Here is a 72,089-nt window from a genome sequence, read left to right on the forward strand (position 1 = left end):
TTTTGCCTACAAGAGCTGTCCCAGTGACCACTAACCTTGGTATGTCCTGACACTCATGATGAGTGTCTGCAGAACACAGTAGGCAAGCTGGCTGCTATGTCAAGTCTTTATTGTGTACTGCCAAGCATGGGGACAGTCAGTATAATCAAACAAAGGACCCTGAAGACTGTATACCTCATCAATAGGAAGGAGATAAACCTCTCTCTCTCTCTCTCTCTCTCTCTCTCTCTCTCTCTCTCTCTCTCTCTCTCTCTCTCTCGCTCTCCATCTATCCAAAATTTTATCCCCAAATACTCATGCCATTGACATTTCTTTTGTACAGAACTGTGCAAAATGTAAGCTAGAGTATAAATACATGCATAAAAAGAGTAATACAATTAGAACCACTGAAACAAACAAGTGACCGAGTTGGACCCTGAGCACTTTTTTTCACAATGTTAGATTACCTATGTACAGCAATGCTTCAGTTTAGCTCTGCGTAATCAGAAGTCAGGCAGTGATAGTGGTAAAACTAACCCCTTAATTCGGGGTCTTCTATACCTCATGATTGTATCGAAAACATTTTATGCAAAACGAGGGTCAGAATGGTTATGCTTTATTCCTATATCTGGTGAGGGTGCAGGGTGGGACAAATACTCAACTGCTTGATTTTATTTCTACAGCACAGAATCAGAATACAGCGTCATCACTATTTACAGATAAATGTGTATAAAAAAAGTTTTTTTTGTCAGAGACTCTACACATATTCATAGAGTTGCCAGAATTCTGATCATATGGAAGAGAATTTCCTGCAAATTCTCAACAAGAATGAAATCATTTTACAGTCCTTGAAAAATCAGGGATAAATAAATGTAATATTGCATATTGTAACAATGATCTATACTTGAAACTTTTCTGTTCGTTTGTGTTATACTATTTATGACTATAGCAAATTATGGATACTATGGTTTAATCAGAATACATAGTGAACAAAAGGGGAAAATGTACAAAATGTTTGTTTTTAAATCTGGATTGTAAGATATGGTGAATAGTAGGATGTCCCCAAGTAGCATCTGGAAATATGTAATAAACTCTGTAGTGAAAGTTTTACTGGGACTTTCTAAAATGTATATCGTTTTTTGATTAACCAGCTGTGGAACAGACAAACCCTGAACAGAATTAAAGCCGAAAACCATTTTACATTCATTTCAAACGATTGCTATTTAAACAAGCAAAGAAAATAAAAGAAGTGCTTACAAAAAATGTAAAAAGAGTCTATGCGAGCTATGTGTGATTCCTTGAGATCGGACTGGATAGTTAACTAGATATTTCATATAATGGCCATAAGAACAGAATAATGTGGCTACTGAGGATGAATCAATGAATACATAAATGAATCAATCAATGAATTAAAAAATGACAAAGGCAAAGTAGAGTACTATTTCCTGTGTGGAGAAGATATTAGCTTCAACACAGACCACCTGAAGCAGCACACGTCTCCGTTGTGTAGTAAAGGCACATCAGAGCAGGACTAGGACTTCAGCCAGTTCATAGGCTTTGGTTATAACGTGTCACCCACTGCTCTATGCTCTCCCTAGACAGATGAGCACCTTGTGTCTTTGCACCAAGACAAATGAATAACTGAAAAGATGAATAAATAGCTGGCGTGTGGTTCAAATCGTACCATAAAGCACATGCGGCAAGCATTAAGGAAGCTTCTGCAGATTGATTTTAATGGAACACCGTGAGAGCAATTGTCTTTATATCACATGAATTGAGAAAAAGTGATTGAGAAAGCAATGTTAAAGTAATCCAGAAAGTTTGGTTCTACACATTACGTAACAATCTGTGGTGAAATGAACTCCACACGTGTTCTGTTATATACTGGGTTAGGGTTAGATTGTATACAGATTACAATCCATCTTATGTGCTGAACAACGATCGAGCCTTTTGCCTTATTGGAATATTATTCAACGTTGTGTTGCTTTGTTTTGGTTACTTGGGACACAGGATTTAAGCGTAATCTATTTATTAATGCCGTTGTCTCCTTGCCTCTGTTTGTATCAGCAGGTTCCGGAGCGATTTCTGGAAGTGGCACAGATCACGTTACGGGAGTTTTTCAATGCTATTGTGGCAGGCAAAGATGTTGATCCTTCCTGGAAGAAGGCCATATACAAGGTCATCTGCAAGCTGGACAGTGATGTCCCAGAGATATTTAAATCTCCAAACTGTCTGCAGGAGCTTCTGCATGAGTAATTACTGGTATTGCCTTGTCCTCAACAACATCAACACCACCACCAGTCCCCTTCCCAAATTCTGTATGAAAAAGTAAAGTAGCATTTAATTTTTTTTATTATTATTATTATTATTATTATTATTATTATTATTATAATTATAATTATTACAGCTACTTTGATGGCTGTTTGTGCTTCTTTGTCAAAAAAAACAAACAAACAAAAAGTCTAATAGTTTTGACTCCATTAATCTTAGTCAGCTCTTTGCTAAATTTACCACACGATGGTAATGGATTAGATGGCACCCAAGAAATCCCTCTGTTTTTTTTGGGCCGATTTTGTTTTCAAGGATTGTTTTTATGCCAGGATGTTTGCAAATGTGTGATTAAGAACATTTTTAGCTGTATAAATGTGATTATTATTTATGAATAATATAATTAATACTATTAATGTTATTAATGCTTGCAAAAACTCTTGTGGTATTCTCGTTTCTCATGGCATTGCTGAATAAATTATTCTTTGAATAAAAACAAAAATGTGTCTAATATGTGTACGTGTTGGTGCTAAACATAAAGGCCTATTTACAGAACTAAGCAACACAACATGGATAGTAGCAGATCCTTTATATCCTCTAAGTTATGAGGTGGAGCCTCAATTGATTGGACTTGTTTGTCCTACAGATTCTCGATTGAGGAACTCGGAGGCCAAGCCTACAACTTTGTCATTTTTCTTAGTTCCTGAACAGTATTGTGCAGTGTGTAAGTGCAGAGAGATTTCTCTTGCTGAAAGAGGACACTGCTACGATTAGGGAACACTGCTACCATGAAGGGAGGTAACTGCAGGGGGTGTGCAGCAATGAATAAGTAGGTGCTATGTATCATTAAAGTAACTGGAGGCCAGGAGCTGAGATTTCCCAGAAGAACATCACCCAGAACGTCACACAGTCCTAAACGTTCAACAGAATACTACTTAGCATGATAAACAAAATATTCAGTTCACCAACAGGATTTATAAAAAAAAAAACTATAAAAAAAGAAGTGATGGTGAGTAATTGATCCTGATTAACTGATTTAGACATTAGATTCATACTTTCTTCCGACTCTCGAAGACATGGTCCACTAAGAGTAAACAAAGTATGTCCTGATGATGCACTATGGAACATCAGGTACATCAAGTCGCCATCAAAAAGAGCTGTAAATTGCAAATGGTAACAGGACATCCCTGTAAAGTGACAAAAAAAAAAAAAAGAAAACAGGCCAATAGACCTACAGCAACATTATGAATGTCAGCATGAATATCTGGCATGTGCTGGTCGCTCCCTGTAATAAAGTCTTTTGTGTTTTTCTCATATCTAGGTTATGGGCTAAATTGGCTAGACAGAAAGCCCTTTGTTATGAGAATAAAAAACCAGGCCCGCTGAAATCCTTCCTAGCCGTGTGGCAAAATGTTTTTTGTTTGTGTCCTGTTGAGACCAACTATGGTCATTTTAGAGCACCATTAAAATGATTCATGATTATTTATTTGGTTAAATCAAATTCTAAAGAAACAGCATTCCCAGAGTGAAGCATGCTGATGGGAGCATCATGCTGCCAGGGTTGCTTCTATTAATGAGTCAGCTGGGAGTTGGGGCTGTAGACAGAAGCAATCGCAGAGATCTTCATTATATTCTATCACAGATCCTGAAAGCCTCTATTAGACTGATGAGGGATTTTTGAAAAATGTAAAAAAAGAAATGGTTTCAACATTTTGAAATGGTCCAATTAGAAATCCGTTCAAAACCCGACTGAGATGAAACAAAACCAAAAAAAAGATGTACATTTACCTACCTACTTACTTAATTAGCCAAATACTTTCCTTTATGAACTATAAGTGTGTAAACTTTTTGTATCCGATGTACATAAGTACCCTTTCCTATAAATTTCCCCTGGAGTAGGTACTTATGATAAATTAAAGCAGCTGTCCATTAAGTTGGATAATGAAATGATAATCCAGGGCCTAATGGGTTGAAACACTAGCAATAGCACTATGTCTGCTACATTCATTCCAGTGCAATACCCAATAACACACCACACATACACACACACACACACACACACACACACACACACACACACAGATGACCGGCGGCTTAAGCTTTGTCCATGCCCTGCATTAATGATGTAGGGAAAATTGTATTGTATTATAGTCACTTTTGTATATTCCTCAGGTAGCAGTATGAGACGATGACAAAATCTCCATCTAATAAACTCAATTCATGTATTTTTTTTATTTTTTTTTTTACTTGAAAATGCAAAAAATATATAAATCCTACTTTTCACCCAGATGTGACCAGGTTGTCTTTTCAGACTGGTTCCTTTCAAGGTTTCTTCCTCATATAGTCTTCCTGCAGTTTTGCAGTCCTTCACGCACCCCTCACTACAGTCATGAATTTAAAATGTATTTTCTAAATGGATTTATTTTAGTCAAATTGTTTTGTGACAATGCAATTCAACTATGATTTAAACTATTTTTAATAAGATGTATTCCTGTAAAAAGAACTTTAAAAAAATAGCTCTCGCTACAATTTATGAACAAAAATGATTCAAATTTTTCCAGCCATTTAATAGTATGAGGCGGTTGCTTAAACTATTATTGTATCCCTCTTATCACTAAGATGAGAACAAGTCCTATCAAGGTTTCTTCCACATTTAGTGTCATAGAGCTTTTCCCTCCCTACAGTCACGAATTTCAAATGTATTTTCTTACATATTACATATATCCTGCGACTCAAAAAAACCCGAAAATTTTTTAAGAGGTTGAAGGAAGCAATGCGTAAACGGCACTCTGATACAAAGAGACTCTTTAGCTGCCTAAGCACTCCAGTGACTCCAGCGAACAGGAGGCAGGGTCACCAGCGTCCTGCGCTACAATGACGAGCCGTACCGTCAATCGCTCCCCTTCTGTTTGGTTTCATCATCGTGCCATTAAAAAAGCACATCTTAACAGCACAACAATAAAACAGCTGTGTTTGAACTGGCCCTATTCATTGTTGGGGGGAAAAAATCGCTGCTACCACCAGGTCTCTCTTTCTTTCTCTCAAAGAAGATATTATGAGCATAACGTCCATGCCATGTTTCTTTCAGAGGACGACTGATTGTGGATTTTACTGATACCGAGAGCTAGGCTGGATCGTACTTGCCGATAACCGATTAATCAACCGATAGTTTTTAAAATGGATACTGTATTTAAAAAAGACATAACACTCCCTGTAAAATAGTACTTAACTTTATTACAAATAAAAAATTAAAATAAATGTTATTTCAATGCTCTGGACTTGATAAAGACATTTAAAAATGGGCATTTTAAGCATGACTGTTTGGATTTATGTGAAATGGTAATGCTTTAAAGTAATAATAAAATTAATAAATGCTTTAGAAGTATTGTTAATTGATCGTTTGTTAATTTTAACATTTACTAATGCATTTATAAATGAATATTTATTAAAACTCTAGTTGATGCACTATTAAGTAGCACGAATGAGGTACAGCGTGAAATCTCACGTCAAAACAAACAGAATGTGGTGTCGGTGTTTCGCTCTCCTACAGTGTAATGACAGCGGAGCTTCTCAGCCCCTCCAGCATAGACGCAGCCCGGAAAAACTATCGGTCCCAATTAATTGGCAAAACCAATTAATTGATCGACCTCCAGTTTGTATATTTCAAATATAATTTTTTTTTTTTATGTAAACCTCAATCTTCTCGCTGTTATTTTTGATGTTTTCATGAGATCATGATTGAACTTACAACTGCTTTTGATACTTTAAGGCAAGGAGATGTTCTGGCTGAGAACTTATTACTCAAAATCTTAGAAACACACTCAAGACAACTCCAAGATTGAAGATTCTCTAACAGATGTTTAGATGTTGTTCCTGCACAGACATGATACCCTAAGGCCTAAAGCGTACCAGGAGAGAAACCCAAGCTTGAGAGAACAAAACAAGAATTCTCTCTTTAAGAATTCTTGCACATCACCCGTTATCATTTGTTTCCCTCTTGTAGAACCACTGGGCCACCTGAGTCCCCCTCGTCACTCTGTCCCCCAAACACTCCCCACAAACCCCCCACCGCACCCTACCCCACCCCACCCCAGGGTCTGAGCAGACGGACTCCTTACAGTTGGGCTGAAGCAGCATCTTTGCATTACGCGAACAGTCTGCTTAATAATCAAACACCATCTGTCGCTACATCTGAACCTGTTTTAACATCTGTGCATTCTGGTCTTAACAAAGCTATAAAAAAAAAAAAAAAAAACGAAAAAACTTTCACAGTTCACTGAGCTGGATGTGTTTATTTACTACCTTTAATGCGTCTTTCTGCAACTTTTATGACTCTCTCCTGGCCAGGGGAGGGTGTAAGGGGTACCAATTGTCCTGCCATGAGCAGCCAAGTGCAGATGACCATGGCACGCTGTGGCATAGAGCAAAAGAAAGAGAGAGAGAGATAAACAATTTAAATAGTAGCCAGAAAACACTTCAAAAACAGTGGTTTAAAACCAGGAGCATTGATGTTGATTATGCTCGGAATTGCAGATTTCAATTGCAACCAACAATTTCAATGGAAAAAACATCCTGAGAGCAATTTGTAGGAAATATTGTGACGTGAAAGATCAAATATGATGATTTCATTCTGCTTCAACCTACGGAGCTATTAAATGCCAGACATCGAAACCCCATGCTACATTTTAACATTTAAAGTTTTCATTTGTACATATAAACCCGTGTCCAGTAAGAATTCAAGGTATCCTCAGTACTGTCCTGGGTAATAGATGAAGGATACCTGAAACAGAAGGAAGTAAATTTCTACCTATCGATCTTTTCATGTGGTGCCTTACACTATAGACTTACATTAAAATATGGTGCTTTTAAATTTGCTATATGATCACTATAAATGTATAATCCCCCTTAAAATTCTGATCACTAAATAATTAATTCACCACATAAGAAGCATTTTTTTTTAACTAACCTGTAAACTGAGCGGCAAAGACAATAAATTGCTGGATGTTTCATGTCATGAAGTTCCACAAGATTATGTCATGCTAATGGGAGTCTGTATAAATATCTGAGTATATATTTACATTACATTTCCAATGATGCACTTTCATGGGTTAAAGGGAACATCTAAGATCACTTGGTGACATCTAGTGGCAACTGTGTTGCGCATTCTCCAAGCTGATAAAGAGCTTTCGAAAGGATGTATTAATGCATGTATGTTGTTTTGAATACTGAAGTTGTTAGCTTTTATAAATTCTGCCACATGCACATACTCAGACAGACACTGCAGGGTTGATCTACCTGAAATTACAACTTCATCTCATTTAGTGATCCTTTTCTTCTTTTCAGACCTGCTGGATTCATTTATATCTTCTCCAGTGATCCTGTATCTTTCTTCTTACTGGACATGCCAGATTCTTTTTATCTCTTTCAGTGATCTTGTCACTTTCTTCTTCATTAATATCTCTTTTAGTGATACATTCCCATTCTTCTTCCCAGATCTGCCAGATTCATTTATTTCTGGTTCAGTGATCCTGCCCCTTTCTTCCTTCCAGACTTGTTGGATTCAGTTATATATTTTCCAGTGGTTTTGTATCTTTCTTCTTTTTGGACATGCCAGATTCTTTATATCTTTTCCAGTGATCTTGTCCCTTTCTTTATTCCACTCTTTTAAAAACTGTGTCACATGCACATACTCAGACAATGCAAGGTTGCATCCACCTGAGATTATAACTTCATCTCTTTCAGTGTTCTTGTCCTTTTATTCTTTCCAGACCATCCTGATTCATCCTGAAACCCCACCTCTGGGTGAAGTTGTCTTCAACTTGAGAGCATCTGGCACAGCAGTGGATAGCCCCACATATAAACTGCCTAAAGACGTCCAATAGGTTCCTATGGAGGGTTGAACTATGAAGATGGATTTGGACTGTAATTAATATACACTGTGCTGCAATGGCTTAGGACTACAATTTTGCATTAATGTCTATCAGTGTACAGTTGATAACAATGATGGAACTATAATGAATGGACATTTAGTGTCACCCAGATGAGCATGGATTCTTGACTCTGGGTTCTCTTGTTTCTATCTCGTGAAGTCTCAGGGAGCTTTTCCTGGCTTGTTCATTAGGGATTAAAGTTAGTGGGACTAACTTTTGTACATTATTAAATGCTTTACAATTTAAATTGAATTGTACCTTTTCAAGAGTTAAGTCATTCTTGAACATCTACACTTAAATCCTGGTCCATCTGAATACTGGATTATGTCACCGTATGGGATGTAGTTTATAAGGTCAACTAAACTGTTGCATCAACTGTTTTTGTTCTTTGCTTTTAATTATATATTTATTACACCATCTCATGCAGTGAGAATGAATGGCTTGACTAAAGCAAGAAACCCGATTAACACAATTCAACAAGTCAATATTACCGTGGCTTAATGTGATAACAAAGCATTTTTAACACACCAAACAGACCAGAACAATCTGCAGATCATCCGTCTCCATACCCCCCGTCCTCTACATCTGCCTCTTTCAAACCAACTACCTGCATGTCTTCTCTCACCACATCCATTAACCTCCTCTCTAGCCTTCCTCTTTTCCTCCTAAATGGTGGCTCCATACTCAGCATTCTTCTTCCAATATACCCCATGTCCCTCATCTGCACATGACCAAACAATCTCAATCTCGCCTCCTCACGTTGTCTCTAAAACATCCTAGATGTTCCTCTAATAAACTCATTTCTAATCCTGTACATCCTCATGACTCCCAATGAAAATCTCAACATCTTCAGCTCTGCTACCTCCAGCTCCACCTCCTGTCTTCTACTCAATGCCACTGTCTCTAATCCATACAACATCGCAGGTCTCACCACAGTCCTATAAACTTTCCCTTTCACTCCTGCAGATACTCTACTATTACAAATCACTCCTATCACTCTTCTCCACCCACTCCACCCTGCCTGCACTCTTTTCTTCACTTCTCTAACACATTCTCCATTACTTTGCACTGTTGACCCCAGGTTGACCCCCCTCTTATTCACACACATGTACTCTGTCTTACTCCTACTGACTTTCATTCCCCTTCTTTCCAGAGCGTACCTCCACCTCTCCAGGCTCTTCTCAACCTGCTCCCTACTCTCACCACAAATAACAATATCATCTTACCTTCCAAAATCTTCTTATACAATCTTGTTAAAAACTCCACTGCCATCTCTCCTAAACATCTCCATGCTTCTATTGGTATGTCATCTGGTTTAACTGACTAATTCTATCCACTTTCTGCTTCATCTCCACCTCATCCATCGTCCCAACTTCTAAACACAATCTCCTCGCTAGTCAACACACTTCCATCTGCATCCTTTATTACTCGAACTTGCAGCACATCCTTCCCAGCACTGTCCCTCTGCCTGGCCAATCGGTACTAATTCATTTCTCATTCCTTAGTGTCCAACTAAATTCCGGGGGAGCACCGTATACATAATTTACAGTATATATTATCACTACAGTATTATACACGCTTCTTTTCTGTTAAAAACGTTTAACGTGTAATTAAACGTGTTATGTTCTTATTCGGGACTCATGTACTTGTCTGCACATGGTATGCTTTATTATTATTGCGTTTACTGAATTTGGTCTTTTAAAAACGCATCAAGCGATAAGGGATTTTTCCACGTTAAGCGTTTTAGTATGTCCCAAATATATTTCTTTAAATTTTTATTTCGAACAAAGCACAATATAAAAAAAAATATGCACAACACCAAAAAACAAAAACATGTTCATATATTCCTTACAAGTTAACAAATTCATAAATAATTAAACACTAACCCTATAATCACCCATCTTAATGCAATCATCGTTATAACCCCCTTCACAAGACCTTGATGTTGATAGAGTTTATTAGAATATTAATTATTAGATTAATTCGTTTATTAAAATAGTAATTATTAGAGTAAATAAATGCACCCACTAGATGGAGTTAGTGGCCGTGTCCAATGACGTAATTGTTTTCTTTAGTCAGGATGATACCATGCGGGCTTTAGGACTGCGCCAGTAATATTGTCAAATTGTGCTTCGGGTTGCCAGGTGTTTTTAATAATAGGCTGTTTTGAAATGTTTATATTTAAGCGTAGATGTACGTTTATGGATTATGATTATTATTTTTTAATTGTTTATGTTTGAGTGTTTCTATGTTATGTTGGTGTATTGGACTTGTAAGTTATTTCGAATGGGTGTTTAACTGTATGAATGTTTTAGGGATACCTGGCAACCCAGGCAAGAGCGTAAACCTGTTTTTCTGTGACCACGTGGTGTGTTTGGGTTTGGATCGGGACTGTGGTTGTGGGTGTTTTGCTGAAATCCCCGGAACCGAGCGGAGAAGATGAAGTGTGAGGGGATTGAGGGCTGTGAGAGGTTTCTCAGCCCAGGAAAAGGCCGTGGTGTCAGAGCAACCAAGCATTTCGAGGTGGGAGACCTGGTCTTCGCGTGTCCGGCGTATTGCTACGTGCTGACCGTGAATGAAAGAGGGGCCCACTGCGAGTTCTGTTTCACCAGGTATCCTGCTCGGGTTCTGCCACAGCGCTGCGTCTGGTCTCTCACATTCCCATGGCTTTTTTTTTTTTTTTTTTTAAGCGGGTCCGTTAATAAGTGACTTTTTTCTTCTCCACAGAAGGGAAGGTCTGTCCAAGTGTGGCAAGTGTAAGCAGGCCTATTACTGCAACGTGGAATGTCAGGTAGGCCTCGAACACGTCTCCTTATCCGCTTCCACACAGTTCCCAGATCCAGAGACCGCAAATATTTAGCATGTGCAGTTTGCAGCCAGTGTCGTTTATATTTTACTTCAAAGGCGATGCTTAAGACTGGTTTTGTTTCGCAGTTTTTTATTCGCATTGGCAGTTCCACCTTAAAAACTGCAGATACCGCGAGACGCCGCTAGGGGGTACTATTCACCTGTTCAACCGTTTGATGCGTTTTATAATGGGGATGAAATGTGACTAACGTAGAAATAAATGATCAGTTAATTAATAAAAATGGTTTATTATAAAATGTATTTTTGCATTTCTATATATTTTTTTATTTCCAAATGCATTTTATTTATTTTATGCACTTCCAACTGTGTTTATCTTCATTTCCAACTTTTTCTTTATTTATGCATTTATTTATTTAAATAAATGTAAACAATAAAATAAGTGGTGGTAGTTTTAGGGAGTAAAGCAACAAAGATGCATAATAATCAGGTGTGTTGTATATTTTGTAGTCATAATAATAATAATTATTATTATTATTATTATTATTATTATTATTATTATCAGTGGTAGTAGTAGTAGTATTAGGGGGCCAAGCACCAAAGATGCACAAGTACATAATTGTACTCAATATGTATAGTTGTATTGTAATCTGTAACTTTTATTATTATTATTGATATTTCTTCTTAATAATACAATAATCCCCTGATTGTCGCGTTTTAAAACCGCGAAAAACGGACGTCACCTCAAAAAAAGCAATTTTATCTTTACAGTACTGTACTGTATTAACATTTTGCTTTATTTTTTTATTGATAATTATATTATTATTAATACATTTTATTATTTTAACATAAAACTCCATAAAAACAATTCCGCGAGAGACCGGGAAAATCAGCCAAACTAAATAATTATATGGCAAATGCAATTCCGTGATAAACCAGAGGGGGGCGAGTTTCGAACCGCGATAAAGCGGGGGATTACTGTAATAATAATAATAATAATAATATTACACTTTCACACGAAAGTCATTCTTTATAACCTGTTCTGAAATGAATCACAATAAAAGAAGACATAAATATATCTTGACATGAACTAAGAATCGGGACTAAAAGTGGTGTATAAAATAAAAATAGAACGGCTAATAGCTTTTAAACCATCGCCTGATAAATCACTTGTTTTTCTGGTTGATTTGTTGCCTATCAGTGTTTGTGTAGGGACACCACAGTCGGCTCATATGTTTAGCAACATGCCTTGGGGACGGGGGTGTTTTTCGGAGTTGGGCTAAAAAAAGCAGGACTTGAAATAGTCTTGACTGATTCAGCATAACAGCTTTTTGAACATCGCATACCACATTAAGTCTCAATTTGCTGTTAGAATAACCTCCACTCTTCTGTGAAGATGTTCCACTAGATTTTCTTAAGTGTGCTTGTGTAGATTTGTGGTTATTGTACTCATGTACTGATGTAGTCATGTTCTGATGTAGGTGAGATGAGGAGGTCTTGGGGTGAAGTCATCATTCACATTCATCCTGAAGGTGTTTAATATGGTTAAGGTTAGAACTTCATAGCAGGAGATCTTACACTTTAACCCATGAGAAAACATATCTGGAACTGGCTTTGTGCAAAGGGACAGTTGCGTGCCTCCGACTTTATGGTAACAGTTTGATGAAGAACCACATATAGTTGGGGAAAAACAGGTGTCCTAATATCTTTGAGCATATATTATATAGAGACATTTAAATAAAAAAAAAAGGTCCTTCTAATGAAGACTTGAGATATTTTTATATCATTATATTAACAAACGTGCTGAAATTGGTTATTTGACTTTTGAATTGGATGCGTCCCTGTTTCTTTTTTTAAAACAGATTGGAGCCCTCTACTGGTATAGTTTCATAACTGCAACCAGTTAAGGTGGAACGGTGAAGAAAGCTGCGGTTACTGTACATCATTTCTTTGGATAACCTGCTGCGAGTACAGCAGCTAAATATATCAAATTTGTTTAGGTAAATGTCGCCACCGCAATTCAATGTTCATCAAAGGTCACCATACTTGAACTTTGGAACGCATTGACATCCGAAACTTGCGTACTTGTCTCCACAGTCCAGGTAAATGGAATTCAATGGAGCGAGAAGTGTAGCGTGATCTGTGAATGGACGAAATGGGGGAAACCGGCTTCAGCTTTTGCCTGATTGCCATTTCATCCTGAACCTTTGACCTAACAGGGGTGATCTTAAATGGTGTACTAAGGTAAATCCAAACTTGGTGTCAACACATTAAAAAACAAGTTTGGATTTAAGTGTGAGTCCCGGTAACTCACAGGAACCCGGTCTTACAAGGACACGTGATTTCTTTAGATCTGTTTGTATTTTAAATATACTGCTAACAACCGTGTCGGAAGACACATCCTGTGGTCATTGAAAAGTTAAGTTCATTTGTTTCAGAAGGGTCAAATTTGGTGATCAGCGATTCGCCTCTAGAGGCCGCTCTGGTAATCTATAACTCAACCCTGAAAAACGATCGTATGGATTATTGCAGATACTTTTAGCAATCAATCTGTACAGATTAATCTGAAAAAAAAAAAACAATGAATGAAAACAATGACTTCTAGTCCTAATCACTAGGGGAAAAAGGGTCTGGTTTCTATATACGTAATTGTTTTTAAAAAGAATAGCAATTTTTACGTCAAAATAACGTAACAACATCTATATAAAACCAGAGTGGGTCACCTTAGAAATTTAGAATTATTATTTTTTTTTATATGTTGTAATCTACATCAAGTCAGCCATTTCATGAGTCAGATTTGGGCTTGTATAGGGAGGAAGACTGATTTAAGTAGCTGCTTTGCTCTTCACCTTTAGAAAGGCGACTGGTCCATGCACAAGCTGGAGTGTTCCGCTATGTGCTCCTACGGGGAAAACTGGTGTCCCTCGGAAACGGTGCGACTGGTCGCTAGGATCATCGTAAAACAGGTATGTGCAGGTGGGGGGTTCGTGGTTTGAACATTTAATCTAAAGACATATATACAAATATATCAATCTTTCCAGTCCACTCTACACCAAGCCCACTGATGTAATTCTAAATATTTCAGGTAGACACGAGTTTGTGTGAACATATTAGACATAGATTTGTTGGTGTAAGGATTGCCGTATCGTCATCCGACAGTGTTGTTTGAAATTTCTCTCTTTTCTCTTTGTTAGAAAGTCCAGACGGAGCCGACTCAGTCCGAAAGACTGTTATCTTTGAAAGAGTTTGAATCACGTAAGTCCAAGTTTCGAATAAAAGCTCTCGTTCTGGCTAAAGTTCAGCTTGAATTCTCAAAAGGATTATGAAGCACTGGGCAAATATTAGTCTATTAGAATCAACATTTATACACATTAGGATCTGATGATTGTCACGGTCTGGGAGCATAACGAGCAGAGAGCGGCGTCTGTAGAGTCAGTGCGTATTTAAGTGGCGGTCAAAGAGATGTTGCTCCACTGTTTTTCTAGAAACGTCAATGGTTTAAGTACCAGGATTAAGTAAAGTAACCATGCATGTCGTTATTGTGCTGTGCCGTGATGTGATAGAGTACAGGTTTTCAAGCAGGTCTACCTATAATGGCAAATCCGAAAAGGTAAAGACAGAACATGGAAGATGGCTTAGATGCTGAGGTGTAACAGAAAACAAAAATTTACAGTTTGGTGCAAACCTCCGCTATTAAGTTACGGTTTAATTTCGGTACGTCAGCGGAGAAAATGCAAAAATTCAAGAAAAGAAAATTGCAGCTTTTTTTTTTTATAATTTTTTTTAAAAAATATTATTAGCACAGTTTATTATTAACCTTTGTGAACATCAATAGTTTACATTTTAATTTTTTTTTTTTTTTACTCAAAATGAATATATAAATAAATTAAATAATTTATGCAAATATTTTATTTAAAAAAGTTTATAAAAAGAAAAGAGGTAATCAAATTAATGCAAAACACTTATGGGTTAAACGGAGAAATCAATTAAATTGGCACAAATTAAATTAATTAACTAAAATTGAATAAATAGAAAAAATTATATTTAATAGTTTACATTTGTTTAAAAAAAAAATTTACTAATTCTTAATATTGTTTTTATACACCTTTTAACACAACCCCTTTTTCTTTGAACTCAAGATATGGACAAGATCGACAACGAGAAAAACGAGATGAACCAAACTGATACCGCTGCACTCCATCACTTTTATTCGAAGTATCTGGATATTCCAAGTAACGACGTCCTCACAGAACTGTTTGCGCAGGTACGTTACTTTATATGTTGAGCTCTCAGAAAAAGCATTCAAACACACCTCACCCTCAATCAATAGCAGAAAGCCGCGTTCTCACCCGAGCCTGTTACTGACCGCAAAGCCGTTTTGTGTTCCAGGTGAACTGTAACGGTTTTACCATCGAGGATGAGGAGTTGTCTCACTTGGGCTCGGCGGTCTTTCCAGAGTGAGCGAGACGTTACGCCGTGTCCCTCTCAGACTTCTGATATTAATATTTAACTTTTTTTTTTTCTCAACTTTGTACCAACTTTTTTTTTTTTTTTTTGTATCCCAGTGTTGCTTTGATGAACCACAGCTGTAGTCCGAACGTGATCGTGACTTATAAGGGCACAGGAGCAGAGGTCCGTGCTGTTCAGAAAATCAGCCCTGGAGAAGAGGTGAGAATCTTACTAGAGTTCGAGGCTAGACGCATCGGAAAATGTACCGTAGAAGCGTCGGCTATATTTCAGCAACCCGTTAGTGCTAGATGTCATAATACAATACAGTAACCCACTCTTTCCTGACAGATTTTCAACAGTTACATTGACCTCCTTTATCCCACTGAGGACCGAATGGAGAGGCTGAAGGACTCGTACTTCTTTACCTGCGATTGCACGGAATGTACCACTAAATCAAAGGTGACGTTTTCGTGCCCCCTATACATGACATTGTTCGGTGGTTAACCCGTCTGGCTAGCAAGCTAGTTTTTACTTTTTAGCTATTTGTAAGATGTTTGTGTACATCAATCGTCGATGGAAAAGTATGACGAGAATAACTCTGACCAGTCCATTAAAATCAGAATACTTCATTGATCTCATAGGGAAATTGTTTGGTTGCAGTTGCTAACAGTAAAAGATGAGAGTAAAAATTTTACGTATTAAGTTTTAATATATAAAGTAAAAAAAAAAAAAAAAGCTACACTTTAGTTTAAGTAGAAACACATCAGGTTTGGTGCCTACAAGTATGAAGCTTGCAAGGTGACCAATAATGTATTTCATATGGGGGCAGTATTGCTACCTTAAAGCAGAGTAGAGTCCCGGGTCTTTCCAGTACACCTGCGCCATCTCCCTCCCCCACGTCCATTCTAGCTAGCAGCACTAACACGATCTGGAGTGTGTGTAAATCTCCTCCTTTACTGCTGCGCAGCCGTTTACACCCCAGCAGAGTCTCTTAGTCGGCGCCAAATGTTTCTCACAGACCCCCGCTGACTAGTGGGAATGTAATCAGTCATGTTTTTTTTTTAGAATTCACACAACTAGAGTGTGACAGTGCATCTGCTATCACCCTACCAAAACATTATGCTCGCTCAGAAAACCACTCAGCCTGAACATGTGTCTAAAGACTGTAGAGTGGGCTCATTTTACTAAAACTTTCATGGACCACTGAGTTGGTACTATCCACCACCACAAGTTTAAATCCTAGCACCACCAAGCTGCCCCGTTGGGCCTTTGAGCAAGGCCCTTAAGTTGTAAGTCGCTCTGGATAAGGGCGTCTGCCAAATTGTGTAAAAGTAAATGTTGACATTATGTCCCAGAATTTGCCCATTTTTCCTGCTTTTAACAGATCAAATTTTGTATTACAGTACTCACTATAAATGTGACATTTCTAGGAATTCTCACAATTATTCACCTCGCTCTATTCTTTGGGGTGGCGTCCATTTATCGTGGTCGGTTTTGACACGTTAACTACCGCGATAAAAGGTGGAGGACTGTAAGATCAGGGTTTCCGCGCAGTCTTAAAAACAATATATATATATTTTTTGCGATGTCTTTGAAACACTACCTCTAATGCCCATTGAAATGCTCCCGCAGCATTTTTGAAATGTTTGCGGTGTTTTAGTTCTTTCCTGCGCTAGTTCAAATATAACTCGGATAATAAAGCGGATTAAATTTGTCAGCTATGGGGTTTAGCGATACTTAGTTTGAAAAAATCTTTCAAAATCCTAAAGTTTAATGGTTATAACAGGTTTTACAAAGTCTAAAGTTTGACTTTTTGAAACCCACCAAAACCCCTGAATATACTCATTTACTGTATGCGACTTTACAGGACAAAGCCAAAATGGAGATTCGCCAGAAACTGAGTGCTCCTCCAGAGCCTGAAGACGTTCAGAAAATGGTGGTGTATGCCAGGAACGTCATCGAGGAATTCAGAAGAGCCAAGCACTATAAGAATATCCTTCCTATCCATTTTCTCTTCGTAGTAATCTTTTTTTTTTTTTTTTTTACTGTGAATAACATTTATAACGTGATCTCTTGTGTTCTAACTATAATGGATATTTTGAAAGAACAAATATAGCTCTACTGGCTACTCTGCTATATAGAATCCCGTGCTTTAATAGGGAACAAACTGAATCAATTTTGGCAAAATCGGCGCTCACAAGTCACCTGACGCTCATCAAGACACTTAAGCACACGCGGTCGACTTATAAAGGTCCTTGACTTCACAGCGCCTCCCAGCGAGCTGCTCGAGATCTGCGAGTTAAGTCTGGAGAAAATGGGATCCCTATTTGTGGACACCAACGTGTACATGCTGCACATGATGTACCAGGCTATGGGCGTGTGTCTCTACATGCAGGACTGGGACGGAGCCCTGAAGTACGGCGAGAAAATTGTGCATCCCTACAGGTCTAATGGATTATTTGTATAGATAAAGATTGTTGATCTAAAATAACCATGACGATTTTTTATTTATTTATTTTTAACACCGACACGTTTTCTTCCACTCACAGTGTGCATTATCCTCAGTACTCCCTCAACGTGGCTTCTATGTACCTGAAGCTGGGAAGACTTTACATGGGACTGGAGAAAAAAACGCAAGGGGTGAAGGCTTTACAAAAGGTATCGTGTGTTTTTCGAATTTTTTGAAACATCCGGTCTCTTAACCCACACAGCTTTTCACAACTTCGCATGTTTCCATGTTACCGTACAAATAAAGCATTTTAGTGACTTTATTTGAATTTGAGGTCATTCCAAAATAATATAGCGGGAACATTTTTTTTTAATAAAACCAGACTACGGCTGTATTTTTAGTAATCGAGTATTCCACTGAATATTCCACTGGATAAGAAGAACTTTATTGCTGCAATTGCATAAAAGGATATCTGTGAAAATGAAACCCCTTTAGTGCATTTAATTAAAATATTACAACAAAATGGCGAGAAATAAAGTCGCAATTAGGCAAACTTTGTTTTTTATGTGCCGGAAATGGGCTTCCATATGAATCTTCTCCCCATTCCGCCATTTTTCATTCAGCAGCATCTTTGGTGTTTACCTGTCCAGAGCGCTCCAGAGTTTAGCGGGTGGTGCGTCAGTAATAATGGTCCGTGGGTAAATGCAGTACTTCGTTTGAGGATCGTTTTTTTGTATTCGAGTTACTCGAGGAATAGTTTCAGCCCTAAACCAGACAGTTGTTTCCTGTTCTGTTTCTAGGAAGATGCAGCTCTACCTCTGCCATGGTAATCTCTATTATATGTGACTCTTAGGACACGCCTCGGTCTCAGTAGTGTTGTGATATTCACGAAGCAGCATACCTATTGGTTTGTATAGATTGTATTTGCCAATAACCAATGAAGCTTTTTTTTATATGGGCACTGGATTAAAAAAATAATAATAATCCATTTTAAATAGTACTGAAATTTATTACAAAAATGAAAGCAGTACTGAATTATGAAAAGGTGCTAAATGAAATATGAATGTATTAATTATCTTAGCAAATATTGAGGAAAATAAAAAGGCACGCATTCAAACCTCTAGAGCCCTGTACTGTACGCAACCCGGAATAACTATCAGTATGGATTTTTGCCTCTAGTTCGATGAATCGCCGACCTCTATTGGTAAGCTTCACAACTAAGAAGTTGTGTTGTTATTAAAATAAAAAACATTGAAACTTGCGTGCTCGATTTCTATTTCAGGCTATCGACATCATGAACATCGCGTTTGGAAAAGAGCATCATTACGTTGCCGAGATAAAAAAGGAAATGGACGAGTGCGAGTAAACGACACAAATTCGAGAATGACTGTATGGCATGCAACTAATACCTCTGCTTGCGAACCTTTTCTCTTTTTCTTTCTTTTTTCTTTCTTTTTTCCTTTGACAGATGATTGCTGATTTCGGTCCTTGATATCGAGGTGCTGGTTGTGTTCGTTGTCTGCACTATGAATAAATATGCACTGTTTGTTTGAGCAAGGGCTAATCAATTAAGAATGACATGTAAATTGTCCTGAACAGCGTCTTCGTTAAAGACGCTCCTTTAAACTCTTTGCTGTACCGTTACATCGGCTATATCGGGGGGGGGGCCACGACTGTTTGTTTGGACACACCTGATTTAATTCCAGTTTTACGATATATGGATGAATATTTAGCATGAGTAAAGACACGCATGCTTGTTTTAAGATGATGTTAGCAGTGTGGTGTGAAAAACTGCCTTCAATTCTTGCCAAAGCTCTACCCTAGACTTTGTTGTGGAGTATTCTTAATGCTGTTATATGAACTAGATTAGTCAAAAAACGTTTTCATTAAACACAATGACAGATAAAAATTATCATGTAAAATAGAGTAGGTATACGGTGGGGTTGAAATGTCTGGGACCAGAATTAGTTTTTTCTTCGGTAAGACAAAAAAAAATCACTACAAGCTATATAACCATCAATATAAGTAGGATCGAGAGCCTCGCCTGCTTATACTCGTCGCAACAAAGTGACCACCGGAGGTCATATTTCCTCCAAGCTCCGTAGGAGGGACGGCACATTCAAAGAAAAACAATATGTAACCACTAGTAGTGCAAAAGAGCACAAAACTCACATTGCATTTTTTCGGTTTGGACACGAGTTTGCGAAAGTGTCCCTCTGTCCGACCTACACCAATTTTATCGGATCGAAGTGTAAAGAACAAACCGTAAATGTCCGAAACACAAGGCGACACTAACTATACAGAGTATCCAAAAGTATTGGAACGCCCAATATCCAGCCATTTAAAGATAATGGGCAGAAGTGTTGCATGGACTGCATCCCAGGCCTCCTTACCCTACATCAGTACCCGACCTTACTAACGTCCTTTACGGCCGAATGTTTTAAACTAGGACTTGCAATTACATCTATGAACTGTCGAATAAACACTAAGTATTAACGTTAAACTCTTCCCTTTTTGTTCACATTTGTCCAAATCCTACAACGTTGTTATTTCCAGGTTTAAAGCTGGTCTCACATTTTTGAATCTCACTGTATAACAGGACACAAGGACGTTTCTCCAAAGACATCATCTTATTGCTAGTCCCTCTAACACCAGGGGGCACACTTTTGTCAGAATGCATACAAATCTACACTTTTAATGCAAAAGATGATCACGGAAGACGAACACCTAGTGATCTTGCACCTGATTTGTCTGAAAAGTCGGGAAAGGTATATCGAATATTACCAAATATACACCAAATATTCTCTTTGGGGAAAAAAATTATTGTAGCAGCATTTTATCTTCGGTAGCGTCGATGTCCGTAGGCATGATTTTGGGCATGACTTTGGACGTTTCATCTCCAGGTGCACAACACACACCTGTTCTAAAGATAAGACCAGAAGGATTTGTGTGTGTTATGTACCCAAATGACTTTTAAATATGACCAAGAAAATGGAAGCATGTATTTGTCATTTATATTTGGAGTAAATAAAATAAAAAAAAACCCAAAAGAAAAGTTTTTTTTTTGTTGGAGTGTGACGTGTGTGTAGTCAGGACTCTGACTATGTTTTGTGATTGTGATAGCGAAGTAATAATTGTATTTTTTAAGTTTCAGTAAATGTTAATTTATATATTTAATTTTGCAGAGTTTAAATGATCAGTACCATAAATGACAGTGACAAATGTATTAGAGTTAATTGGCACAGCAGCAAAAGAGAAATTTATATATTTAAATCTATATATTTAATTTATAGAGAAAGACAACCTAATTCTGGATTATTATTATTATTATTAAACTGGTTCATGCTAATCAGCAGTGATGGAAACAGTTGTGGTGCTTTAATACATATGAAGAATCCACTGAATTTGTAGGTCCTCATTAAAAAAAAAAAAAAAAAAAGCTTGTTTTCTCAAACAGATTACACACAAAGTGAAATTTACTCTCCAGACAGTATTTTGAGGTGTTCATCTATTGAAAATGTTTTCATAGAGAACTCCTCACATCCCTTTTACAACCTACTGGCTAAATTTTCAGCAGGAGAATTCAAGTCTACAATATCTGTGGCAGGAGAGGGATCATGTTCTCCGCCATCACTATTAATGGAGACATATACATCGTTTTGTTCTGTATTTATGCATCGTAATCTACGGTCACTGATTTGATTTGAAGTACTTTCAATATTTTTACTATTACAACTTGCTGGTGCATGTACAGTGAAGTTGCCACATGGATATCCCTGAATTTACATTATTTCTTATGGGAAAACCCGTATTGATAGACCAGTAAATTGGTTTGCGAGCACGTTTCCGGAACGAATTACGCTCATAAATCGAGTTTCCCCATGTATATTGAAAAATATGTAGCTAAAATTTGACCTGTTCTTGCCTAAAGAGTAATGCAAGTTGCCCATGTATAGACGCCAGCCATGTATTATGGCAATGGATCAAGATCAATAACTACAGCACAAATTGAACATTTTACCGATTACCGAAGTTAATTTTATTGTTCATAGTCGCATCCATATGAGCGAAATACATGCAAACAGTATTATGTATTGTATATTCATGTATAGTTGCATGCAGCTGTCAATGGTTTAATAAATGGGGGAAAAAAAAGCAGCTTTTTGTGTAGTTGAAATACACAAATACAATGAATTTGAACATTTCCAGAATCTCCGAGTTTTTAAGCCATCATAAGTTGTCAAAAAGATTACAGTTCAGATGTTAAATTCAAAATAGTTATATTTGAAATTCTCAAATTTAGGGAAATCATTCTATTTTTGGATTGTACCAGATTGTAATTGTATTACTAATGCATTGGTACTTGTTTAGGTCATTTTTCCCCACAGAATTGTTGCAGTCATGGATTTCCTGACGTAATATACAACTTAGATATTGATCCATCTAATATCATCCAACAGAACATGAAAGAAGCGACGCTTCATGACGCACACTATATAACCAGATTTGTGTGAACACCTGACCATCACAGTGCCAATTCCATAACCATAGTCTAGAATACAGAGCCCTGACCTGAACCCCACTGAACAACCTTTGGGCTGAAGATCCAGACTGAACCATGCATTCATATCCGTTACCAGGGTCTGACTTTTTAAACACCCTTCTGGAAAATGTAGTATGAATTGTAGGGGAAAAGTCCTTCTAGTGTCAAGCCTTCTGATTGGTTTGGAACAGACACTTCAGCAAGTTCTCATAGAAAGAAGACTGACATTTGACAAGGCCTACAAAGCTAAAGTAGCTAAAAGAACAATTTCTTTTTTAAAAATAAAGCATAGACAATTCACCAATCTCCTGACTACTGTGAAATTGCAGAAAGTCAACCAAGAAATTGTAGCCATCGTCCATGAAGAACAAGCCTGTATATTCAGGAGTACGTGGCCCAGACATGACCTTCAGAATAGTATGAGCTCTTTCGTTCTCTTCAGTCGCTGAACCGTGAACAGACCGTTTGGATTTTTACAGGAATTCATGTTACACCGATTCTTTCACACATAAAACAAACTGGATTTATAAACCTAGCAGGTCAATTTGTTTAAGGAAAAAACATTTTATCAAACAGATCCACAAAATCACTGAATAAAAACATTTTTTGTAAAATCAAAACAATGCCCATTTATTAATCTAAAACGGGGGGGGTACGGGCGCTTAAATCTGTAAGCTATATATCTAAAATGTATTTGTAAAAAAATCTTCAACTGCTAAAATGCACCAATAAAAAAGAAAAAAAATAACTCCATATTTTTAACAGTTTTCAGTTGCGTAGGAGCTACTTTGGGATACCGGCCACGATGCCGGACTCAATGCCACAGTGGTCCTCACCTCTCAGGATCTTGAAATACCCTGAAACAGTAATAAAAGCAATTTAATTGATCACTTATTTACGGGTTATGTTTCGGTCAATATAGAAGTAGATGAACCATAATAACCCCAAAGTACAGATGGTCCCAGAGTTAAGATCCCAGAGTTCGTCTTACGATTTTTATATCTTATGGTGATGATAAAGATATAAAAAAAACTTTTTTTTACTTTCAATTTGTATTGTTTATACAGTATAATACACAGATTGGAAAAGCTGAAATCGAAATATCGTAACCCGGGAACAATCTGTACTTTGTTTATTGCTTTATTTTTGTTCAGCTACTTCTGAGTTAATCACTAAATGGCTTAATAGTCATGTCAGGTTTTACTGACAAGCAAAAATTTTTAATAAAAAGTAAAATGCAATGCTGCTACATGTACATACATAAACATACACTTCCATTTCTTATTGTACATTGAATTTTCTCTCTGCAATTATTAATTTATTATATACTTCTATAATTTTCTATTCAAATTTTTTTTTTTATCTACAACTTTTTTATAATTTTTTTTCTTCCAATTCATACCACAAAAAGCATTTTACCACATTGCACTGTGTGTGTTTCTGCATGTGACAAATGAATGCCAAAGGAATCCCCCTGCAAGTCCCCAAAAAAGGTTAAACATTTACAGGTGCACATCCAGATACGAGAGAAGGAATATCTGGGTCAGGATGCCTTTAGACACACCAGCAACTATAACAGTCATTGATATACCAGGGTCAAGACACAGGTCATCTTTAATACCAGAGGGCAGGATATGGGTCATCTTTCATATCAGAGGGTTGGGACAAAAGTCATCTTTCTTAGAGCCTGCTTTAAACTTTGAACATGAAATCTCAATCAAGCTTCACAAATCATTGTTTATCCATGTTTTTTACCGTTATCACCCCAATCGGTGTTCCACGAGTTAGCAGCCAGCCAGTAAGGGGTTCCATTTTCCTCTCCCCAGCCAAGGATCTTGATGGCATGTCCTCCTACTTCAGCACCAGTAATGTGCTTATAGACACCTAGAATTTGGAACAGGACCGAAACAACACCATAAAGTGGAAGTTCCTACTTTACAAACAAGTAAATTTGAAACTTCTGGGATCGATAAGATTTCACGCCTTACCAGACTTATACGAGAGGAAGTCCTCGAACACGCTGAAGGCTCCTTCCACAGGGCCGTTCTTGTAGAGTTCTGCCATGATCTGCTTCTCATCAGAAGAAACTTGATAAGCTTCTTTTCCTAGAACCATCCAAAAAAAAGTTGGTTTTTTTGCTTTGATATTTGCAAAGTAATGTGAAATTCTCAAAGACAACAGCTCCTACCGTAGTGCTTGTCCTGAACGTAGGAGATACCGTAGCCGGGTTCACATTTTTGGTCGCAGCTCGGAGTGTCTCCGCCCTCGCCTGTACAAGGAGGCCGAGAGCCGTTTGTGTGGTGCTCACAAGGCTCGATGGTGTACGGTCGGCAACCTGGAAAAACAAAACCGGTAACAAAACGCCACTAAAACCTGAAGCATGTGGAAAAGTGTTGATGCGATTCATATTTCAATGCGTAGCCAACGACATTGTACAATCAAGATACATATGGAGCAGCTACAGATGATCTGAATCGCCCCGTTACAATGCAGTGAGATTCGATTCAATTCAACACAATGCAATTCAACGGAAACAATATGACGCTCTGCACTTCGATATGGTACAGATATTGCACTTTTATTGCTTTGGTCAAGCAAATCATAAATGTACGTTCTTTTCTTGTTCTGTCTCCAAGAAGTGCAGCTCTACCTCTGCCATGTTAATCTCTATTCTATGGGACTCTTAGGACACACCTCGGTCTCCGTAGTGTTGTGACGAGTCATATTCACATAGCAAACAAATACTGGTCACAAATGATTGGTCTCTTCCTAAATAATACAAAGTTTAGGCACATTTACTAATAATTATATATAAATAATTTTTTTACCGATGCCAATGCCAACTTTAACCCATTCACACTTTGAATCAGTGCATTACATAGTTAACTTTGAATCTCATCATCCCGAACACTTACCGATATGAGAGTCGTAGAGTCCACCGGTCACGAGACCTTCACTAGTCCAGAATTCCCAGGCAGCAGACGGGTAACCTCCATTACATCTGAAAGAGGAATAGAGCAAAAGCCCGCAATGTTTAGGAAGAGGGTCTCGAGCACCTTTACAGCTCTGGGATACAGTATAATAATCGATGGGTATACAGGAACCAGGTTCCTGTATATTATCATATCTGAAGTGAATCATATCTTTGGACACAGGACCTCTGAGTGTTTAAAGGTTCTGGCATGGAGAAGCTGGGGTTGGATTTATAATGATCGCAAATGTTGAGCTATTTTATGAGTTGCTCAGTAGCTCCTGGTTCATATGCCATTTCTCCACCATTGACCATTTATTGGCTCTGGCATGGAGGAGTTGGTGTTTAATCTATATGATCTCAGATGTGGAACTAATTTGAGTTCAACTCCAAACTGACTGTATAAAAGTGCCCATGATATTTCTCCCTGTCTGGTGTTTTAATGCTTTATGAAATCACACTCTTTGCATCACCCATAGTGCGGCTGGGGTTCCCGTTTGAGTCCGGTTCTATAATTCTTACATTTTGTAAAGCTGCTTTGAAACAATATTCGCTGTGATAAGCGCTATAGAAAAACTAGATTTAAATTCTGTTTATACAGCAAACACTTTAATCCACTTATTTTAGACCAGATGAGGGTTTTTTCCCAGAAATGTTCTCAATACTGTTACTTTTCTATACATACATGATATCACCTTCAAACTGATATCACCCCAGCTTTCTGTGGTCAGTTCAGCTTTGAAAACAGCTGCGTGTACACGTGCGTTCTTTCATCTCGAGTTTCCGTAAAGTTCCTCAAACACCACGGATTCACGTGCAAAATGAAAAAGATAAGCTATTGTCTATTGCTATAGGAAGAGAAAGCAGGTTGAGGGTGATCTTTGGCTCAAGAACATTTTAAACCATACCTGATACTTCAATCTTTAAAACACATCCCATTATGGAGTCCAAAAGAGAGGGAAAAAAAAAAAAGAACTTTCCAAGTTTTACATTTTGTAATACAATCTTAGAAGCATGGATAGTGAAAGAAATACTGCCATGATCTAAAAGAATGCACAGAAGATATCCGAGACGGATGCAGTAAAATTGTATTATGTAATTCTGTAACAGAACTTTCGGTTCCAAACGGACATGGTATTCCAGTCAACAAATGAGGCTAATTCTGGAGTAGTGTTTCCACACGCATAGTTCCAGCTTTGACCCCAGTTATACTGATAACTGGACAAAATGATTTCAGCCCAAACGCATTAAAAATGCATTATTTTTAATAATAATATGCGATTTGTACGGAGAACTGAACACTGCTCGTTTCTGTGGCCTTGTAGAAATCTGTATGCTCTCCTTCACCCTGTTTTTATCCTCTAATTTCATCCCTCCATTAGACATTGCAGTAGGTGGCAAACTATTTTTAGATCACATGTACATGCAGTTCTCTGAATAGGAACTCTTTCAATCCAAGATGGAATTCCCCCCTCAACCCAGTGAAAAGCAGATCCACCAGCAATCAGAGAAAAATTGAATGAACTAATATTTATATTATTTTTATTTGTATAGTGTCTACGATAAAGATGAATTAAAGGATGTTTGCTTGCCTCATTAGGCGACAATATACAAATAAATTGATTGTTCTTGAATACTGTGTTAAAAGAATCAGTCACATTTACCATTTCCATAATGCCCATAAATTGCATCTCACCAACTTCATAATACAGACTTGTGAGTCATTGTACAACACTGGAATGGCCCAGTCTGTGATGAAACACCGAGTCAGGATCCCAGACCTTGGCCTCAAGAAATACATGAGGACACGAAAGCCTTTGTGTCCTACAATTGATTAGGTTGCAGATGTTCCTCAATAAAGCTTGCAAAAGGTTAAGTTATCTGCTTTGCTTCATGACAATTAGGGGACAATGTTGATTGTAGTCAAAGTTCTTGTTTAGCCACAGGGTTTAGAAGGGTCAAACCCCTCCCCCAAAATAAACTCGTTTTGATTGGAAACTCCTGATACGATTTCTGTTCGGTTGCCAAAGTGTTCCAAAAGAAGCAAGTTTGACATCGCTCACTTGCACTTTGACTACGATTTCTACTTTCATGGTGCTAGGCAGATTCCAGTAAAATGATTCAAGAATACATCAAATTTCATTGTCCGAGCTATATTCCACCACCTCCACCCACACACACACACCTCATGAAGGAAACTCCCATGTCTTCCCAAGCTTCTGGACGTACATAATGGGAACCATTGGACACAGCAATAAATCCAGCATGGTACTTTGACCCCTGGTGAAGTTTTGTAGATATACTCTACAGGTTTGCTCACTCACCCCATCCCACAATCAGAGCAGCAGGTCAGCAGGTCCTCAGAGGAGATCTCGACGCTCATTTTTCCGTTACTGTGGATGCAGATTCTGTCCGAAATGGCTTCAGCTGCCCCGAAAGCCTGCGAGTTAGACAATGCATACGCTACAGTCAGTCATGAACAAATCCAAATCTCTAGTATATTTAATAATAGAAAAGCCAGAATATTTTAATCAAACACTGAGTTCGCCTTTAATAAATAAATAAAACCACCTACCCAGCATGACCCACATGAGCCCTGGTCTCGGATTTCTTTCAAAGTCGGACAGTTGGGCCACTGCTCTCTGGGATCGAAATTCTTTGGAAGCTTGATGTCTCCAGCATACTGAACCCTACATAGACACAAAAAAGGAGCCACATAACCTTTAATAGCATGCATCATTTACTAATTATCATTTTCAGCATTCATAATAATCTGTAATTGACTCCTACTGCAAACAAATTGGTGTCATTTTGTTTCAGTTGACTCCAGCATTGGATATAGATAGTGGACAAGTCTACAGTCCAAAGTATAATGATATCCAGCAAAACTGGAGTATGTGCTTTTTTTAGTGTAGATAAAGCCCCATTTACATGGGGGGTTGATTCTAGAGACATTTATATTAAAAGAAAATGCGTTTTGTTTTTTTAAGTGTACAAAAGGTTCCACTGTACACAAAGATTTCTAGCTTTCATGAACATAAGAAGCAAATTTAACCCCCCAAACAATAATTTTTTTTAAAGTTCTTTGCATTCTTCGAAAAGAGGAAGCAAGACATCGGAATTATTTTAATGGTATAGTCCTATGTGACCAAAAAAAATTTTTTCAACCACAGTGCATTTCCTCCTTTAATGAAGTGAACAATTCATCACAAGGGTCGCATAACGAAGAAAAAAAAAAACGTGTTTCCTCTTTCACTTGCATGACATTCTCTTTTACGCTCATGAAGATCAGCTGCTTCGAGCTGATCCACAGATTATTCTATACAGCCAGCAGGTTTTTTTTGCAGAGTTATGCCGACGATGCAAAGACGTTTGGAAAAGTCAATGTGACCAAAAAAAAGGGAAGAAACTCCTAAAATGCATACAAACAAATAAATAAATAAAAACAAACTCACATGACTGGAAGTTTCGGTCCCTTCAGCATTGTTCCACACAACTGCTTCACATAACTGTAATCAACGTTGCCAAAATTATGTCCAGCCTACAAAGAAAAATTTTTTTTTCATAAACCTTCTTAAAACATCACATTCTGATATGAGAGAGATATATATTTGGCTGTACTACCTATATTTTTAATAAGCCAATACATTCACTTACTTTCCATGTACTGTTGACTTTGTTGATGTAGTTGACCATCTCGTGAGAGAGCGCCCGCAGATGTGGACGCGCCCAGGACATGGCCAGGGCCGAGGCAAGGCACAGGAAAATTAGGCACTTCATTCTAAAAGAAAAATCCATTTGAAGTTTAGATTTAACTAGGTATGAGATGCCTAGATTTATAAAAAAAAAAAAAAAAAAAAAAAAAAAAAAAAAAAAAAGGGTGCATCGGATACAAGTTAGCATTTGTATTGTGGTGCATCGTTTTTATCTGGGTTTTTTTATAAATAAAACATCTGCTTTATTTAATCTTTTTTCTGCACTACACAGGCATGTAATAAAAAGGTATAATTTGCTGTCAGTCAACGAAAGAAATAAAAGCGAACTATGTCCCATTGTGTTGAAATCCTTTTTACATCGGTAGTTGCTTCATACGCATCTTTAGTGTATCGTATCGTAGGCCATGCATCGAGATGCGAATCACATCGGCTGTTACAGAGATGCACATCCCTAGATTTAACGTGTGTAGGTAACAGTTTATGGAATGTACCTAACCAGTAAATGCACTTCAGACATGATTGGGACTTGAGGCTACACAACCAAGGGTTTCACTGAGGTTGCAGTCATGCAGACATGTAGTAAGGCATGCAGACAGGCCTTACTACAATGCCTTAGAACCCAAAGAATAGACAGTAGATAGATATAACATTTAAGAATAGGAATCATAATGAGTGTATAACAGGATGAAATGACTAAGCAATCTTTCGTCAACTACAGTCAAATTTAATGCTTTCCCAGAATACGAAAGCTGGAAGCTTATCCTTTTGTTATTATAATCGTTCTTGCCGATCACCAAGACCAGGCAGAAGACATGTTCTGGCAAATACATTTGGGCTGAAATCCAGACGAAGACAGTAAGTGTTGAGCCATCATTTCTTTAAACCTTCATGTGACACATTACACAATAGACACCTCTTTCACATCCTCAATCGATCAGGGCTGAGAAACATGCAGGTGGAAGAATTCGGGGTGATTTCTAAGATCATAGAACAGATCACAAGCATCTTCCCAGAGAAGCAATGATCCTTCAGTCCAGGTTTATTATTGGTTTCGCTTTAATCATTGTGTCCTCAAATCAGTCAGTGATCTTAAGGGCTGATTAAACCTGGCAACCTTGATCAATGATCTCAATGGCCCCGTGACACTCAATTACAGCTGCATTCAAGCAGGTCTTAATTGCTGTGTAAATGCAACACTAATCTTGAATGATATCACGTGACTCCTTTAGCGCAACAAAAAGTGCATTTCCATCACAATTAACGTAAAGCATTAGATTGTCAAACTTAATTTTGTGGGGAGTTATCCTGAACCTGGCAACCCCAAGGCAACCCCATGACATCAGTAATCGTGCTTTATCAACACAATTTTATAAAAACAGACGTCTAGGGTGGGACACACACACACACACACACACACTCTAGATATGTACTAGATGTTAACTTTTAGAGTTATTTTATGAGTCAGCAGATGTACCGCCGCACCCAAATCTACGAACCACGTGACAACCCAGAAACGAAATAAAAAAATTGTCAAGGGCAAAAGAACACGACGTTATTTCCGTTTAAATCCCAAACCCGAGAAAGATATTAAACGCTAAAAAGCGTCATTTAAACTTCCTATCACGTGCACAGCGCGAAAACCGACTAATCCTTAAAGATTTGAATCGGAACCTCTAAACACGTAACAAATCAACACAAGCCAGGTGATTATTATGACGTAACAAGTACGCAACCTTTGAAGCGTCTTACCTGGAGGAGATGTTCCGTATGCGGCGTATGACCTGTTTGTGCGACTTTTATAAACACCACATCCCCCCCGTATGTGTGTGTGTGTGTGTGTGTGCGTGTTTGCGAAATCATGTGACTAGTCATCTGACAAGACACGTTGGGAAACGAAACAAAAGTGTGTGTAGGGGGGTATTTTCCGATTAGATAAAAGCTTACAAATTCTCCATAAAATAAAAATGTTAAAATTTTAAAAACACTAAGCATGAAAACGTGTTTTACTTCCATATCCTATACTGTTTGTTTGTTAAATCATTGGTATCCAATTTTGTGCCAAATTCATAAAAATTATAAATTAACTTGACCATCAGTATGTTGAACTTCACTCACCATTGTGTCAAATTATGTTGAAAAAGAATTGATTTTTAGACATGATGTTTGGTGGCTGAAAAAAAAGGGAAAATAAAGAAAGTGGGTGGTAAATAGTTTGTTGAAGAGAGTAACTAATACAGTGTTTTCCGGTTCTTCTTAGAACATTAGACATGGCTTTACTTGCTGCACAAAGTCTCATTTTGTGGAATCACAAGCCTGGGTTCTAAACTTTGTCTCGTTCTTTTGCATGCCATTTTATTTTCTTGAGGCGGAGGAACGCCCTGGAGAGAAGGGGAATGAAAGTCAGTAGGAGTAAGACAGAGTACATGTGTGTGAATGAGAGGGAGGGCAGTGGAGTGGTGCGGTTACAGGGAGAAGAGATGGAGAAGGTGGAGGAGTTCAGGTGCCTGGGTTCAACAGTGCAAAGTAATGGAGAGTGTGTTAGAGAAGTGAAGAAAAGAGTGCAGGCAGGGTGGAGTGGGTGGAAAAGAGTGATAGCAGGAGTGATTTGTGATAGAAGAGTATCTGCGAGATTGAAAGGGAAAGTTTATAGGACTGTGGTGAGACCTGCGATGTTGTATGGTTTAGAGACAGTGGCATTGAGTAAAAGACAGGAGGTGGAGCTGGAGGTAGCAGAGCTGAAGATGTTGAGGTTTTCATTGGGAGTGACGACGATGGACGGGATTAGGAATGAGTTTATTAGAGTGACAGCGCATGTTGGACGTTTTGGAGTCAAGGTGAGGGAGGCGAGATTGAGATGGTTTGGACATCTGCAGAGGAGGGACATGGGGAATATTGGTAGAAGAATGCTGAGGATGGGGACACCAGGAAGGAGGAAAAGAGGAAGGCCAAGGAGGAGGTTTATGGATGTGGTGAGGGAAGAGATTTAGGTGGTTGGTGTGACAGGGGCAGATGTAGAGGACAAGGGGGGAGTGGAGACGGATGATCCGATGTGGCGCCCCCTAATGGGAGAAGCCGAAAGAAGAAGAAGAAGACATTTTTTTGACAAAACTCTGCATGCAACACTATAATAATTGTGAAATCTATGGGTGGTATTAATGAAACATTGTTCACATTTCTTGCACATGTTAAATAAAGTAGTAATAATATACAGTTGACTGGTTTGTGTGTTAAACCTTGAGGTGTGATAAAAAAGAGACTATCGAGGAGACTATCAAGGCTCCTGAACTGGACAAAAATAAAACACACTTTTTTGTCCAACCTGCAGTCATTGTATCTTGTATCGTGTGAAAGTTAACCAACGTATCTGCATTTTCTGATGTATGGGCACAGGTTGTGTAAGTTTAAAAAACACACATAAAGACAAAAAAAAAACATTTGTTGGCTTTTCTGTAAATACGAATGACTTGCAAATACGAATGCTGTGGTGTATGAGCATGTGTATTGAGCAGAAAAGAAGAAGGAAAAAAATTGCTCAAAATCTCATTTATCCGTCTATTCTGAATGTTTTAAAGCAAACAAATGAGGTACACAAAGGATGAATATGTGTGGCTTGATAAGTTGAAACTTCTGCTTCTACTACTTATCATGCTGTGATGATTGTAAGTTCAAATATTTTGAGCCAAAATGCAAATTTACACTATATGGACAAAAGTATTGGATATCTGACTTCTCCAGGCATATATGGTTCTTCCCCAAAACAGTTACCACACAATTGTATAGGGTGTGTTTGGATGTGCTGGCATTACGTTTACTCTTTACTTGGACTAAGAAACCAAAACCGTATCCAGCATGGCCATGTGCACAAATGGAGCTCCATGAAGATTTACATGGGTTGGAGTGGAAGCTCTTGAATGGTCTGCTATAAAGCTTTGACCTCAAACCTACGGAATATCCTAGTAATGAATTGGAACACTGACTGCACCCCAGACCTCCTCACATCACTTCATCAGTACTTGACTTTACTAATGCTCTTATGGCTGAATGAGCACAAACCTCTACAAGCACACTCCAAAATCCAGTGGAACATCTTTTTAGAAGAGTGGAGGTTATAATAAGAGCAAATGGGGACTGAATGTAGAATGTGATGTCCAAAAAGCACATAATAATCTTGTGCTCAGGCGTTCACAAAGTTTTGTACATTGTATTTGACACAAATGTAAAACATGATGTTTACTTGAGAAGTTTAAATTTATAGCAGTAACTCTGGGGAATGAATTTCTTTCTTCACATTGTGCTTTAAATGCTAAAGCTGAAGGGCATGAAGTTGCCAAATGCTGCTAAAATATTTTGTTCAATAATCCTTTGTATAATTTTATGTACAATTTTATGTGTAATAGTGGCACAGGTCTGGTTCATGTAAAACGTCATGATCATGTACTTTGTCACTCTACACATATAAGCTTCAAGATGGGCGACATGTGCAGTCTTCATGTCACAAAGAAAACACATGCATTTCCACTGGATTAGAAAGTCTAGAGCGCCCGTCTCCGTCCGAGTCCGCTCGGAATGCTGGTGAAATTCTAATCTGACTCTGAACTTGCTTATATTTTCAAGTAAAAGCCCATTCATAACAGGAATGCAAAACACATTCAGAACAGGGTTGATGAATATCAGTGTAAGAGATGAGATCTTTCACTGGCATCACAGGTCAAGTGTATTTAGAGCAGCATAAAACTGCTCAGCGTAATGAGCGAAAAACAGAAACCTGTACAGAAATCAGATGAGTTCGTTTACTGATCTTCATGCGTCCGTTGATTGACTCATAGAGTTTAATTGAGAAATCTTATTTTCATGAAGAAACGCCCCAAAAAACCCTACACACATGCAGGCAGCTGTTAGCACGAGTATAAGTGTGGTAAAAAAAAAAAAAAAAAAAAGAAAGAAATGAAACTTACTGTTGTCCAATATATTTTGTCACCAATTGGCTATGCATCATGAGACCTTCATGCAGTTAAATGGCAGTTCACGTTCACTAAGATGCTTCCTGCGCATGAGTAACACCTAAAACCAACTTTTGCAACCAAAACGCCAAGCTGGCAGCACACAAAATGTGGCAATCAGTCAAGAAATGACCCCTGCTGACTGGAAAATGGCTCATCAGCAAGCTGACGCGTGTCTTCCGAAGTGTTTTGCTTCAACATCCTGACTTCAAAAATCCTTTCAATCTGTTTACAAATGCTTCTCTGGATTAAAATTGTTCTGTCTGTGGTCTCAAGGTATTGTTTTAGAATGATTATTTCTCTTCCTCAAGGTGCAATCGTTTTTCTAAAGTGCAGCAGCTCCTTTTTTGTAGATTTATAACCTGGGTACAAATCATTATGGCATAATTCTATGTTTTATTTGACTATAGAATTAAAATATTGATCACTTTCCACTTTCAATGTGGCTTTTTAATATTGGATTAGTGATGTAGCACCAAGATGTCTACTATTGGTGATTTAGTGCTCTTAAATGTGGATGTACCTGATGGGTCCTTTACCAGGTCTGTGATTCTGTGCATTTGATATGTCCAAAATTCCATACAGGTGCTTTTTCCACTCTCAGCTTTTTCTGCCAGTTTGTGACTGAGTTGCTTGTATATTCCTGTGTATCACAACAGCCACAAGTGTATCCCCTAATTCATTCCTAGTTCTGGCAATTGGCTAGTCAGAAGCTTCTTAGGAGTCGTTATACAAAATTCTAAAGTCTTTAATTTAGTTTCAAGAGCCAGTCAACAATCGGTGAATGAAAATTTGAGCCATTGAAAGGATGTCATGAATTTAAATGAATTTAGATGAAACCTTTTTTAAGGTTTTAAAATTAGCTTTAAAGTAAATGGAGTAGTTAGCATAGTTGGTTTGCAAAAGAACTGTATGATCGAAATATATATATATATTGAACACACACAAATATGTATATGTACTGTTATACTTTATACACAAAGCCTTTTGTCACCTCAGCAATGTGAAAATACTTTATCGCCAAAATGAGAAAAGAATATTATGTCACTACATACTCTACTGCAAAGTAATTGGCTCATGCTTTCTTTACAAGAACTGGACATTTAGATTGTATTCACCCTTGTGTTATTCACAGTGCCTTGAACCCCTTGTAAAATTTGGCATAGATAGAAATGTTACTAATTACCTATGAATGAGTGACCTTTTGGTCTAATTTGATCAAATGGTACAAGCTCTTTATTAGTACCTAGAACTGATTGTCTGACTCTGTAGATAAGTAATGACTCAATCACACTATCTGCTCCTTTGAAAATTGACCAAGAAAAGAATGGGTTCCCTTTTTTCAGGGTGTATTTTCCCACCTTTCTTGCCTCTGCCTCTTATTAGGGACATTAGTAATGTTACTGCAACTACTGCTATGTAGATAACACTTAACTGTTATACTATTCTTATCCTATTCTTTTCTTTTGTTCCCATTTTCCCCATTTTGGTACCTTATGTGAGATCCTGCTTATTCTCCTGACCTCCACACCTTCCTAATACTATTAGTATTACATAGCACAGGGGGCAAATATGTCACATGTAAATATATACAGTATAATAAACTTCAACAAACTTTAACATGAATGTATATTCAAGAGATAATAAATCAGCTTGAAATACATTCATCAACATTTTCTCAGCACTGTTAATAAAAAATAACAATAACACACCAAAAGAATTAATTGATAAAAAATAAATAAAAAGGTTCCAAACAATATATGGATAATTTCACCACTGGACTTGCCTTGACTTCAATTACATGTAATACCAGTACAGCATACGCAGTGTATGGATTGGATATGGTTTTAAATAATATGTTTAATTTTTTTATACCTTAATGATTGGTATAGGGCCACACGGATAGTATGGTGTTGTTGTCATAGTAACAACACCATACTATCTTCCGCATCTTTCCGATCGCCATCTTTCTGATAACATTGGTGATATATTGTGAATTCTTGCAGTGTAGATAATTGAATGTGGTGTGCTCATGATGATGAAACTTTGAGTCACAGACCTTTATATTTCTCCTTCATTTTTTTTATCCTCTTTTTACAATACCAAGCCTCTGATGGCTTTGACCTTTTCTTGATGAAACACTTAATCTAGGTCAGCGGGGACATTCCCAGCCCTCTACATCTCTATCTCTCTTTCTAACAGCACCACTTTCACCAGGGATACAAGATTGTCTTGTCTTTCTTCTGGGTGGGTGAGTCAGGGATGGGAAAGGAGCATCGGGGCAATCATTGGTTCTACATTCTTCATTGGTTTAGGTGAGTCAGCTCAAGCCAAGTTTCCTTGGACCGGTAGGCAAGACCAATTAATTAGGGTCTTAGAAAGATTTGTCGGTTTGGTGTTTGGATATTGGGACCTCCCTATATAACTCCTTCATCTCAACATGTGTATTGTCCTCCTGCAAGTACTGTCTTTATTTTCTCCTTGTAGTTAGCTTTTTTACCAATTTTATGTTATTTTTATTACTTTTATGTCACACATAATCAATATGAGAAGGTCATATTGGTCAAAACTTTTTGGTTTATTCTCAATTTCTCCTAATTCGCAGCTGAAACCTTTATCAGTCCTATTGGAGGAATCATAGATTCAGAGTTGTGGCTTCAGAATATGAGTGACAATAAATATTTATATCCAAACCAGAGGTGGCAAAAATACACACATCCTTTACTTAAGTAGAAGTACAGATCCTCATGTTTTTAAATACTCGGGTAAAAGTACTGATTATACTTTTTTACTTAGGTGAAAGTAAAGAGGTTTTGGCTCAGACATGTACTTAAGTAAAAAGTAGTTATTACTTCTACCTGTTTTAGCTGTTAACTGGACCTCACATCATATTAGATAGATAGATAGATAGATAGATAGATAGATAGATAGATAGATAGATAGATAGATAGATAGATAGATAGATAGATAGATAGATAGATAGATAGATAGATAGATAGATAGATAGATAGATAGATAGATAGATAGATAGATAGATGGATGGATGGATGTGATAGCCTAGTGAGTTAATGTCAGGGTCCCCACGAGGATGAGTTTGAGAGTTTAATTCCTGGTCGAGCTGGTTGCTGTGTTGGTAAATAAAACTTCTGGACCTTGTCCACTCTGAAAACATTTCAATTCTGTGTTGGATTAACTTCTTGATTTCCTGTTCTTTAATGAAAGATAACCCCACCAAAAAAAAAAAAGCACTTCTGTGGTAGCTCAGTGAGTTAAGGCTTGTGCCTGAACATGGTCCTTAATATAGTCCACGCTGGTGATAAGTTTTCAAAGCCAGTCCTACATGCCTTCTTTCTTACTGCGCTGGCATGAAACAAAGTATGAACCCTCCATAAAAAGCACACATGCTTTTCAGCAGTGGTCGCTCAGTGGTTTAAGGCTTGTGCCTCATCTAAACATGCTTCCCAGTCTGATCTCTTCCATGGTTCATTGGATTAAGGCTGGTGACTCGCTGATGGTAAGGATCAGGGTTTGAATCCTGCTAGTTGCGATGTCGGTTATGTTCCTGCTTCCTAAATCTTTCTTTAGCTTTATAGTCTTGTGTTGATGGTTTAAAGGTAGATAGACCTGCTCTAAACAAACAACCTGGCCTGTCTTCTCTGATGGTTCAGTGGGTTAAATGAGGTATCGTGCTTTTGGTGGGGTTCAGGGTTCGAATCCTGCTTTCTGCCTGCCAGTCACGATCAGAAATTCACTTCCTACATCTTTCTTTAGCGATATATTTTTTTTTTTAATGGGTTGAAAAGAAAGATAGACCTGCTCTAAACAAGCTCCCTTGCCTGTCCTCACCGATGGTGCAATGGGTTGAAGTTGGTGTCTCCCTGGTGGTGGGGATCTTGGTTGAATCCTGCTATTTACAATGTGGGTTCAACTTGTGCTATTTACATCTGTATTCGCTTCCTACATCTTTCTTTAGTGTTAAATTCTTGTGTTGATGGTTTGAAAAGAAAGATAGACCTGCTCTAATCAAGCTTCCCATCCTGTTTTTTCCTGATGGCTTAGTGGGTTAAGGCTGGTACTTTGCTAATGTTGGCGGTCAGGGTTCAAACCTGGCTTTCTGTCTGCTGGTCATGAGGTAGGTTAAATTCCTGATTCCTACATCTTCATATTCTTGTTTTGATGGGTTAAAAAGAAAGATAGACCTGCTCTAAACAAGCATTTTAGCTTGTCCTTCCTGATGGTTCAGTGGGTTAATGCTGGTGCCTCGCTAATGGTGTGAATCAGAGTTCAAATCCTGCATTGTCCCTCCTAGTCACGATATGGGTTTGCTTCCTAAGTCTGTCTTTAGCATTATATGCTTGTATTGATGGTTTGAAAGAAAAGATAGACCTGCTCTAACAATTGGCACAGCCTGTCCTTCCTGATGGTTCAGTGGGTTAAGACTGGTATTTTGCTGTTGGTGGGGTTCAGGGTTCGAATCCTGCGTTCTGTGTTTCTTTCTGGTCTGAATTTCTTGCTTTGAAGCATGAAACGAAGGATAACCCCCCCCCCCCCCCCCAAAAAAAAAAAAGAAGGCAAGGTGTGGGACTTGATGGCTTTGTGGTAAAAGCCTTGCCTCTGAGCTCAGAGGTTGCTGGTTCAAATTTGGCTTGTCCCCACACTGGGTAAGTTGTGTGGAGAGCAATGGAGTGGATGACTGTGAACAAAGGCTGTGAAGATCTGCTGGGTTACAGCCTCAGAAGAAAAGTGAGGGTGATAGTTTTGCATTTAGGGGGAGAGGAGAAAAATTTTTTTTATTAAATAAAGTTTTGCCAGGAGCCTAAGTTGATACTTTTTTTGGACATTTTTGCTTCATAACCCCCTGTTTTCAGCTTCTCAGACGCCAGGGGGGCAGACGCCTGAATATTGCCCCCCCGGTTCAGGATACGCCCTCTGAAACCGTCCACATCTGACCTTCCACGCAGCCATTTCTGACACCTTCCTCACTACGGTCACTGGAACCTTCCACACTCTTAACTTTGAGCCCTGGCCGGTGTTTGAACCGGCAACCTCTTAACCTAGAGGCAAAGCTAAGTAACGAGCCGGTTTTGAAAATGTAAGAAGTAAAAAGTACAGATATTTGTGTAAAAATGTAATGAGTAAAAGTAAAAAGTTGTCTGAAAAATAAATAGTGGAGTAAAGTACTGATACCAAAAAATCTACTTAAGTACAGTAACGAAGTATTTGTACTCCGTTACTTCCCACCTCTGCTCCAAACATAATATTTATAGATAAAGATCATTTTCTCACATCAAGCACTGGATAAATGGCATTATTCAGGTTTGTTTTGCAAATGAATTGAATGGATCATAATATGTGTCTTCACTATGCTTTACTCCAGGTTCCCATTGATTCTCAGGAATGATATGAATATAATTTAGATCAAACAAGCGTTTTAAACATATATTATGAACTTCATGATTTGAATTTCACAGCAGTGCAGCCACAAGATGGTAGCAAAGATTCACAGACGTCACGGCCGCCACGCTGAAACATGCATCTATTAAAGTTAAGGAAAATACCAATAAACAATGTAGTCCAGAGTAAACTAGGGTTTCAGAATGAAACATCAAAGTGGATAGAAAAATATATACAAGATAAAGATGATCCATCAGCCACAATGCAAATGATGCTCAAGCTGCTAGATATCCATCTTCATTTTTACAGATGGTAATTCATTCTACGGATACCACCTCAGCCCAGCCAAACCCCCCCCTTCAAAAACTAAAGTTCACACTTTACACTGGTAAGCTAATCTAAAGGGTATTGCAAGTGTTCTAAACCTAAATGAGTGCAGAAAAACAATGAAAGAACAAGAATATTATTTGAGAAGCTAATACTTTTATTGTGCTGTAGCGAATTCGTTTAGTGGCAGTGTGTAGCTGGAAAAAAAAGCAGCAGGGGTTAAACGAACATTTTGTCATCGTCGACCACAACAAACCAAATAATTGAGATAAGCTAGTGTGCACTCTATAGTTCAAACATTTGGGCTGAATATATACATGTCATGAATGGATTTTGTATCCATACAACGGCTTTTGTTCGAAACTAAATAATTTGTCTGGAATTTACAAATGCGTTATTATAAAATTTTTTAAAACATAATTTCATTAACTTCAGTATCTGTATCGGTGTGAAGCCTTATATAAGAAATAGTTATCAATAACATCTAGGACAGAGGATTGCACCACATTGCATTGCCAAATACAGCATTTACAAAAAATTTCTTTAATACACTCTTTTGGTCTCCTCTCATCTCACCTGTTTGTTTTTATTTGGTTTTTGGATATCAGTGGATTTCCAGATGACCAGAATAAGTGAAAATATCTGTAAGTCTAGCCATCTAATACTAATGTTTAAATTATTGTATATGATTATATACCAGCCTCAATCATTAAAATTTGGTTTTTTTTATAATTCTATCTGCCACTTTCCTTACGTAGTCTTTACGGTGGTAAAAAAAAAAAAAAAAAGTTTTTTTTTGCCTTTCGGGTCTGAGCGAGAGTGCTGAGGAGAACTCCATGTCTGAGCATCTCCGTGTCCTGATTTCTAGATATTTTTACTGAACATACAGCTATTTAAATTGCTTTTTCTACAGTGCATGAACAAAACAACACCTTTGAGTTAATAGAGATTGTGTGTGTATATATATATATATATATATATATATATATATATATATATATATATATATATATATATATATATATGGACAAAAGTTTGTGAACACCTCATGTTTTATTTTAACATCCTATTCCACATTGGGTCTTCTAAGAAGATGTTCCACTAGATCTTCTAGAGATTTGTGCACATTCAGCCACAAGGGCATTAGGAGCATTCCAATTCATCCCCAAGGGATTCAGCAAGGTTGAGGTTAGAGCTCTATAGCAGTCGATCTTCCATTCTAATTTATATAAAACATATCCTCATGGAGCTGGCTTTGTACACAGGTCAATTATAATGCTAGAACAAGTTTGAGTCTTTAAGTTTAAGCGAAGGGAGAATTTTATGTTCCTGCATCCAAAGACGTCTGGTATAATTGTGTGTCTCCAACTTTGTGGTAACAGTTAAAAAGAACCACATATGGCTAGAAAACTCAGGTGTCCCAATACCTTTGTCACGATATGTAATATGTCATCTACTATATATAATAGAGAATCTCAATGTAAATATGGATGTTTATTTTGTTCTATTCTGAAATAAATGATATTTGATATATCTTTAATATGTAAACTTGACTTTTTGAATACAATTAAAAATATATATCTGGATTGTTCAGAACGATTGACTGGAAGTGTGTATTATCAGCATAATTTGTTTTTTATTTTTAATCGATGGTTGATTTAATATCTTGTATCTTCCAACAGCTTTCATTCACCATTTGACTATTATTTTTTAAAGACTATAATAAAATAGTATGGACTCCTTTGGATTATGTTGTACTAAGATGCTTCTTTCTGTCGATTCAATCGTTTGTCTAAATGTCTTTGTTGCCAAATTTTTACAAATTCTGCGTTTTAATACCCAAATCCAAGTCTGCCTTTTATAACTACTATTCAGATGTGGTAATGAATCACTAATAATATATATTTTTTAAATACAATACTTTTAAAATTGTTAGGGCTAATATGGAGGGCTGTTTTTATTTAGACAAAGCAAAACGAGCAATTGTGATTATTTTGTGCAACCATAATATATTATCTACATAAAATCTACTCATAGAACCGAGAAATTCATATTTTTTCCCAAATACCCAAATTCCTGTACTACACCTATTCAACAAACAATAGTGACAGTTGTTTTTTTTACTCACAAAACACCAAGAACAAGTGTCTGAGTTTCCAACTGTTATATCGTGGTGTAGTTCTTCCTGTAATTGGTCAGTTGTATTTTCTCAGGTAGGATGATGTGTACCGAATGCTCTGTGTCACTGGTTCTTAGGAGGAAGTCTCTCTGTTTGCGCATCAGCTTGGTGTACTTGGTGTTCGCCATCCACGTCTCGCAGCGATTGAAATAGATGATGCTCGTGGTCCCCAAGACCACCAGGCAGGTGAGCAGCCCCAAAATAGCAAAGCAGATGACTTGGCTGCGTGTGACCAGCAGAGAAGACGCATGCACAGACTCTTTCATGGAAAACTTTAGGACCTTGTGCTCAGGGTGTCTCAAGAGTCTGTTGAAAGGATGAGCAATCTGTGAGGAATGGCTTATGTTCAGTGGTTTAGACTTGGTTTTCGTTCGGATGTGGACGTCACACAGAGGCCCTGTTACCCCCCACGGGCAGATACATCGGGTTCCTCCACTGGTATCGGGTAAGCAGGTAGCACTGTTGCTACAGGTGGTGTTAGAGCACAAAGCCAGGCTGATGTTACAGATGGGTCCAGAGAACGCAGGAGGACAAACGCAGGCGTAGACAAGTCCACGACCGATGCATGTCCCACTGTTTTGACACGGATTGGACTCACAGGCGTCGACGTCGATCTCGCAGAACGCCCCAGCGAATCCGGGAGGACAGAGGCAAGACGGGGGGCCATTGCTGTCTACACAAGTTCCTCCGTTCTGGCATGGAGAACTGAAATTGTAAGCGAATCAGATCAGAGACCTATAAAAGTATCATATTATATCAGGGTTTACTTTATGGCTCTGTTCTTGAATCACTTGCTTTTAGAAGCCAATGGACCAGATTACTATAACGGGATAACATTACTAACACAAATATATCAATGTTTACCCGTTTATTACACACTGTCCTTTCTTCAGCTGGCATCTTTTGCCTGTGAATCCAAGAGGACAGATACAAAGATATCCTCCCTCTTCTGTTTCAACGCAGGTTGAATTGCCAGAGCAGGGCTTTGACGAACACCGATGGCTGTCTAGAGACAAAATTAATTATTTATCCTATCATTCATTGCACACATTCCTTAGTCACCGCACTACAGCAATTATCTTCGCTCGGCCAAGGTCGCACTGTGCATAACTGCCGAAATATGTCTACAGGTCCAGAGGCTAATGAGTCTCACCTTGGTCACACCGCCTGCCCACCCAACCCTGCTCGCACACACACTGCCATGCTTTTTCACATGTTCCATGAACGCAACCGGGGAAAGGAAGGCACTGCTCGCACGTCGCACCCTTCCAGCCGGGGTTGCACCTGAAACACACATTACTCGAGTGTCATATTCTAATATGAAACTCTGCCTGCTGCAAGAGTGGTCCTTATTTTCCACATTCCTATTGATACATCTCAAAGATATGGTTTGATTTGAAGTTTGTGAAGTTACACACACCAGCTGCATTTTCTTTTTTTTCTCCTATTCCATTTCTGTCCTCATGCTTCATACAAAAGATTTCAGGTATTTGAAGAAAAATACATATTTGATGGTTCAACATACCTGCACTCTCCATTGTCACAAACCCCGTGGTCAGGATTGCACCCAAATTCGCATTCTGTAATTATATAGGAATGCATAAAAGGTTAACTAAGATTGTGCATCTTGATTGAATTCGCGAATAACGTCGTCTGATCTGGTTATCAAACGTTTTGCGCATCAATGCGCGCCTGTTGAAAATAATAATAATGATAAATTAGATGAGCGGATAGAAATGTACCTTTGGCCAACGCATCAAAACCGAGTAGAAATAAGCAAAATAACGTCAGGCTGTGAAAAAATGCCCTCCTATCCATCCTGGGGATTGGGTTCAAGTCCTTGTGCTCCTGAAGCGCATCTCAATTACGCAAAGTTCTCTCTCATCTCCAACACAGGACTGGAACAATAACGCACTTCTAAATGCTTTCTGATGCTCCTTCTTCCTCCTCCTCTTCCTCCTCCTCCTCCTTTTCCTCCTCTTCTTCTTCTTCTGGTTCCGTCCGAACTGCACACGTTCCGAATCAACTGGAGTGAAAAGTCGATCAGAAAGATTTCACAGCACTAACAGACGGGGACATGTCCAATCTCGGTCCTCATTAGACTTGATATAAATATATATGTATATATAGCAATAAATCAATCAGGCACAAACCCACAATGCGTTATGGAAACGCCCCCCACACACACGCGCGCACGCACACATACGCGCACCCACACGCCCACACACACAAACACACACACGAACATTCAGGCTCCTCCCAGTTGAGACTCACATGGAGATCCATCTCACCCAGCTCCTAATTGACTATCGATTATTGCTTGTCGATTCCAAGTATTTTCAAGTCCAGTATCGTCGATATCGATGCCGATAACGGTATTTTTTAAAGTAATAATTATTGATATTAAATACAGTTTAATGAATTGGATAGCTCTTTTGTTACATTCATATATTTTGTCATAAATCGTGGGAAAAAAGTTATGAATCAGCCACACCTTGAATAAAATATACCATAATTTGTCACACAAGAAAGAAAAAAAGTTTTTTATAATAGCTGGCACATATACATTACAGGACATATACCATATTCCAGTGATGTTAGAAAACAAGGTCAGTCTGGAGCACAAAAGATTAAGGGCCTTGCTCAGGGGCCCAACAAGCTCTGACCTTCCGATCAGTAAACCAGATGTCAAATTTTTACATAATTTTGATTTCTATGTTTTTGTGGGGGGAAAAACGCAATAGAATTGTGATGATTTTTTTTGCAGGAATGTAAAGGAGCATTTCTATCATATTTTTTGTTTTTATAGTAAATTTCTGGCAACCACAGTTGCCAGTTTTTTTTACTGTAGAATTACCTTGCAAGTTTACCCTAACATATAGAACAGTCCGACCATTTAAAAAAAAAAATATTTCTGGCAACCACATCTTGCGTTTTTTTTTTTGTTTTTTTTTTTTACTAATATTTAATGGATTTTTTTTTTACAGTGAAATAACTCAATTAAAGCTTTTATTAAAATACTGAAAGATTTAATGCTTAGTGTTATATGAACAATCTGCTCTACATTCTGTCTCTGATGCACTATGGCACTATTATATCTCTGTGTGGGATTTAGAGCAGCAGAATTCTAGATCTAATGAACTGTATGTAAAAAATAAGGAAGGAAGATAATCATTTTGCACTACAAACATCAGTGACAGCTTTAACTTGCCATTGCTGGGAAGTGACCATAGTACTGTATAAGACTACGTATCACCTTCACCTTCACATCGGGCAGTAACATCCGTTGTCTAATCTACATATAAAAGGCTTTCTCATCTAACATGATCCATAGATCCATTGTAAATATACCCATGCACAAGCATACACACTTATATCATTTCAATAAAAATATGAGGTTGCCTTTCAGCATATCTTTTAGACTGGAGGAAGAAACCAGAGAACCCAGAGGATTCAAACCCCCAACTCTGGAGGTGTAAGGCAAACATGTCCAGTCATCAATTATTAATACATTATTGATTATTAATTTAAGATGATCTCTATATTCTTGATATATATAACGAAAAGCAATGTATAATATATTGTGGTCAAACAAACCATAATGTCCAGTTAAAGGTTACAAAACAGAATGAAATATTGTCCACACAGTAATAAAATACTTTTAAGGACAACACAAGAGAATAAAAATTTCGGCACTGTAATTTGTTCCCCTATTGTACAAAAAGTATGCTTTTTTTTTGTGTAAAAGAAAGTAATTTCACCCATGCTAAATTTGACGAGCCAAGCTTGTGATCTTGCCAGACACAGACAGATGATCGGCTGGCAGAAGCGAGCCATGTGCCACATTGATCCAGTCCCAGTAGCTGTTCGAAAAATGTCAGCTTTTCATTTTCGCCATATTAAAGGAGAGGCATCAGCCATTGATTTGCTGTCCTTTGATCTCATTTGCGATCTGTGCTTTCATGCAACCGTCCCCCTCCTTTGAGTCTCCTCAGACTCGATAGGGGAGCTATAAGAGAGCTGCTTTCTATCTTCAAGTGCTGAAAAAAAAAACAGGGGGAAATAAATAAGCGGAGTGGGGAACTGTGCGAGAACGTCAGCTCAAGGTTAAATCTTCATCATGTGTAATTACAGCTCCGAATCTGCCGCAATGGTAATATCATTAAGGCTTATTACGGAGTAATCTTTTCATCTTTATAAATCAGCTGTGCTTAATCCGAGGAGCTTGCGCAAGAGTTGCTGTCGATAATTTCTCTAATTCGTGCAGTGGGGCAGGAGGTAAATATAGCTGCAAACATTTATGTAAATTATACAGAAAATGTCACCCGTCGTTTTTTTTTTTTTCATTTCATGGCATATGTAAGTTTGGGTTTGGGAATTGTACTGCTTCTAATTCCTCAGGCTGAATAAATGTTTAAGGAAGCATTATTTATTATAATATGCCAGTAGGATACACAGGGCGAACGCTAGCTATAGGCAGAGCAGGCCTATGGCCTCAGGCTTGGAGGCGGGGCCTCCATAAACATAAGTCTAGGATCTTTGTCCATTGGATATAAAATAACTGTCACTCAACTAAAGTGGAACCAGTAAATACCACTGTTAAAATGTGGGTCCTCACTATCTGAATGCATAAAAAGTCTGTGTACAGTGATTAACAAAATCCAACTTTTCTGCATACTGACCTGATGGAGGCGAAACGAATGCATCTCTTGAGGGCTGTTAAGTGAAATGCGAAACCGGCACGTGAAGAAAGCGCAGCCTATGATGCAGCTATGTGAGCTGTCATCATGTAATTTTGATTAGAATGTATTATTGAAATAAACGGAGCCATTAATATGGATCATTATTTGCAGCCGATTTCTTCTTAGTTCAAAACAGTGTCGTGTTTAAATCTGCATATGTATGAATCAATGAATCCGAGTTGATCGTTAGGCTTGTTTTTTTTTTATTGATTATGTCACTGGTGTGTCATTTAGGGCAATTTTAAAGAGCTTAATATCATTCAAATTCGAATGAATTTCACTTTAAAATGCTTTTTGTTTATTTGTAGGGCTGTTTCATGGCACAACAGAGGAGAATCGAACAAACATGATGAAAAATGAAGGACAATGGCAGAGTGGATGGATGGAAAAGTCTTTCTGCAAGGTTTCCCGCTAAAATAAAGTACACTATATGGACAAAAGTATTGGGACACTTGACTTTTCCTGCCAGATGTGATTCTTGTTAAATCACAAAGAGAAGGTGGGAGTGGCAGCTCAGTGGTTAAGGTGCTGGGTTACTGATTGGAAGCTCAGGGGTACAACTTGAGCAAGGCCCTTAACCCTATGTGCTCCAGGGGTGCTGTATCATGGCTGACCCCATGCTCTGACCCCAGCTTCCAATCAAGCTTCCAATCAAGCTGGGAGATGCGAAGAAAAGGATTTCACCGTGCTGTAATGTAGTGACAAATAATGATATTCTAATCTACAAAGCCTGAGGGACACAATTGTATAGGATGTCTTTGGATGCGGCATAATAACATTTTCCCTTCACATGAACTTGGAAACCCAAACTTGTTCCAGCATGGCATTGCGCTGTGCACAAAGTGAGCTATGGTTTGGTTATCTTGGTGCTATAGAGCTCTGATTTTAACCCTACCGAACACCTTTGGGATGAATTGAAACACTGACCGCACCCCAGGCCTCCTCACCTACATCAGTACCTAACTTTGCTAACACCCTTGTGGCTGATGAACATAAATGTACACAAGCACACTGCAAAATATAGAAGAACATCTTCCAGGACTTTCCAGGACTTCAACTTCATCATCATTTAATTATTTTCCTGACTACTAACTATTAAAAGTACCTTTGTAATATAATCCATGAAACTGCTTTCTATTTGTTTGGCACAGCATCCAGGGGAAATATCAATGCCTCATTGATCCAGGGTCCTCAGATTTCCCCTAAGTTCACCCACCTCCAGAAAATATTTGGCACCAGCAAATTGCTCCCAGTGTGTATGTGTGTCACTTTATCTGGCCTTTGAGAAATTGTGCGTGTGTGTGTGTGTGTGTGTGTGTGTGTGTGTGTGTGTGTGTGTGTGTGTGTGTGTGTGTTTGTGGCTTTTAATAAAACCCCTATTCATGCTCAACATTAGACGGAACATCTCTCTGTCTTCTGATATGTTAATTGTGTGCCACTTGTATTGTGCCACATGGTTTGACTTCTCAAGCAGTCTTATCTCTGTTACATAATTATTTTACAACAAGCTTCTGCTCACAAAAACAGACCACTTCAATATCCGTCTTCATGGCTTTTTTTTTAAAGAGTATTTAAACAAGATGTATGAGGGGTGTAAGGGTGCAATTACAGAGCTTGACACTGCTGCTTAAATGTTTTCGATCGTGCTGTTTAAACAAAAAATGCCAAAAACTGATAAACAACGCTTTGTATTGTTTTTTAAAAAAAAAAAAAAAAAAAAAAAAAAGCAGGGCACAGTTACAGCTTTACTTCCGTCCAATTCAAAGTGCAAACACGAAGGTCCTGGTATAAACGTTAAATAAAAATCTGCTTACAAAAATTCTCACCACCTTAATGACTGTAATGCTTTTCTTTCTTGAGCATTCTTCTTTAACATCATGTTTTTACTTACAGTTTTTCTCAGTTGCTTTGCTCAGAACTGAAACTGAAGAAATGAAATTCCTAAAACTCCTTGTTCAAACTTTACATCATTTAATCGATTGTGTACAATTGACTGCTGTTTTCTACATTATCAGTTGTTTATGTCATGTTGATCAAAATATATTGGTATACTGGTTTAGTCTCAACCCACAAAACATCTTATCATCAGTTCATTGCATTAGTCATTGAATACAAAATGGTTAAACCAGTTGTCAGAACCTGTCAAGCTTAAATTTCTACAAAACTTTATTTGGTAAATGTGACTTGAATTGATAAATTGATGAATCTTGAATGTCACTAATGAAAGACAGAGTGAACGGCATCAGATCAACCAATGATCAACTGGTTCTCTAAAACAGGTCAAAGGTGAATCTTGGGAAGCTTCAACTGGCAACAAAGCAAAACACAGAATTACAGTTTCTGAAAATGGATGAATAATCAAGAAATGAACGAACACTAGTACAGTACAGTAAAAATATGAATCCTGTCCGATATCAAATAAAGAAATCTGGGCTGCTGAAATTTATAGATGTCATAAAGAAGAAATTAAGCGTTGTGCATTCATTGTAATCTTAACTGTAGTATAAAAATCGAGAAATCCTGAAATTGTGCAGCGTCATACTAACAACATAACTAACCATTTTAAGGATCTTGTTGGTAAACAGTGAAAAAAGGACTTTACATTCTGATGGTAATGAGATGTTCATTGACTCAAAAACTTACTTTTGAGAGATGAACTGAAGATTTTTAGAAAAGTACAGTCTTTTGCAAAGAATCCAATGTGTTGTGCTGTTTGAACAATTGCACTTTACTGGTTTGCAAATATCAAGGATGATTTAAGAAATGCTCCAAAGCGGCTGAGAAAAACTGTGAATAATAAATGCAAAAGATTTTTATATATTATAAATTTTTACACATGACATTCGATTAGCGGTAATACGCAGAAGGTGTTCATGAGGTTTAACGCCAGATTCATTTTCAACTGTCGGTCAATTAGGCAAAAAATCCACACCTACTTGAAATGATTGTCGCAGTAACTCTCCTTTTTCCTCCTCATTAACAGTAAGACATTTGCAATACCAGTCTGTGTAACATGCAGCAAATACAATACATCTTCCAGTTCACCTTAAACATTTAAATGTGGATTTTCTTTCAATGCATAAACATTCTAAAAAAAATCTGACATCAGATCTAACAGTCCAATTACATGCATATGCTCTTATTCAATCATGCACTTACTGTAGCTCTCTGTTTATTCACCTTTTATAACAAGCCAGACTGCATGAGCTTGGATAAAAGCATCCACAGTTGTCATAGGAACCATGCATGAAAGATGATTCCACTTGTGGAATGTAATGCATCCAATAGTGACCACTCCTTCCAGATATAATAAGACAAGGTTAATGAGGAACCTATAAATATACACAGGTGTTGAATGTGTAACTGATCAGAATTAAAAAAAATATTTGAGTTGAGGTGTGACGTGACACGTTTCTCATTATTCTCCCATTCGCAGCGGTGGTACGTCTACATATGGCCTAGATATATACGTATATATCCCTGGCTTTTCTGCAGAGTTGAGAAACAAAGACTTCATGATGAGCTTTTTGGTTAGTGATAGACTGAGCACATGGCTGTGGACATCTGCTGCATGGCTCCTGCTTGACACAGAATACAACACTTTGCATCTATATATAATAGAAGTGCGGAGCAGTATATAGCGAATGCCAAGACTGAACATGGATACTAAAAAAAACTTTCTTTTCGGCTTCTCCCGTTAGGGGTCGCCACAGCGGATCCTCCGCACGTTTGATTTGGCACATATTTTACGCTGGATGCCCTTCCTAACGCAACCCTCCCCAATTTATTCGGGCTTGGGACCGGCACTAAGAGTGGCTGGGGATGGTTCCCTGACCGGGAATCGAACCCGGGTCGCAGCGGTGGGAGCGCTGCATCTTAACCACTAGACCACCAGGGGAACATGGATATTAAAAAAAACATTTTTAAATAGGCTTACATTAACATTCAAAATTATATGCTATTTATAATCAGATCAGCCTTGTTTTGTCCATTTTGATATTATGTTATAGGAATTGTTAATTCAGCATTGCATAAAATATAAATAAATATAAATTAAAATAGCTGTGATAAAAAAAAATACTTAATAAACTGTATATAAATTAAAGTATATGAAATAAGCGTATACCTGAAGTCTTATATTCGTAAAAGATGATAGATAGATAGATAGATAGATAGATAGATAGATAGATAGATAGATAGATAGATAGATAGATAGATAGATAGATAGATAGATAGATAGATAGATAGATAGATAGATAGCTTATTGTGCAAGTTGCACAAGCTGGCCAGGCTCCAGTACCAGATCTACTGTGGAATTATTGCTTGGTGTGAGCTTCAGAGATCTTCTGCACCATTAACACATTTCTTTCACAGGTTATGTGCTCCCTATGGAAATGTGTCAGTCTGTATGTACTCTAAGCACAGGCAATCCAATGGAACATTGTTTGCATTGCTGGAAAATGTGTTTATGCTTTTCCATGTGGAAGCATGAAGACCTGGGGTGACCCCATGGACCAGAATTTCAGGTTTTTCATGAGCTCTGCCCATTGATCTGAGAGAATAGTCTGGAATGATGGGTAATAGGCATGGTGGACCAACAATAATCTGATATAACAGTCTGTTTGGTCAGAATGTCTGGGAATTTCAATGGCCAGTAAATTGAAGATGAATCCTTGTTTTCCATCTGCTCTTCAGCAGGAACATATACTACTACTGAATCTACCTCTGGATACTTTGCACCCCAACATAAATTACAACATGAACTACATACGAGTTTACCACTGCAGGACTTGTAGTACACACTGTCCACAGATTTTTTTTCTCTTGCATTTCTAATTTTGTTGTGTTGTCTTGTGTTTTATGTCCTTTTCAAACGATGCCCTATTTTGCGAGGAAGATTTCAAACGATGTAACACACCATTTCATGTACAGTACATTTGAGAGTAAACTTCGTGAATGTTCACCTTCTTTCCACATATTCCCATTATTGCTCCGAGGCATCAGTTGTTACTATTTTCCTCTTCGCAGGTAGAAAATCAATACCATCCATACGCCTCTGGGGGAGTATAAACCAATCTTGTCACCGACACTGATGTATGCTTATGCAACATGGCTGACAGTCGTTAATCATTCAGGAAATATTGGAACGGTTTAAAGTAGCAGGTTTAAAGTAGCAGCGTTCACAGTTCCTGTGGCACTAGGGGTGTCCCCAACTAAGGATTTACATAGTTTCATTAGAATTGTAGAGTCTTTCCTGTAGTCGACTGATAATCGAATCGTGTGTGTGTCAATGGGAGGTGGTCATAAAATTATTCCAAATAACATTTTTGAGCTGCAATATACAAAACATTACAAAAGGATATACAAAATCATGTAAAAAAAACATTTATCATAAAAAAATCTAAAATAATAACAAATAACTGCAGAAAGGCCAGGCAGGATTTGCATTTTACATGTCGGCAAATCAAATTAGATCGGGTAAACTGCATGTGTGAGCCCTCTCTAAGTACGGAGCAGCATCGATGCACTGGGAAACAATCAAACATTTCTTTACAGAATGAAATTAGAACAGAATATACCTTGACAGGATCTTATTTACATCCCTGGAACCAAGATTCTCATGTATCGGTCACAGATCTTTGAATGGAAATCTGTCACAGGCTGTGATTCTTCATGCAAGTTAAGAACTCCATTTTTTGGATCTTCATCTATTCGGAGTCACTCCTACTGTAAAAATAAAAAAAGTTCTGACTGCCATTATTTTCTCTTTTTCTTTTCTCAGAATGGTTTGCTTTACTTAGTAATTTGCTCCTGTTTTCATCTTCCAGTCTGTTGTATACCTAATGTGTCTTTTATTTCATTATAGATGAGTATGCCATTGTACTATAACAAATAGACTTGTCAGTGTCAGTGTTTTATAAACCAGCATGTCACATCTGTATGCATCACACCTTCACGTGCAAAGCTTCATGAGCTTGTAGTACTAATGAGCCACCAGTCATTGTCTGAGGCATTGATCTTCAACCTATTACTTCTGTGTCATTCATGAGACTGCACCGGTGTCTAGCTTTATATCACTGTCCTCCAACTGGGCACTTGTTGAATGCATTCCTTGCTGTGGCCTTGCAAAGGAAAAAGACAAGTTTTGTATGTTCTTGTTACAAATGTTCAGATCTCAAACAATTTTGTTCATTTCAATGATTTGACTTCATTACGATTAGCAGAAAAAAACAACTTGCCAAATTCTTTGATAAGTTTCAACAATTTACACCATATAACTTTATAGCAATGCAAAAGCCCATTAGAAAATAAGGCAATGTTACTTTTACAACTAACCTATCATTCTATATGATCATGCATGCAGAAACAAGGTGGATAACAAACACTTTGGGAAAACCCCAGCAGGAACATTGCTGTATCTGAAAGGGAAGGGGTGTGTGGAAATTTTTAGTTGCCAAAAGAAAGCATAGCTGATGTGGGAACAGAAGTATAGTAAAAGTATAATTAAAACACAGGATAAAGTAACATAAGTAAAATAAGAACATTGTACAGGATAAGGGGTAAAGTAATGTTTATTAGAGACATGTCATTAGGATTGACAGATCAGCAGGGCATGTGGGGTAATTTTCGGAGTCCTCCCTGGAGCCAGGGGCTGTTGGAGAGCCAGGAGCGGACCAAGACTCCTTAGTCTGGGTAAAAGAATTGGCAACTGAAATAGACAGGATGTGATTGAATAAGGGTAAAGGAAGGAAAGTGATGTTCTCCAGAATAACAGCCGAATCCACAGCCAAATGTATGACCTGATATGCACATCTGCAGCTAGTAGACCATTACTAACACACACAAGCAATCCAGTAATAAAATAGTTACATTAATAAAACATAGTAATGAAACACTTAAACATTAGAAGTGACAGAAAAGTGTACTGACAACAACATAATAAAAAACATAAAGGAAAACCTACACAAAATTATCGATCCAACTAGGAGATTCTCAACGAAGTCCGATCAGTTAAATGGCTTGATAGACTGTGCCAGCTGAGGTAGGGTGATTTAAAAAAAATCAGGAACAGTGGCAGAAAAAATAAAACAGGGATAAATGATAACATGAAAACATGAAACTCGGGTTTGAGAGGGATGGAGGAAGGCGGGGCAATAGAGGCGCATATGAATAGAGTCAGGTGATTTTTAGGAACAAGGCCAGATCGTTCTGGGACGTCCTAATGAATTGATCTCGGGTTGATTGCTTCGTTAAGCAATAAACCCTGTGCTGCTTTCCTCATTTACTCCTGTGTCTGCGAGTACATATTTATTGCCGCATTATTATTGATATATATATTATATACTTATATTACATATTTATTTTCAATTGAACCGTACCCGGACTGTTCGGTAAAGATGTTGGCAATGTTGCGATAACTGCCTTAAGGTAGGTGTGATAGTTGCCTTAACTCTTGCAGCTGCATTCTGAATCAATTTTTAGAGTCAGCCAACAGACAGAAGCAGGTGGAAGAAGAAGCAGTTTTTTTGTAGTCTAAGATGACACTGTATCCATGGACAGGAAAATTTCTTAAAAAAATGAATGGCAATGACAGTGGCAGGTTAGTAATGTGAAGCAAAAAGGCTGGTCAAATAGACCTGGAAATACCAAAACCTATACTATGATGCACCTTAGAGTCTCTAACATAGGTGTTAAAAATAACCCTATTAGCAAAAAGCAATGAAATATAGCACCAAACCCTTTGCCCTGAGTCCAATTTCTCAATCCACTGTCAAGATGAAAAGAGAGAAAAAAATGCGGGGACGAGGGGATTTTAATAAGCTGCATGTGTAGTCATGATAATGAGGCCGTGACTTTGCAAGCTCTTTAGAAGGAAACTGTCCTGGCAGTCTAGAATGAAAGAAAGTAGAGCTATCATTTATTTTCTTGTTTAGAACCAGATCTTTTGCACAGACCAACACTTAAAACATAATAATAATAATAATAATAATAAGTGCCAGAGACACTCCACAAGATGTTAAAGCTATAGATGTAAAGTCCTGGTCTAGTCCAGATTGAAGTGATCAGTGTCAAGGATGAGGGAATAAAGGGTGTCCTCCAACCAGTACATGAAATCACTTCTCGAGGGAAAGATTAATTTCAAGAAGCTGCCAGTTGCCCACACGGTGGTTTATTTTTGGCTGCTGACAGCTTCTTCAAAACAAAGAAACAAAAAAAATAATAATAAAGTGATAGGATGGAGCTTGCCTCCTTGCCTATTATGAGCTTACAGCCCTTACTTTTATCCTGGAGACATCCACCTCCACCTCCACAGTGAATGGAAGGGGTGGATCGGGCTGTTGAAGAAAAAATTGAAGTGAATTTGTGCTTGAGTGAGATAAATGCCTTTTCTTCAGCAAGTGACCAGGTTACACAGCATAGTGATCCCTTGAGGACAGAGCCTTGGAATTCTCAAAGAAGGCAATTAACCTTTGTCGTGTGTCCGAGCTGCATGTTAGATTTGGTGTTGCATATGCGTCTTAAATGATATATTTATTCAATTCATATGGGCAGCAGAAGCTCACTGTAGAATCTACTGATCTTGTATCAGTTGAAGTTTATTAGATATTTTATGATCAAATGCCTTTGACGCTCTGTTCAAATTGGATTCATCCAACGCTGAAACCTATTAAAGGATTAAAGCAATTAGTGGTCCATTTCATAAAGCAGTTAATTCCCATGTTAATGAATTGAAATGAATGAGATATAATCCCTAATGCCGAAGTATTAATATTCCATGCACTCAAAGATGAAGACTTTTGAGATTTGCGACTGCCGTTGCCCGTGATATAAAAATGATGGTTTATTTATATGTTTATCATTCAATAATGATATGCAAATGTTGTGGTCTACTGATTCTGTACTAAATCTTTACAAATTGGACATTTTGGGTATTATTTATGTTAAATGAAGCAAAGTTGTGAAAAAAAAGTTCCATAAAAATACATTTTTAAAATTGAACTTCAGAGGCAAGCTTTACTAATAAAGCACATAAACAAACCGAGAAGCTCCTATTAATTTGGATCTAGTCTCTGTATCATTATTGAATGTGATTCTTTTTCCTTCTGGTGTTCTGTAAAGCATCCCACTTCACATGTATATGCAGGAGGCTGTTGACATGGCAACAGTACAAAGCACAGCCACACAATCTAGGTTTCTTAAAAAAAAAAACATAAAAAAAAAACGCGCACACACATACAGACCCTGAACTACTTCACACACTCTCTGGACTGAACTCACAAGGAGAGAACAATCTCTTGAAGCACTCGCTCCCATTTCAGTAACTGCTTTTAGCTGGTAGGAAGTAGATCCAGTAGATTTGCAGTAGATCCAGAGCTTACCCCAGTCAACCTGAGCAGAGGCTAGACGAATTTTACCCTGCTTGGGGCATTCATATTTCCCCACACATTTACTCACTCATTCATACCCAACCTGCCCACCTCCTGTTTTTTTGGGTGTAGGATGAATCCAGAGACCCCAAAGGGAAACACAAACACAAGAACAATAGAAAAAACTCTAGGTATTTCAGAAGTTCAGAATTAAGTCCAGGGCCCTGGAGCTGTTAAAGGGTCCATGTGACACCCCGTGCCACAGCAATTTTCCATCACATTACAGCTTTTTCCACTTACAGATATGATAAAATGGTATGAAATGTCCATGAAACGAGTTCCTGTTATTACTTATATATAATAAGCGCTAGAGAATAATCAGCAGTACCCTTACCAGCTTTAGAAAGAACATTACTTATTATCTTACACTCCAGTGCTCATGTTAGTTCTCACTCTCCAGTGTACTGTATTGTTTAAAGACTATAATCACACACTTAATATCACCCAAAGGATGGGTTCCCCTTTTGAGTCTGGTTCCTCTCAAGGTTTCTTCCTCATAACATCTAAGGGAGTTTTTCCTTGCCACAGTCGCCACGGCTGCTCATCAGGGATAAACATTTACCTTCACTGTTGATTTCTGTAAAGCTGCTTTGAGACAGTGTCTGTTGTGAAAAGGGCTATAGAAATTATAATGAATAAACGATAATAATAGCAATATTGTAGCAGGTTTGATGCACTGATCTGGAGATTTCTTCTGAAAAAAGACACATATCTACATTTACTACACACATATTTCTAAAAATTCATTTATGTCAAGTGTTGACATAACAAATTCCTTTTTTTGTCTTATACATATACAGTTTTAGACCAGTATTATGTGTTCAAATGATTTTTTGGGGGAAAAATGCAAAACCAGGAAATGTACACAAGCACCAGGGGGCACTGTAATACATGCAGAATTTAATTTGCCAGAATTATTTATTGAACAGTGTGTGTTCAAAAACTCACACCAGGGCTTTATTTTGCAATTCCTGAAGTGTTTGGCTCGGTTAAGCATGACATCTCATTAATTTAATTCAGAGGTGAAAAGAGAACCTGAATATCAAACTTGAGTAAAAGTATAGGTCCCTTACTCCATTAAAAGATACCAATTCAAATATTAACGTATTAAACAAATATTAAGTCTTTGAGTAACTGATTTGAACAGTGCTTGTGTATTTGACTCATATTAAATGTAGGCTTCAAGACACATGTTAGTGAAAAACCAGAAACAGTTTGTTTTATTTCCTAAAATTCAAATCGAATTGTACACCTTGACACTGCATTAACCAAAATCAACACAAAAATTAAATAAAGATTTAACAAGTCGATTAAAAAAAAAGACAAAGTAGTAAAGCAATGTTTCAAAAAGGTGTCTTCAATTAACAAATAAAATTACAGTCTTTTGCCCCAAAGTAGAAGCACCAATAGTATTCAATGGGCAAATAAAATAGCGATGATAGAATAGAAAATTTAAAAGTAGCTAAAAAAATAGAAAGTAGCCAAAAAATTGCTTAAGTACGGTAACAAGGTACATTTATTCAAACACTTTACACCACTGAGTAAATTCAGGTTATTACAATTTTATTTGTATAGTGCTTTTGACAGGGGACATTGTCTTAAAGAATATTTACAGACATAAAGCAGTTATAAAAATTAATGAAAGAATGTTCACTGCCTTTAGGTTTGTTCCTTATAATTGTAGGTGTATTCCTAATGAGCGAGCCAGTGGTGACTGTGGCACGGAAAAACTCCCTGAGATGGCATTATCACAAATAATCCTATTTGAGTAAATATACTTCAAAAGAAAGTATTGCGGCAATAATAAAGGTGTGAAAGTGTGAGCAAAAACTCACCTGGCCACATTTACTAACTGTAAATGGTAAAGCTCACATAAACATCTGTATACAAGTAAATTAATACGATTTGCCCATACAATTAGTTAATTGTCATAATCTACAGGTGAAACTAAAGATATAAATGATTATATGTCACATGAAAAAGAGATGGCACTGCAAATAACACAATTCCAATAAATAATTGATTTGTGGTGCTCAGATTCGGCACCATGACTAACCTTTACCACGTGGTATCAAAGATCAATACCTTGCATTACGAGGCAAGTGACCTGGAAAGCTGACAGTTAGAGCAGGATCTTTTAGCCACTTTTAGCTTTTATTATACAAAAAGAAACGGATCGTGTAGAATGTAGGTCGGCGTGTGTATGTAACGAACCGATTGCTACGTATTGGCACTGATAGAACATGGTGAGTGGTTGAGAAAGTGTGTCAGCCTCACAGTCAGAGCCATGGCACAGACAGCAAAATCCATTTAGGCGAATGATGGCAAGGGAAGGGGCGGAAGAGCGAAAAAGCAATCTGTGCAGTGCAACTCACCATGCTGCACTTCCTTTTCGACACACTCTTTGACGTGTGGCCTTTAAACCAAACCAAAAATGCAGAAAGGATTATCAAAACCAGGTCCAGGGATCATTAACAATGGCTCTCTCGCCACCCAGGAACCACTCAAAACGTTGTTTAACAGGCAGGACCGTGGCTCGTGTTCTTCCATCGCTTCCTGTCCAGTGTTTTTGGCATGGCAGAGTGACCTAGAGGAGGACCCACTTCCACACTGTTCATCAAGTCTCTCATCTCCTACCTTACTGGAAACGCTTTCTACACTACATGCACCTGGATCCATTCTGGGTAACAAGGAATCAGCAGTCAGCCTGAAGAGCTCAGTCTCAAGCCTACAGAACTCATTGCACAATTTAAAAGACTCATTACACAACCTCAAGAGATCTTCTTCTTCCTCTGCAATTCAAAGCGTCAAACCTGGCTTGTGTAATGCGCCTACCAATTTCCACAGTTCCAGCACTAGCTTCAGTAACTCCAGTTCAAGTTTGCCAAGCGGAAGATCAAGCGAAGATGACAGTTGGGACACAAACAGTTGGAGCTCAGGAGCCACCTGTCTACTGCGAAGCTCTATCAAGCAGCACAGCGAGGAGGTCTTTAGAGTCCGTGCCAGCTCAGGCAGTCGGCCTAAACTGGCGAGTGACTCGGAGTCTGGCCACCAGATCTCGGACCGCCAGCACAGCGAAAGAAAGCCAGAAAGCCAAAAAACCTCAGAGAAAGGACCCATAGACTATATAGTCAATGTGCCGAGCCAGAACTCCAGTCATTACAGCTCTGCTGTTTCAGCACAGTTCGAACAGAAAATAGAAGCCAAGCTCAAATTTTCTCAATTTCTCAACGAAGTAACCTGCAGAGTCCTGGATCCTGAGAGTCTACAAGCTTTTGGTTTAGTGCGCCAGAAAGAGGCATCTGTTCCAAGTCTGCCGTCGTCTCTGGCCAGTTTTTCCCTCTCCTCTTCACTTTCCTCTCAACAGTCAACACTTTGTAGCTCGCACGTTGGTTTAAATAAAGACCCTCTACCCAGCTTCTGGGAATCCAAAAAGAGTAACACTGTTCCATTTGTGACCCAGTGGAAAAAGTGCATGCCAAGCTGCAAAGTGCTGGATTCCACAGAGTCTCCAAACAGGGTGCTTAAAGAAACACTATTCAGGGAACAAAGAAGGAAAAAGGTCAGTGTACAGACAGAAGATGAGCAAAAATCTACCAAAGTTCGAAATAAAAAGAAGGAACAGCAAAGAGAAAAGGACAAGGCAGGGAGAACATCGCTGTTTATTAGTCCCGACCTAGGGCAAAAAAACGCGGTTGGAGGAAAACAACAGAAGGGGGTTTCGGTTAAGAAAGACTGCATTCTAAGGACCCTGGACAGCTCATGCTCACCCAGGATAGTTTACAGTAATTTAGTAAGTACTAATTAGCTGTGTGTCAAAACTCAAGAATCAAGCACATTTATATTCATGCTTTTCATTGTGCATTTTGGCAAGTGTAATTTAAAGATCTTTTTTTAATTTTTGCTGTGAGTTTATCTAGAGCAACTTAACTAATTTGTGCATTTTTGTAATGGGGAGGTTAAGGGGGGTTGAGGGTTAAGGGGTCCTTTTCAAGAACCCAGCAGTTGCTGTTTGGTGGTGCTGGGATTTGAACTCAAGTCAATGGTCTTAACCACTGAGCTACCATTTCCCTTTACTGGGAAGCGAAGAAGATGATGATTAAAATACTACACTGTCGAACTGTCTATAAAACATGCACACAGCTCAGTAATCTTGTGATGGAAGAAAAATACCCTGAAAACACTTTTTTTGACAGAGATTTATTGAGAAAACAAACAAATCATTGCAGACTATTGTTTACAAATGTGCTCATGTGCCCAGAAGTACATGATGCTTGGCCCTGTGTAATAACATAAAAAATCTACCCCACGGTTGGTTGTTCCCCTGCTTTCCATTACTGCTTTTGCTGAACCGTTTACGAATGATTTCGTGATCCATTCAAAAGGATATAAATAAGAATATGCTTTGTTTCATTTATTCAATCTGGAATTAACTTCCATCTGTAATGTTTCAGTTTTATCTTTACACCCTGGTCCAGATAAGGATTGTGATGGCTCTATATCTCTATCCCTGGAATAGTGAGTGTGCGGGATGCACCAGGGATGGGATGGGAACACACATTCAGATATAAATATGAAAGAAATCTTAGAAAAACTAATCCAACCATTAGGAGTTTGGGTGTTGGGGAGGTGGAAGGAAAACCAAGAAAGACCAAAAAACATGCACAAACACAATTTTCCCATCATATTCCCAGTGACAAAGCAAACAGACACTTGCCATGTCTGGAGCATTTGAACGTTCTTAGTATTTGTACTAAGATATTGGATGTATAGGATCCCAAGTCTTTCCAGAATGTATTCTTGTCTTGATCCTGATAAATTAACTCAGCCTTTGCTTAGCAAACAAGTAACACAAAATAGATGTTCTGGCTATTCCTACTGGGAGCCTTGTGTAAACTCCACAACAGCATTGCGGATGGAATTAAATAGAACATATCAAAGCATTTCCTGTCCTATTGAGATACCAAAAAAATTTAAACAAATCACACTGCCAAATTGGCTGTTACACTAAATATTGCATGACATGACAGTGGGTGGATAGACGAATTTGGTTTTGAACTATTTGTATTTGTGTAAACAAGGTTACGTGCGCACGCGTGTTATTGATTTGATCTACTGCACTGAATGCTAGGGGTGCATTTCTCAGGGGGAATCCATTGAAAAAGTACACTTGCTCTCTGATGTTTTGTAACCATGGCTACATGAGCCAGTAGGTGCTATGAAAGTGTGTGTGTGTGTGTGTGTGTGTGTGTGTGTGTGTGTGTGTGTGTGTGTGTGTGTGTGTGTGTGTGTGTATATATATATATGTACACACACACACACACACACACACAGGATAGAAGTTGACCTTGTATAGCAATGCATAGTTTTAAAATATTTGCATCAGTAAAAAACTAGTTATTTCTATATAATTATTAGTAAATGTGATATACAGATGGTCCCCGAGTTACAATGGTTCGACTTGCGATTTTTCAATCTTACGATGGCGAGAGCAATACGACAAAATTGTAAAAATATACAGGCAGCAGCGTAGCTGGGATGAGCGTATTTCTTGCCCTGTGAGTTGCCCCACTCTCACTAGTGGTCGACGGAGTAAAGTTGTCTCAGTGTGTATTTCTTTTTTCCTTTTCAAACAGCAATTTAAGTGATAAAAGCATGTCTTCCAATCGCCCAAGTACAACTCTTACTGGTGGTGAAAAAAAGTTAAAAAATTTATAATAAATCAGGCTGTCACAGTCATAGCACCATTATAATATTTTTGACTTATGATGGGGTCTTTTTAACATATCTCCATCGTAAGTACAAGACTACCTGTACTTATATTATTTAGAAAATGACCAAATATTTTTGACCAGTATTTTATATGTAGATAAATTTCTCCTTACCAAAACCATTTCTCGAGCGCGTTCTCTCGGCACCGCTGCTGCTATGTGAATATGACGTATCACAACACTACGGAGACCGAGGCGTGTCCTGAGAGTCCTATAGAATACAAATTAACATGGCAGAGGTAGAGCTTTGTCAAAACTTCTACCTGTTTTTGAAAGGGCTATGCGTTAGAAGTCAGAAGTACTTAAGTAAATTTATAATTTGCTGTCTGTGTGAACAAATAAATAAAAGTGACGAACATCTGAGGGAGAAATAGAAACATAATATGCCCTCTTATGTGCAGTTTAGGTGATTCTGTACCCACTGAAGTCTCAGAGTCTTGTTGCTTGGCTGACAAGAGTGGAACGTGCCTCAAGTTTAAGTGTGTTTTTTTAATGTGATATGCTTTTTTGTTCACTAAATCCTTGGCTTGGGGAACATTTGGTTTCTCAACTATGGGCAAAACATTACTACAGATTTTGTTCAAGTTGCTCTGCCTCATGAATAAGCACACTGCAGCCTAGCAAATGATCACTGTCGGTACAACAATGAGTCATTCTGCTTTGCTTGTCTGTGTGTGTGTGTGTGTGTGTGTGTGTGTGTGTGTGTGTGTGTGTGTGTGTGTGTGTGTTTGAAGCTATCATACTGTTTTCCCACATCATCCAGAACTCCATATGCTTAGGGGTCATACTGATACAGAGATTTCATTGGAGCAAAATGTTGTCTTTAGAATAGAGCATCATTATTGAAATCATATAAAATTTGTTTCTTTCATTATATACACTTTTTGGACAAAAGTATTGGGACACCTGACTTTTCCAGCCATATTTGGTTATTCCCCAGACTTTTACCATACAGTTGTAAAGAATGCCTTTGAATGCAGAAGCATTCAATTTCCCTTTGCTTAAAATAGGAGACCCAAACCTGTTCCAGCATGACAATGGCCCTGTGCACAAAGCCAGCATGCTGAAGATATCTTTACATAGGAGTGAAAGATCTTGATTCCCCTGCTATAGAGCTCAACCCTACTGAACATCATTGGGATAAATCGGAGCGCTCATTTCAGACTTTACCAGACAATTTACTTTACTAACACCCTTCTGGGTGAATGAGCCCAAATATCCATGACCACCAAGACCACCCTCCAGAATCTAGTGGAACATCTTCCCGGAAGAGTGGCGGTTATTATAGGAGCAAATGAAGACTAAATTTGGAATGGGATGTTAAAAAGCACATATCAATCTTCTCTAATAAAGTACACAATCATTGTATTCTCATGTTATTCTATCAATCATAAGTCCTGATTTGTTCTACTATTTTGTAATCCCAGTTGCCCAAATATCTGTTTGGCAGCACAAATTAATGATCTGTGTGTAATTAAATGCTCGATAAGAATTGTTTAATACATATAAGCACTACTTATAAGCAACTGATGTGGCATGCAGCTAAACGAGCAGAAGAAAAGGTGTAACCACTGATCTCTGTTTTTCTATTTTGTGCAAGGCCTCTGACGGAGCGACACGTGTCATTAGGTAAGCTGCTTTCTTTTTTATTTTTCCTGTGTGCTGTTTCCTTTCCCTGCTCCCTCCCTTTCTCCCTCCCTCCATTCTCTCACTCTCTCTCCCATTATCTCTCCGCTGCCTCCATCTGGACTGAGGGTTTTTAGTGCTTGCTAAAGCAGCTCTTGCTGCTGATGGAAGTGGAAAGGCTAGTTCTGATGCACGCTGGTCAAAGAACGGATATAGACACATGCATACAGTGAGCTGATCTGAAAATGAGACGTAAAGCTCACAAATGGTAAGTCGAGGAAGGCTTGCTTGCATGCATGTGTGTGTATTCATGTGTATATGTGTGTATTTCCCACAAGCTGTTGCACTACATTATGAATGAGTCCCATGTTTTCTTTGTTAGTCCAAGTTTGATCTATTGGACTTAAACTGTAATGGTGCAGTTTATAATTATGAGACATGCAATTGATTTATTACATTTATTTAACATGTGTGTATGAATGGAAATGATTCTTGTATTGGAAGATGTAGCTTTACATCTGTGCTCTGGCTCAGTGTGGTGATACCTCATAAGAACGAATAATGTTTCTGTTATAACTTTCAGCAGAGAATAAGTGATCACAACTTTTTCTAAAATACAAAATGCAAAATATTGAAATGTTTGGTGATAATAAAAAGATCAGTCACTGATTCACCTGAAACCATGATTAAAGATCGAAATTAATTGTGATAATAATAATAACAGTAATAATAAAAAAAATTATCATTATCACTATTAATATTATAGTAGTTATAGGAAACTGAATTCAGTACACATCTTGATTTGTCGTGTTCTGAAATGCAAAAGTAGCCTTTATAGCTCCTTGTCCTCCACTCATGCCATAGTGGAAAGCCATGAGAAGCTTATTGACTTGTCCATAGTCACAGAGAATCTTGGAAGACACTAAAAACATTAGGCATTGAATCTGAGACCAAAAAAACAACTCTAAATGCCCATTGTTTAGCTTTACAACATAACCTGTGATTGGTAGGTCTGTAAGAAGGCTTTGACTTGTCACATATACACCGACCAGACATAATATTATGACATCATAACATAATAACCTGAATCCTAACCCTGAGTTCTCTCTTCATCATGGCACCTGTTAGTTGGTGGGATATATTAGGCAGCAAGTGAACATTTGGTCCTCAAATTTAATGTGTGAGAAGCAGGGAAAATGGGCAAGTGTAAGGATTTAAGCGAATTTGACACTGGACAAATTGTAATGGCTAGACGACTGGGTCAGAGCATCTCCAAAACTGCAGCTCTTGTGGGTTGTTCCTGGTCTGCAGTGGTCAGTATCTATCAAAAGTGGTCAAGGAAGAAACAGTGGTGAACCGGCAAAAGGGTCATGGGCAGCCAAGGCTCATTGATGCACGTGTAGCTTAAATAGCTGAAGAAGTTGATGCTGTTAATGCTCAACGGGTCAGTAATGTTTTGGCAGCAAATGGGGGACCAACACAATGTTAAGAAGCTGTGATCAGCCATGATACAGCACCGCTAGAGCAGAGAGGGTTAAGTGCTGGGGTATGTGTACTGTTATAATATTGGTGTGAATTCTGTGCATGTAAAACACATCAAGCTTCTTCAAAATCAACCAAGAGAGCCTCCAACTTCCCTCGGATCGCAATCCGATCGATAGTCTGTGGGACGAGCTGGACAATGAAGTCTGATCCATGGAGGCTCCACCTTTCTGCTAACTTTCTGTGTTCTCATTATTGTAGGCTGATAGGGGTTATTCAGAATCTGCACCTTAGTTTATGTAGAATGGTGTGAAAAACAAAAAACATCAAGCAAATGGCAGTTTTGTGGGTAAAATTTACTGAATTAGGTGATTCTTCTACACTGTAACCTCAGATTCCTGACAGGAGTGGAACCAGTCTCATGGGTCAGCGTGTTGTTTATTTTTTGACTTAGTTTTTTTTTTTAGTAGGAGCCCATTCATAAGTTAACTTGTTTTTTCAAATTTTTTTAACTGAATTATCATTATTTGTTTAGTGCTAGTAACAAACGAACACGGTCACAAAGCTGCTTCACAAGAAATACCAAAATAATATCTTTGCTATGAATGCTAGCTCTCCTAAATATTTCAGCTAAGTTGTACTAACGATACAGCAAAATATGTGTGATAATGGCCTTTTGTATGGAGTAGTGCTTTGAAACAACACCTTGAAGGAAACAATGTACTGGATTTGAAAGGTTACATGATAAAAACTGCCAGCTTTACTTCCAGATCTACATTGCCAGATTGATAAAAAAAAGAGGCATTCACAATTTTTCTTTCTAAAAAAAAAATTATAATAATGATGCCACTCAAAACCCTGCATACACTACATTTCAGTAACAAAGATAAAGAAACAGGACACTGCTAACCTGCCAGCTAGTGCTGCATTGCTGCATGGGATATTCTCACAAAACCATTTCCAATAAGTTGCCAACTCCGACAGCCCTTTCATTCATCTTTTCTCTTTTGTTTGTGTGACTGAGATTACCCCTGAGGTGAAGAAATGTCACACCGCCTGGCAGCGGGCTTTGGCTTCTTATTAACAAGGCAGCCAAATAGCCCGAGACTACCCTAGAGGGTAAGGAGTGAAATCTCACTTTAATCCAGATAGCAAAGGCACCCGAGGCAACAACACTGCCGAGCACAAAGAGTGTGTGTGTGGCAGTGTGTCTAGGTGTCCTGGAGTCTTTAGTAATATGGATTTAGCTGATAAAGAAAGAAGCCTGAAGCGAAATGGCAAGAGTCAGCTGTAGTAGAAAAATGTGTGGGCTCAATTATGTACAGAGGCTCTGTCCTATATGCTAAAGTTTACCTATAGCAAGTGTTCTTAATATAATATTAACAATATTCCATGCAAATGTAATGAATCCATATATTGTTCTGTTAATATTTGGTCATTTACGCATAGGATAGTGTTCTCTGTTAGTTTCCTGCATAATTATACATTTAATAATACATTTAATTATTTAATTTGCTTCCTTCTTGCTATGATAATCTTTTTACTGATCTGATCGGGAATTAATGACCTTTCAGCATTTAGAAGTAAAAAATCGAATCAGGCATAACATTATGATTGGTGAAGTGAATAGCACTGATTATATCTTCATTATGGCACCTGTTAGTGGGTGGGATATACAATATGAGGCAGCAGGCAAACATTTTGTCATAGTTGATGTGTTAGAAACAGTAAAAATTGGCAAGCGTAAAGATCTGAGCGAGTTTGACAAGGGTCAAATTCTGACGGCTAGACGCTGGGTCAGCGCAACTCCAAAACTGCAAATTTTGTGGGTTGTTCCCGGTCTCCAGTGGTCAGCATCTATCAATAGTGATCCAAGTGAGGAACAGTGGTGAACCGGCAACAGGGTCACGGGTGGCTAATTGATGCACGTGGAGAGCGAAGTCTGGCCCATGTGCTCCAACAGACAAGCTACTGTAGCTCAAATTGCTGAAAAAATTCATGCTGTTAATGCTTGACGAGTCAGGACTGTTTTGGCAGGAAAAGGGGGACCAACACAATATTAGGCAGGCGGTCATAATGTTATGCCTGATCCGTAGCCATAAAGTTTTGCCTGATCGTTGTGCAGTGTTGCCTCTGAACCTTGTTCCTTGCGGAACCTGAAGCCATTGGTTACAATTTAGCATTTTTATTCATAATTAAATTGCATTTTTCAAATGTACACATAAAGACCCAGATATATGTGGTTCTTTTTAAATTATTTCATAGTGGGTAGTGCTGCTAAACCATGCTGTTTTAGACTCTAGATTATGAATTATTCAATCATCGCTGCATGCATCTTGTACACAAAATAACAAAGAAACTTGTGGCCAAGTGGAACCATGTAAACTGGAAAGAAGTGCATACAGACAGCTTAGAGGATCTGAAACAGCATAAGCTAAAACTATTTTAATAATTAAATGTTTATCATGCCAGTAATAGGTGATAAACCAGGATCATGCTATTGATAATCATAGAATACTAATACCTGTATATGCATACAAGATGAGGTCAAATGTCAAAAGACTGTAATAGACTGTAATGGCTCCTACAAATTGTACATGGACTTTGAGCCTTGAGAGGCAACCAATTATTTCTAGCAGAGAGGACACTTGTATCTACATTGTTGGATTTAACTGTATTTGAATCTAATGACACTATACCAGAGGGTAGGTTACTATGAATAAAGTAAGATATATGTGGTATTACAGCCTTGATCATAAGTTCTACTTCTTAAATAACCTCAAAGTAAAAGACAAAAAAGAGAGGGAAAAAGAGTATGATGAAGTAGAAGTGAGAAAGCAGAGGGCTTTTTTTTGAGGAAACAATCATGCGGCTTAGCTGTAATGAGGTAAGACATGACATAGGCATAACATGGTTGTCTTATGGAATTAAACTAAATGCATAGGAAGTGTGCAGTTGCTACTGGACCTTTACAGTACTGTAAATACAGACGTGGACAAATTTGTTGGCACCTAGTGGTGAGCCATCAGGGCCAGCAAGGTCTTCTCTCAGAAACAATGACTTACATTTTTTTATTTATATTTATCCATTAATATGTATTAAATTATTCTCAATAGTCAATTTTCATAATTTCATAGTCCTCCTCCAAGGCCGCCTTTAATCGGATAGTCAGAAAGCGCACTAGTCAGAGCTCGCAATCCGCATCGGTAGTGAACTGCACAAGCTCAAATAAATTCGTGTGGATTTAATAGCCTTTCATTCCACAATGTCAGCCACAGGTGAAGAAATTAATTTGGTTGCAGAAACATTTACAAGACAGACTTTTCAAGAAAATCTAGACATCCTGAGGAAAGGTCGTCTAAAACAGTTCAAAACAGTTGTTAATCTTTTTTCCCCAGAAAAAATGCACAAAAATGCACTATAAACCCGGGGACATTTTATGATGTAAATTTTGATGCTTCTGCTAGAGATGATGTATGGTGATGAGGCAGCTGTGGCTACAGTGAAAGGAGACTTGTTGAACTGTGTATATTAGATTTCTTGATTTAGTAATGTCATTTATTCTCACTGTATGAGTTACCTGTCTGTGATACCGAGCTCAGTTATGCTGTGTTTCTGCATAATATTGCTGGTTTCTACTGTATAGCTGTTGCATCATCACGATGGTATTAGGAGGTGAATTGATTCAGGCACCGTTGAAGGGATAGGCATGAAATGCTCGGCCTGACACTGTTGGCACCCCTCTGCACCAAAAAAAAGGACCCTTAACCCCCTTAACCCAATATTCTGTTTTCATGCAATTTAGAGGCTTGTTAGCAGAAATCACTGCTAACAAATGATTTCTGTAGCTCTTAGTGAGACCTCTGTACCTGTCTCCAAGTAGTCTGGTCCACTCTTAATGAGCAAATTTCTTCAGTTTAGTCAGGTTTTAAGGGGGGTGTCTTCTACAGCTTGCAGGTTTCACTCTTTACAGAGATGATATTCCATAGAAGGCCACTTCAGAATAGCCTGGCATTGTGTTTTTAGTGTTTCTTGGGTGTACTGTATATAACGCTGTCCCATGAGATGCATCCGTATCTTAAAGAGTCTCGATCAAGCTGTCTGGACATGTTTCCAATGCTGTAGGCCTCTCTTCCTCAAATCCTGCCAAATTATCCTGATACTACTCTCCGGTCCTCATCATTCTAACTATAGACCAATAACTGTTCAAAATGATTTGACAAAAAGAAAGGAGGCAGAGCTGGAGGTGGAAGAGTTGAAGATGCTGCTAGTGATGAGGATGGACAGGATTAGAAATGACTTTATTAGATGGACTGTGCAGGTAGGATGTTTTGGAAACAAGGTCAGAGGAGATTAAGATGGTTTGGACATGTGCAGAGGAGGGACATGGGTTATATCGTTAGAAGAATGCTGAGGATGGAGCTGGAGGGAGGGAAAAAGGAAGGCCAAGGAGGAGGTTTATGGATGTGGTGAGGGAGGACACCCTTGAAAGAGGCAAATGTGGAGGACAGGATGTTATGGAGAAAAATAAAGCGTTAGTTTTAAGCTCATTTGTCACACTTACAACAATATCATGTGCTGAGCTCCCAGCAGGCAAAGAGATGATCGTGAATGATGTGTTTTGCGGACGTTGTGGAAAATCTTCACTGATCTTGATTCAATATGGTACACGAAATTATGCTCATTCATAAGAGAAAATAATTCTACTGTTATGTATTCGACTGTGTGATGATTGCAATGTGTACACTCACAAAAAGAAACAGAACTTGTATACTCCTATGACCCGGAGCTAGAAATAAGTAAGTAACAAGTTATTGATTGCCGTTCAGGAGCTCACATACAGTAAAGGTATTTTGTCTAAAAATGCAAAAAGACATGTATAGAATCTGGTGAACATCTTTGTGTGTACATATATACATATATATATATATATATATATATATATATATATATATATATATATATATATATATATATATATATATATATATATTTACACAATATATGTGAGCACAAAACTGGATTCTGGAGTGGTATTTGCAACCGTTACACATACTCACAAAAGATGTTCAAATTCATGCAGACTACACAAAGGTGTCAAGAGTCCAGAAGCCTTAGAAAAGCAAAGCAAAGCAAAGCAAAGCAAAGCAAAGCAAAGCCTGCAAATCTGTACAGCGTTTTAGAGCAAAACCTTCCCCGGTCAATGAAATTTCGCAAAATAGAGACAACTCAGTTTAGTTCAGTTCTTTATCGTCCACTTGGGAGATTTGTTTATCAGCTGGGTTTGCACATGATTAATAAAAGACTAACAAGAAGTATACGGTACCTATTGTAAAAAAATACAAAACACATACTAATGATGTATGGTTTTTAAACTGGCAATACCCACTGTCAAGCATTTAAGAGTTGGGTTCAAGGAATCATGTGAAGTCATGTGTACACATATTTGAACGGTTTAACTGAAAACCGGGCATACATTAGCTGAGGGAAACGACACTGCATGAAGAGAATCCTTGTTGTGCTCATTTACAGTGTTGCACCATTACAGTGTTGTAGATCTCCAGCAAAGGTGCAAATGGGCAGAAAGCTCAGGTCAGTGGGAAGCTCAAGTTCCCTCAAATAATGAACATTTGCACCAAAGCAAAAAAACAAAACAAAACAAAACAAAAACCTCCTCAGACTTGTGACAGCAAATACTCTCAGAGAGATCATCTAGGTCTTACGCAGTGTTCAGTTCTGTGCACATGTCAGCCTTTTATTTTTTTAAACCAATGGTCATTCAGTACTTATTGTTAATTAATTGGTATAATTTTATTTTCTATCAGTCAGGTTCTCTGTTAAATGCATTTTCCAATAATTATTGTTATTTCTCATAAAATCACACAAATGTCTTCCATCAGGCTCTCTGGATCTACTCTGGAATTAAGTGAATGATTGCTGTCCTACTATCATTTAGCCATTTTCAGTTCGTGTTGCAACAGAAAGCAAGTGTTGGTCAAAAGAAAACTAGTAATAAATACTAGACAATACACACGGGTGACTCGCAGACGTTGTAACTCTTTGGTTTCTTTCATCTTATGAAGCGTAGAGTGTGATTAGACACCATGTGTCTCAGGGGCTCCTTCAGAGATCACAATCAGAGATGGAACAGATTGGGAAAGATGGATGTACAACGTGCCTGACTCTGAGGAGGATATTGTGGAGTTCGTCGACGGTGGAATTTTATTAACACGCGATTAATGCAGCACGCATTTTTGTTTGACTGTTTTTATTAAAGATATGAAAAGAAATAAATATAGAAGAGGCCAAATTAAAACCTTCAACACAACACATTTATTCGTAATGTCTCTTCTTTACTCAGATATAAAAAAAAAACTCCACCGAATTTTTTTTTTAATTATTAAACATTTGTTTTACTGATACACCAAGTCTTAAAACAAGCACCAAAATCTGCCATGATACATACATCTGGCAATTAAAACCGTCCATGTGGAAACATAGCAAAAGTTCAGTTTGGTGTCCTGATAATTTTTGATGTAATTTACAAGAGTATTTTTTATGAGCTGTCCTTTCCAATGACTACTGGATGTACAACATGACAAAGAACTCAATGAGGATTTGAGAATTACCATTGTTGCTTTCCACAAAGATGGCCGAGGCTGTAAGAAGATTAGTAACACCCTGAAACTGAGTTACAGTACAGTGGGCAGGGTCATAGAGGCTTTCCAAAATGTGTTCCATTAAGAACAGGCCTCGCAAGTGTCCATCAAAGAAGTTGAGCCCTCATGCTGTACGTCAGGTGCAGAATCTGCTTAAAAAAAACATACGCATGAGTGCTGCCAGCATCGCTTTAGACGTTGTAGAAGTGGAAGGTCCGATTGTCAGTGCTCAGACCATACGCCGTACACTGCAAGAAGTTGGTTTGCATGACCGTCGTCCCAAAAGGAAGCTTCTTCTAAAGCTGGCTCACAAGAAAGCCCTCAAACAATTTGCTAAAGACAGCCTCTCCAAGTGCATGAATTACTGGAAC

The 72,089-nt window shown here is 38.0% G+C and overlaps 5 protein-coding genes and 1 long non-coding RNA gene across 9 annotated transcripts in view; 4 read left to right on the forward strand and 2 right to left on the reverse strand.

Annotated features, from left to right (window-relative positions):
* Nucleotides 1-2,337, forward strand: part of prox1a (prospero homeobox 1a) — a 26,761-nt gene extending 24,424 nt beyond the window's left edge. Inside the window, exon 5 of one of the 2 annotated variants that reach the window (XM_083550451.1) lies at nucleotides 2,047-2,337. In XM_083550451.1, coding sequence (XP_083406577.1) covers nucleotides 2,047-2,235 — 189 coding nt within the window. In that variant the 3' untranslated portion in view covers nucleotides 2,236-2,337. The remainder of the gene's footprint in view (nucleotides 1-2,046) is intronic. The other variant, XM_083550452.1, reaches the window with a different exon arrangement.
* An 8,189-nt stretch (nucleotides 2,338-10,526) lies between these two features.
* smyd2a (SET and MYND domain containing 2a) lies at nucleotides 10,527-20,935 on the forward strand. Its single transcript, XM_083550504.1, has 12 exons — nucleotides 10,527-10,789; nucleotides 10,905-10,968; nucleotides 13,838-13,948; nucleotides 14,177-14,237; nucleotides 15,122-15,246; nucleotides 15,372-15,439; nucleotides 15,548-15,650; nucleotides 15,780-15,890; nucleotides 17,299-17,422; nucleotides 17,702-17,876; nucleotides 17,981-18,089; nucleotides 19,163-20,935. The coding sequence occupies exons 1-12, from the start codon at nucleotides 10,617-10,619 to the stop codon at nucleotides 19,244-19,246; spliced, it is 1,308 nt and encodes a 435-aa protein (XP_083406630.1). The 5' UTR covers nucleotides 10,527-10,616; the 3' UTR covers nucleotides 19,247-20,935.
* A 970-nt stretch (nucleotides 20,936-21,905) lies between these two features.
* Nucleotides 21,906-30,980, reverse strand: ctsba (cathepsin Ba). 2 transcript variants are annotated; one of them, XR_014535065.1, is made up of 11 exons: nucleotides 30,860-30,976; nucleotides 29,052-29,175; nucleotides 28,850-28,935; nucleotides 27,970-28,084; nucleotides 27,719-27,834; nucleotides 25,339-25,424; nucleotides 24,612-24,758; nucleotides 24,412-24,528; nucleotides 24,179-24,307; nucleotides 23,080-23,280; nucleotides 21,906-22,868 (listed from the first exon to the last, which is right to left on the reverse strand). XR_014535065.1 is itself a non-coding variant. In XM_083550528.1 (10 exons), the coding sequence occupies exons 2-10, from the start codon at nucleotides 29,172-29,174 to the stop codon at nucleotides 23,207-23,209; spliced, it is 993 nt and encodes a 330-aa protein (XP_083406654.1). In that variant the 5' UTR covers nucleotide 29,175; nucleotides 30,860-30,980; the 3' UTR covers nucleotides 21,906-23,206. The 2 variants fall into 2 exon arrangements, 1 of the variants encoding a protein (XP_083406654.1); XM_083550528.1 differs by having other exon boundaries at nucleotides 21,906-23,280; nucleotides 30,860-30,980.
* Nucleotides 25,431-27,531, forward strand: LOC310731153. The gene is made up of 2 exons (XR_014535081.1): nucleotides 25,431-25,921; nucleotides 25,966-27,531. It is a non-coding gene; the product is annotated as an uncharacterized lncRNA (long non-coding RNA).
* A 10,789-nt stretch (nucleotides 30,981-41,769) lies between the features above and the next one.
* dlk1 (delta like non-canonical Notch ligand 1) lies at nucleotides 41,770-44,240 on the reverse strand. The gene is made up of 5 exons (XM_083550507.1): nucleotides 43,753-44,240; nucleotides 43,536-43,590; nucleotides 43,164-43,294; nucleotides 42,875-43,016; nucleotides 41,770-42,715 (listed from the first exon to the last, which is right to left on the reverse strand). The coding sequence occupies exons 1-5, from the start codon at nucleotides 43,826-43,828 to the stop codon at nucleotides 41,995-41,997; spliced, it is 1,125 nt and encodes a 374-aa protein (XP_083406633.1). The 5' UTR covers nucleotides 43,829-44,240; the 3' UTR covers nucleotides 41,770-41,994.
* Nucleotides 44,241-63,650: 19,410 nt separating this feature from the next.
* LOC310731089 (brain-enriched guanylate kinase-associated protein-like) overlaps nucleotides 63,651-72,089 on the forward strand; it is a 27,508-nt gene continuing 19,069 nt past the window's right edge. The window contains exon 1 of one of the 2 annotated variants that reach the window (XM_083550470.1): nucleotides 63,651-63,845. Coding sequence is in view for 1 of the 2 variants with exons in the window: in XM_083550471.1 (XP_083406597.1) it covers nucleotides 63,823-63,845 (23 nt within the window). In the remaining variant the exon portion in view is untranslated. The remainder of the gene's footprint in view (nucleotides 63,846-72,089) is intronic. The other variant, XM_083550471.1, reaches the window with a different exon arrangement.

Source organism: Silurus aristotelis (assembly GCF_946808225.1).
Source record: "Silurus aristotelis genome assembly, chromosome: 9".
Taxonomy (NCBI): Eukaryota; Metazoa; Chordata; class Actinopteri; order Siluriformes; family Siluridae; genus Silurus; species Silurus aristotelis.

Bases quoted from the DNA above. Each gene is read 5' to 3' on its own strand.
- smyd2a (XM_083550504.1), top strand. From the start codon at position 10,617: ATGAAGTGTGAGGGGATTGAGGGCTGTGAGAGGTTTCTCAGCCCAGGA. The intron at 15,651-15,779 runs GTGAGAATCTTA...CTTTCCTGACAG, and splicing joins AAATCAGCCCTGGAGAAGAG to ATTTTCAACAGTTACATTGA. The intron at 15,891-17,298 runs GTGACGTTTTCG...GCGACTTTACAG, and splicing joins AATGTACCACTAAATCAAAG to GACAAAGCCAAAATGGAGAT.
- ctsba (XM_083550528.1), bottom strand. From the start codon at position 29,174: ATGAAGTGCCTAATTTTCCTGTGCCTTGCCTCGGCCCTGGCCATGTCC. The intron at 28,936-29,051 runs GTAAGTGAATGT...TTTTCTTTGTAG, and splicing joins AAGTCAACAGTACATGGAAA to GCTGGACATAATTTTGGCAA. The intron at 25,425-27,718 runs GTGAGTGAGCAA...TTCCTCTTTCAG, and splicing joins TGCTCTGATTGTGGGATGGG to ATGTAATGGAGGTTACCCGT.
- dlk1 (XM_083550507.1), bottom strand. From the start codon at position 43,828: ATGGATAGGAGGGCATTTTTTCACAGCCTGACGTTATTTTGCTTATTT. The intron at 43,591-43,752 runs GTACATTTCTAT...ATATAATTACAG, and splicing joins TTTTGATGCGTTGGCCAAAG to AATGCGAATTTGGGTGCAAT. The intron at 43,017-43,163 runs GTGAGACTCATT...TTTTGTCTCTAG, and splicing joins GGGCAGGCGGTGTGACCAAG to ACAGCCATCGGTGTTCGTCA.